This window comes from Populus euphratica, unplaced genomic scaffold, assembly GCF_000495115.2.
Source record: "Populus euphratica unplaced genomic scaffold, PopEup_1.0 scaffold19.1, whole genome shotgun sequence".
NCBI lineage: Eukaryota > Viridiplantae > Streptophyta > Magnoliopsida > Malpighiales > Salicaceae > Populus > Populus euphratica.
In genome coordinates this window covers 1461612-1526410 of record NW_011499853.1, presented here as the reverse complement: position 1 = coordinate 1526410, position 64799 = coordinate 1461612, and the positions used below count along the sequence as shown (strand labels likewise).

General features: G+C 31.8%; 6 protein-coding genes across 15 annotated transcripts; 2 read left to right on the top strand and 4 right to left on the bottom strand.

Annotated features, from left to right (window-relative positions):
• The first annotated feature begins 8675 nt into the window (after nt 1-8675).
• CBL10 (calcineurin B-like protein 10) lies at nt 8676-12509 on the top strand. 3 transcript variants are annotated; one of them, XR_841657.1, is made up of 10 exons: nt 8676-8908; nt 9025-9199; nt 9473-9555; nt 10263-10322; nt 10803-10911; nt 11009-11061; nt 11197-11277; nt 11367-11479; nt 11636-11827; nt 11858-12509. XR_841657.1 is itself a non-coding variant. In XM_011021177.1 (9 exons), exons 1-9 carry the CDS (start codon nt 8858-8860, stop codon nt 11688-11690), a joined length of 780 nt encoding a protein of 259 aa, XP_011019479.1. In that variant the 5' UTR covers nt 8676-8857; the 3' UTR covers nt 11691-12507.
• Nucleotides 12510-18592: 6083 nt separating this feature from the next.
• On the top strand, nt 18593-21345 carry LOC105122201 (rhomboid family protein). Of its 4 annotated transcripts, none has more exons than XM_011021169.1 (6): nt 18593-18852; nt 19431-19501; nt 19608-19636; nt 19758-20267; nt 20350-20440; nt 20936-21345. In XM_011021169.1, the coding sequence occupies exons 1-6, from the start codon at nt 18711-18713 to the stop codon at nt 21020-21022; spliced, it is 930 nt and encodes a 309-aa protein (XP_011019471.1). In that variant the 5' UTR covers nt 18593-18710; the 3' UTR covers nt 21023-21345. The 4 variants fall into 4 exon arrangements, with proteins under 4 accessions (XP_011019471.1, XP_011019470.1, XP_011019472.1 ...); XM_011021168.1 differs by having other exon boundaries at nt 18596-18852; nt 19599-19636; XM_011021170.1 differs by having other exon boundaries at nt 18740-18852; nt 19424-19501; nt 19599-19636.
• A 317-nt stretch (nt 21346-21662) lies between these two features.
• On the bottom strand, nt 21663-26422 carry RTE1 (protein REVERSION-TO-ETHYLENE SENSITIVITY-like protein (DUF778)). Of its 3 annotated transcripts, none has more exons than XM_011021172.1 (3): nt 26060-26422; nt 22859-23184; nt 21663-22464 (listed from the first exon to the last, which is right to left on the bottom strand). In XM_011021172.1, exons 1-3 carry the CDS (start codon nt 26244-26246, stop codon nt 22042-22044), a joined length of 936 nt encoding a protein of 311 aa, XP_011019474.1. In that variant the 5' UTR covers nt 26247-26422; the 3' UTR covers nt 21663-22041. The 3 variants fall into 3 exon arrangements, with proteins under 3 accessions (XP_011019474.1, XP_011019475.1, XP_011019476.1); XM_011021173.1 differs by having other exon boundaries at nt 22859-23233; nt 26060-26212; XM_011021174.1 differs by having other exon boundaries at nt 22859-23210; nt 26060-26142.
• A 7016-nt stretch (nt 26423-33438) lies between these two features.
• LOC105122204 (YCF36, putative (DUF1230)) lies at nt 33439-36652 on the bottom strand. Its single transcript, XM_011021176.1, has 4 exons — nt 36110-36652; nt 35853-35881; nt 34622-34678; nt 33439-33887 (listed from the first exon to the last, which is right to left on the bottom strand). The coding sequence occupies exons 1-4, from the start codon at nt 36576-36578 to the stop codon at nt 33663-33665; spliced, it is 780 nt and encodes a 259-aa protein (XP_011019478.1). The 5' UTR covers nt 36579-36652; the 3' UTR covers nt 33439-33662.
• A 5530-nt stretch (nt 36653-42182) lies between these two features.
• LOC105122200 (Protein kinase superfamily protein) lies at nt 42183-51564 on the bottom strand. Of its 3 annotated transcripts, XM_011021166.1 has the most exons (14): nt 51549-51564; nt 49867-50288; nt 48104-48541; nt 47789-47892; nt 46136-47271; nt 44878-44918; nt 44370-44438; nt 44153-44253; nt 43500-43578; nt 43326-43424; nt 43124-43192; nt 42975-43024; nt 42694-42870; nt 42183-42616 (listed from the first exon to the last, which is right to left on the bottom strand). In XM_011021166.1, the coding sequence occupies exons 2-14, from the start codon at nt 50263-50265 to the stop codon at nt 42508-42510; spliced, it is 2871 nt and encodes a 956-aa protein (XP_011019468.1). In that variant the 5' UTR covers nt 50266-50288; nt 51549-51564; the 3' UTR covers nt 42183-42507. The 3 variants fall into 3 exon arrangements, with proteins under 3 accessions (XP_011019468.1, XP_011019467.1, XP_011019469.1); XM_011021165.1 differs by lacking the exon at nt 51549-51564 and having other exon boundaries at nt 49867-50628; XM_011021167.1 differs by lacking the exons at nt 49867-50288; nt 51549-51564 and adding an exon at nt 49389-49519.
• A 6318-nt stretch (nt 51565-57882) lies between these two features.
• Nucleotides 57883-64531, bottom strand: LOC105122199 (glycine dehydrogenase (decarboxylating), mitochondrial). The gene is made up of 15 exons (XM_011021164.1): nt 62996-64531; nt 62512-62757; nt 62356-62433; nt 62160-62260; nt 61885-62080; nt 61639-61764; nt 60984-61169; nt 60761-60874; nt 60043-60195; nt 59572-59760; nt 59239-59316; nt 59042-59167; nt 58839-58937; nt 58570-58687; nt 57883-58233 (listed from the first exon to the last, which is right to left on the bottom strand). The coding sequence occupies exons 1-15, from the start codon at nt 64271-64273 to the stop codon at nt 58139-58141; spliced, it is 3183 nt and encodes a 1060-aa protein (XP_011019466.1). The 5' UTR covers nt 64274-64531; the 3' UTR covers nt 57883-58138.
• Nucleotides 64532-64799: the final 268 nt, after the last annotated feature.

Genomic DNA, 64799 nt, shown 5'->3' with positions numbered 1-64799 from the left:
ACTTCTCATCCGGTCAAAACTAAACTCATCCATCGCAAAAAAAAAAAAAAAAAAACTAAACTTTGGGTTTGGCCTAGCGGTGGAAAGGGCTTGTCTCCTTCCACTGCACCTGGGTTCGAGCGCTGGTGTGCACGTATGTCACCCCCACGGTGCCTTACTTGTCTGCTGGGTTTGCAGGGTATTCAGTGGGCTATGGGGATTAGTCATGATGCGCGCAAGCTGGCCCGGACACCCCACGTAAATAAAAAAAAATATTAATTTAATTTTTTTAAAAAAAATTGAAGGATGATGTTTTAATTTAATTATCCATGCTTTGAAGTAGATTTGAATGTGATGGAGTTTAAAACATTGAAAAATACTAGTTAAATGTTAATATAAATAAAAACTACTAGAATTTTGAAATTTTTATGTCTTGGAAGATAATTCATAATCTTGGTGATTAAACAAAGAAGCTATAATGTACGCTAAAATGTTTGCATTAAATTTAATGGTTAGAGATAATAGAGTGTTATGGTAAGATAGCATATTAAAAAAATGTAAAGTAATAAATACAAATAAATAATTAGAAATATAGTATAGTTGAGAGAGAGTCGCAGAATGTCATTTGGGATTCTTTCAATAGAGACGTTTAGAGATAATTGATTCTATTATTAATTTTCTACAAAAAAAAATGATTTAGACAATCACAAATAGTCAGTTCTCCACCATTAAAATACAATTTATATAAACAGCACATAATATATTAAATTGCAAATAACAAATGTATACTAGCATTTAAAACAACATAACATTTTATTAAAAATTAAACTAACTATACATTTATCCACAATTATCATATCATATAATAATATATAATTATATCTAATAATCTTCTCTTTTCATCCAACTCGAGGTGGGACCTATAATATCCATGTAGATTTGAGAAGGAACAATATTATCCTAACTCGTGGATGGACTTGGGTCGCTCATAAATGAGTTTCAGATGCTTATGGACGAGCTAGTATCTTCAACACTCCCACGATAAGTAATTTCTTCTTCTGCTAATGTACTTCAAGACACTCAATCTCCCTAGTCTCTTGAAGCATGCCATAATATAAATTAAGCATGGTGTTAGTCAAAATATGTCTCATCTCATTAACACCTTCACAGGGAGCCGTTGTTGTTTTCCAAGCTTCTCGTACCAAATAATTAATCTATATACATATATTAAAAACCAATTAGTAGTCATCATTCACAATAGAAATATTTTGGTATTTAATAAATGTAAAATAATATTGCATACTAATCAATTCTATCCTGGATACTGAGGGGCATGGTGCCTCAAGTTGCGTGAATATCTAGGAAACGCAACTAGATCGATGTAATAAAATGATATGTAATGGATATATTCATGTCATATAGATATTTATATCATTCGTAGGTTGTCGCTCCTCAAAAACACGATCTCTCTTAACATCCTAAAAATCAAAGTAAGATGTATGAATTACTAACCAATTATCATCGCGTTTATTCTAACGACTAACATTGTGTAGCTCCTTTATGGTATTAACATAATCCAGTGTATATTGAGATAGTTTATATTATCACATTACCTGATTTGGACAATGCATTTCAACAATGTCGAAGTAAGGTGAAGGGACTTGTGTTAATCAAATGTCAAATCCCTCGTGACATATAGATGAAGCTAAAAGTATCAAGTACTTTGTATATGACATCCATATAACTTATCAGAACATATAAAACAATTATCTCAAATAATCAATTAAAACTACATAATTAGCTTTAAAATAACAAAAAAATCAAATACATATGTAATATATACATGATGCGATTGTTGTGCATCAAACTCATCTAGATAAAACTCGTGGACATGAATGGTATTTGCTATAAAATATCTAGTTTCATATCATTTGACAAGACAAGCCATAAAGTTAGTAATATATGTATTTACATTCAATTTATATAAATAATATGTTGAATAGAATTAATTATATTTTATTATTACTTGAAACCAATGGAGAGTAATCTTCGAGTGAGAGTATCAATCATGTTTTTACCCAAGCTCTTTAGAAGCCCGATATGAATATATTCTCATAACTAAAGCCATAGTATTACTACCACCTAACCTAAATGGATCATTTGCTCATGATGCCTATATAATTCTCTAAGAGCTACTCGAAAACCAAGCCAACTCCATACTAAAAGAGTTTCCTTGTATAGGCTTACTATTTAACTAGAGCACCAGCATATTAATCCTAACAAATTCAAACATTGAATTCACACTTACGTCACTACAAATTGATATACAAACATAACAAGCTTGACTAATTCTAATTTTCAATATTTTTCAAGCAATTTCAACTTCTATTTCAAACATATTTTAGTCAAACCGACCATATCATATTATCAATAATTTGTTAAAGAACATGTGTGATATAACAATTAGGAATTTATGGTTTTCTCCAATACAAGTGATATCATTGCCAATATTGATAATAATACCACCATGAAAACATAATATTCCTAAATTATCAGACACTATGTCAAACAACACAACCAAACACAACTATATTTTACTATAATCAAAGTATATCAATTATCAACAAAAAGACACAACTATATTTTACTAATATGATAGGGTTAATCAAAGTATATCAATTATCAACAAAACATAAATTAATCGATAAGCACTTGCATTCATCAAATTCTGGCATCACAACAAAATTATCAAATAAATTTATGTATTTTATATCTTTTGTTATTATTTTATACAAAATTCGATATAATTTATAATTTAACCTAAGTAAACACTAATTATCTAATTATATAATATTTTTAATTCATAATGTTTTAACAGGAGAGAAAGGTGAGTGTTTACGGCTGCTAGGAGGTATTTTTTATGACAGAGAGACATTTTGATCGGTAGTGATAAAGGTAAGAGGGGAGGGAGAGAGATGAGGAAAAAAAAAAACAGTGATTTTAAATTTAGGATAAGTCATAAATGATATATGCAATTTGTGTCGCTATACTAATTTTTTAAATATTTTTAAATTATTTTTATCAAAAAAATTTACTATGTTAAAAAACAGAAAAAGAAAAAGAAAAGGAAGATAATATACTAGTCTACTGGCGTTCACCAAACAACAAAGTCAAGCATAAATGCTTCTCTAATTTCTACAACTACTAATTATTTTCATGTCCTTTCCTTAAGATTCCAGCTGTATTAACCTGTGGTGAGTTTGTGGACACGTTCCTCCTCTTCCTCGTTAATTCCTCAAGGCTTTTTTCTAGATATCTGAATCTCTTGGTTTTGATCATCGAAGATGAGATAACGACGGGCTTTCTCCCGTTGTTCCGAGATGGAAACTTGCTCCAGTCACATTAAAACACGTGACAGGCTATAATTTCAATCTCTATTTCCCCACCTTACTCAATTGATTGTCATGCAATCCTTCTAATATCAAAACCAAACGCAGGATTTTCTTTCTTTCTTAAAGAAACGCATTTTCTAGACGCTTGGCGTACGATTCGTAATTCTAATTTCAATGCGAAGACCGTCCATTATATCAGAGAATCATTTGCTCTGAGGACTACGTTACTTAGTATTTCTTTTGTATTTAAAAAAAAATTAAAATATAATATTTTAATACTTTTTCAACCAACAAATACTTACAACCTGACAGATAACCCCTTAATTAATCTGTACAAAATGACATTCACGCGCTATCACATGTTTGTAAAATAAATATATTTAATAGTGTTATAATTATAAATCATCATTAAATAAATAATAAAAATTAAAAATATAATAGAGTAAATATTTTATAATAGAAAAAAAATTTAGTTTTTTTGTTAATAAAAAAAAAATTACAAAGCTAAATTTTCTAGCAACCTAATATTAAAAAAAACTAACAAAGATAATTTTGGAAAAAAAAACCTATGAGAAAAAATATTGTAGCAATTGATCATGTTTTGTAAGGAAAACTGCAATGCTTTCCCTGATAAAATAAAATAGAAAAACTATTTGCCGAAATACTGTAGTAATCCACAAAGTTTTGTGAGAAAAACTATAATACCTTTTCTATATAATTTAACTTTATTATAATTATAATTCTTAATTAATTCAATATAAATAAATTGATAAAGATAATTTTGAAAAAAATCATATGTGAAAATACCGCAAAAATTCACAGTGTTTTAAAAAAAATTATAAAGCTAAATTCTTAATCAGCTCAATATTAAAAAAAATTAGCTCAAACAATTTTAAAAAAATAACAAAAAAACACAAAAAAAATAATGTTGGAAACACTTTAGCAATTCACGGTATTTTGTAATAAATACTACAGTGCCTCCTTACATGATTTAGCCTTATTTATAATGACTTGTAATTGTAATTCAGTATTTAAAATAAAATAAAATTAACAAAGATAATTTTAAAAAAATTATAAAAAAATATATGGAGAGATATTGTAGCAATCCACAATGTTTTGTGAGGAAAGCTACAATGCTTTTCGTGTATAATCAAGTTTTGTTACAAAGTTAAATTCTAACTAACTTAATATTTAAAAAAATAAAATTGACATAGATAATTTTAGAAAGAAAATATTAAAAAAATAAAAACATAAAAGAAATTAAAAAAAACCATCCGAGAAAAGACTGTATCGATCTATAGTGTTTTATGAGAAAAAACTTGTATTTACTTGTAATCGCAATTCTTAATCAGTTTGATATTTAAAAATTAAAATCAAGAAATATAATTTTAATAAAAAAATATAACAAAATAGAAAAAAATCATGTAAAAAAAAACATTGTAGCAACCCACAGTAATTTGCAAAGAAAGTTACGATGATTTCCTCACATATTGTAACTATAATTTTTAACCAGCTTATTATTAAAAACTAAAATAAAAGAATATAATTTCAGAAAAAATTATAAAAAACAAAAAAAACTATATGAAGAAATACTAGCAATCAACAATGTTTTGAAGAAAAAATTACAAAACTAAATTCTCAATCAATTAATATTAAAAAATAAATAAATATAATTTTAAAAAATAAATAGAAAAACTATGTGGGAAAATAACCTAGAAATCCATAGTATTTTAAAAAAAAAGTGAAAAATAAAATTTTTAATCAATTGAATGTTTAAAAAGCAAAATTAATAAAAATAAATTTAAAAAACAGAAGAAAGTCGAAAAAAGAAAAGAAATTAAAAAAAAATAGAGAAATGCTACGTGGATTATTGATAGAGTAATCCACAATATATTTACGTGTTGAAAACAATGATTCGCCGTACTTTTTAATTATATTTGTAATAATAATAATATAATGTATAAATGATCGATTGTCGATCAGCATAAATGATCGGATGACATTCTTTTGAGTACAATGATGGGCTTCTAAGTTCCGTCTAGAATCATGAATCGATACAATCGTAGTCAATTATTCAACGATTTGCAGTTTTGAGTGATTGATGAGAGTCGAATCACACGACAAAAAAAGAGACGGTTTTTTTCCCCTCAAGATGAGACGTGTGGCAAAAAATTTACAAAGTAAAACAACTAGACAAAAAAAAGTCGAGGATATAACACCCTCCTCAGCTACACGTGGCAGAGCTACTCCCAGTAATTCAGCCAAATTAATTATGATATTATACACACACACACACACACACACACATTACATTCACATGAAACAATTCTTTCAGGAACTGGTTTTCGTATTTGAATTCAAAAAAAAAAAAAAAAACATTTGATTATTAAACCAAACTATGTGATTGTAAAATATGGAGCGATACTGTATTATCGGTATGAGATCTCTAAGTAGTTTTTAATTACTGTTTTTTTTTAAATGGAGATATTAAAGTTAAAAATGCTTTTGATTAAAAAGATAAAAATAAAAAATATAAGAATAAATATATTTATAAAACAATTTTTAAGTGAATTTTTACATGTTCAAATATAATAAAGTACATAATAAACATGTTTTAAAATATAATATTTATTTCTAAAATATTCATATAAAAAATTATTGATTCAAAACTTATATTAGCTAAAATATGTAATAATAAAAGTGATTATCATTATTATAGTTATAAAATTTAATCCAAGAATTGATCCAAAACAAGTCTTAGGTTATGAGCTGGAAATATTAACCCGGGTTGAGATATCAGGTTAATTTTTTTTTTTTTAAATAATTTTTAAGTTTTTTATTATGATTTTGAGCAAGTTGTAGGTTGATTCTAATTAGATCAAGTCTAATCAATCTTTTATATTTTCTTAAATATAAACTATTTAAGACCTTAAGTTATTCGTGTTACCGGATAATACATCAAATTAATTTGGGTTATATAACTAAGAGTGTTTTTTTATATTAAAATGTTTTTAATCCAACCCATAGAGTAGCAATAATTAGAAATCTAGTATTAATCAAGTCAATTTGAACTTTTATTTTTAAAAAATTAAAATAATATATTTTTTATAATTTTTTTTCATTGACTTTGCCAAAGTAAATCATGTATCAATGGATCGATGGGTTACCCCCAACAAGTTAAACGAGGTTTTATAAATATAATTTAGGTTGTTAATTCAGAACATCAACCAAAGCAGACATTGTTAATTAATTTACTACCAACGAAAGATTTTGAAATGTGATGAAATTAGATGGGGCTGGATTGTTACTCGTCCTCACACCCAATCCCCCTAAAAATGCCATCAAAATAATGACGGGGTGCGGTAATTGTCTCATCCCAAATAATGGTCTAAGCTGAGCTGTCATAAATCAAACTTTAACACGTATCTGATTTAATAACATTCTCAATCCTTACAAGCAACCATAACGACCATGTCCGCGTTAATTATTGTGGCTCTGATTTAATTAATGAATCCTCAACCACGTGGAGGTCGGCTCAACATCATTATTATATGAATAGTCCAGTGGTGTCCCACGCAAGCGGTCATAATGGACCACCAACAAGCTATAATTGAGTAGGGGCTGTGAGAATCTAATATAATTTTGTTCCACGTATCAAAACTTTTTTTTTATTTTAATTTATTTTAATACTTTTTTATTTCTTTGATATATTTATATAAAAAATAATTTTTTTAAATAAAAAATATATTATTTTAATATATTTCTAGATAAAAAAACTTTAAAAAGATTCACTATTACTCTTTTAAACTCCTGTTTAATATAATAATACCAGGTGTTAAATGCTTACGTGGATTGATATCCTCTCTCTCATTCAATATTTCTTGTATGGTCGGAGGTCCAATCAGCAAAATAATTTTGCTAAAGAATTCATTAAGGTTGTATAGAAAATATTTATTTGACGATATATTGGTTTTAAAGAGATGGTGGCGTCAAATGGCAATTTTCAAGACCCTATTTGGCCTCTGCCGTGCTGGATTTTGCCTTGACTATCGTGCCGTGATGTGTTTCGTCTATTATGCAGTATCTTGATGTGTTATAAAATAAAAATACATTAATTATTTGATAATAAATTATTATGTCATGATGTGAATAAATTTACTGCCATGCGACCATACAGCACATCATGAAATTCTAGTAGCTAAGTTAAAAAAATGGTATGGTATTTCAAATTTGAGATGTCACGTTAATTTAATGTTCTAGTACTTGTATTTGCTTCTGTTTAAAAGTCCTGTCAAACTTGCTCATCTCTGTATTTTATACCATGAATATTTCATAACAGGATAGAATGTTCAATGTTAATATTCATAATTATGTATATGTTTATAATTAAAAAATACAAGTTGGCTCTTAATAGAATTGTAGTGCTTGTATTTATGGATATACGTGGAACAAGGGTAAATATGCACCATTCGCTGTTTTTTAAGTTATAACTTATACAGATTTTAAGGCTTTTGTTTTTTTCTTCAAAATATAAGTAGCAACTCATCTAAAAAACATTTGTCCCTATGTTTTTTAAATATATACATAATTTATCAAATTATAAATATTTTGTAGTTTCATCTTTTATAATTTTTTTATATTTTAAAATGTACTTATATTTATAATTACTATTTAGTTTATTTAAGATCATATTTTTTATAATTACTATTTAGTTTGTTTAAGATCATATTTTTTATAAATTTCATCATTCTTATATGCTTTCCTGTTAAATTTCATACTTATTTTTTTGTTTTTTATTAATATTTTCTTAATAATTTAATTTTTTTTAAATTAAATTGGATGGTATTTAAATTTTTTAATTGAAATCAAATAAAAAATTTAATAAATTATAAATTTTTAAATTAGAATGAATTTAAGAGTTTCATATGAGTCTTTTTAGTTTTTCCTCCCCTTTTTTAAGATGTTTTTTTTTTTTTGAAGTTTTATTTTTTTTGTTTTCCTTTAATTAAGTCAGTATGAGTTATTTGATAATTTAAATAGGTTTGGGTATGGTTTTTTAGTGTTTCTCTTTTTTGTCAATTTATTTATTTTATTATTATTATTTAAATTATAACTTCAATTAATGACTAAAGACGACTTGAGTGTTTTTTAGCTTACATAAAAAAAAAAAAAACCTCGGGCCCCGGCCGAAACGCTAGCAACATATCTAGTTTACTGAGCTATATAAATATATTTTCACCAACGCAGTTAAAATATAAGACACACGTTAGCCCCACCTTAATAACAATCCGCGGTGTCAATTTCTGTTTAAGGATAAACACCGTATAAATTACAGGCCATCGGGTCTGTCTTCCGCAATTAGCAAACATTTCGACATCCTATTCTCTGTGGCTTAAGCAGTTTTATAGGTCAAATCAATCAAATGCAATGCCATCTTCCATATTAGGACTTCCTTCACGTGCTGCTCATAATCTCATGAACTCTCTATGCTTGCTACCTCCATGGATTTCAACAACAACAACATCAGCAGATCACCTGTATTATTATATCACTACATCCTCTTAAACCTTCATTATTATAGCATTTCGTGTTTGTTATATTTTGGCGACAATTCTGGTTGAGTATCATCTTTTTTTTTGTGATATTTTTTTAGCAGAGATTGAGTTCTTTGACGATTGGGGAGCGGATCTGTGCCTCGTGTATACCATTTGCGGCGATCATTGAGATTTTCATTCTGGCTGTTGGTAATTGCTTTGAGTGCCGGCCATGTGTTAAAAGAAATCGATGTGGTTTCCTAGATATAGCTCGCCTTGCCGATGGATCTCGATGTACTGCCCCTCTCTCTCAGTTTTTGTTATGTTTTGTTTCCTGGTGGTCAATGAATAATGATCAAAGGGCTGATTGGTTTCTCAGAAAAGCAAAGAAAATAATTTAATTTTAATTTAGCCTCCTGCATTAGCTTAATTTGAGTGAAGTTTGGGGGGGAAAAACATGGGTTTTGTGTTTGTTTTTGGGTGAACATGCTTGTATTTAGATTTTTATCTGTTTTAATAATCAACAGAGAAAGTGTGGTTGAGTTTTTAATGGAGATGATATTGCAGTTACTGTTAATGAAGTGGAGGCCTTGTACGAGCTGTATAAGAAGTTGAGTAACTCGATAATCAAAGATGGCTTGATTCATAAGGTGATTTTAATGATTTTGACTATTGCTAATTTGTTTTCGTTTTTACGGTGTTTGTCTGGCAAGGCATGGTGCCTGGATGGACTTTGATTATTATTATTATTTTAATTCAAAATAACTTGTAGAGAAGTCTATGGTGGTTGAGGTTGAAATATTCATGGGTAACTTAAACTTTCTATGAAATTGAATGGCCTTTGTGTGACTGTTCATTTGGATTTTAAAGAGTCCAGGTAGTCTGTTATGCCATTATGCATGACATAGCTGAAGTCTCCCTTATGGTTATGGTGTGTACTTCTGTTTTTTTTTCAATAGGATAATCTCACGTATGATCAATTTTATTGATGGATGTTTAAATCAGAATGTGTCCCTACAACTCATGATTTATAATATTAAGCTTTTCTTCACATGCCTGAAAAGCGGTGAAGTGAACAAATGGTTATGTAATTATCAGGTTGACAGTAAGAAATTTGTGTATGGAACTCATAAATGAAAAAAATAGGTATAGCTGATGATCTAAACATTGCAGAATGAAAAAAACAGAATCAATGCACTTGCTCTCTGGTGATGTTAAATTTCATAGCATTTTGGTTCTCAAATGGTGTAACTGATTGATCATGCAGGCAAACATTAATTTTTGTTGCATATTTGACGGTATTCTAGACTTGACCTTTGATTGCATGCTTTAATTGTTTGTGCTTGTTATCTTGCAGGAAGAGCTTCAATTAGCACTATTCCGAGCTCCTCATGGCGAGAATCTTTTTCTAGACAGGGTAATGAACCTTGAACAACTTCAATTACGTCCTCATTTCTACTGCTTCAATTGGTCTAATAAGTGCAAAAAAGATTTTGACACAAGCAATAGAAATATTGAACTGGCATTTGTAGATCTTTCATAATTGACTCGACTCCCACAGTGAAAACAACGCTATTGATCATGGATAATATATACGTGCATAATGTGAAATCATTTTACGTTTGATGTTTTTCTTGGCATAGAAGTCAACAGTTGATATTTGTAGGAGCCAAATAACATATTTACGTTTCCAAAAAGAAAAAAAGAAGTTATGACACAGAATATGAAATATGCATGTGGAGAATGGTTAGTGTGTGCCATTGGCCAAATCTTGTGCTGAAGAAAATATGGATATTAATGAGAGGAATTCCCTTACATTTAATTGCTGTTCTTGCATCCACTTATTTTTGTAACCGACTGTTTTAAAATAGTGTGCTGGTCTTTTTTTCTTCCCTAGCTTTTTGATCTTTTTGATGAAAAGAGAAATGGTGTAATCGAATTTGAGGAATTTGTCCGTGCACTCAATGTGTTCCATCCCTACGCACCCATGGAAGAAAAAATTGATTGTGAGGGCTCAAGGCTCAGTACTTTTCTTTTGATTCACGAAAATAAATTGGAATTGTGGTCATGTTTCATCCCCACCAACTTTCTGTTTTTTGACAGTTGCATTCAGGCTGTACGACCTGAGACAAACTGGGTTCATTGAACGAGAGGAAGTGAGTATCCTGTACTGGCTTTTGTTCTCAAGTGATTGCTGCCATAGTAAACGGGCAAGCTAGTTTAAATACTGAAAAAAATATACTCATAGTATCAACTAAACTTCTATATATTGGGCCTTCTAATGATTTCAGGTTAAGCAAATGGTGATTGCCATTTTATTGGAATCTGATGTGAAATTGCCAGAAGATCTTTTGGAGGCTATCATAGACAAGGCAAGCTGTAGTCTAAATATTTATTTTCTTGTTCCTACTTCCGACAATTACATTTTGATGCTCACATTGTACCTTCAATCTCCCTTCAGACATTTGCTGATGCCGATGCCGACAAGGATGGTAAAATCAACAAAGAAGAATGGAAGGCTTTTGTGGTTCGACATCCAAATCTATTGAACAACATGACTCTTCCTTATCTGAAGTAAGTGGCTTGCCTTGTACCTTGTGCACTTTCCCTGTTTGTAAAATTCGTCCATTTTGCTTTTTTCGTTTTGCCAATTTCTCCTCTGTTTGACCTTGACTGGAAATTCATGAAAACTACTGATTGGACTTTGCTATTATCATCATTATCTTCCAGGGACATAAGCACTGTCTTTCCAAGCTTTATTTTCAACACTGGGGTTGAGGATTGAGCATTCTCTAAGCTAGATGTCTTAAAGGGTTCAGCTTCTCACAGAACCGCTTCACTTGGGCAGTGTTTGGTAATGCATTTACACTGCGTTTGAAAGTTCTTTTCAAAGGGCGTAACATTAATTTGATGCTTTTTAAAGTGCTTCTGGATGATTTTGATGCTTTATAAGTGTCTATGGATGCTTTTGGTGCTAAAAACATAAGGAAGAACCTGACAACGCATCAAGTAATGTTTTGAGTACAAATGCATTTTTGCAAAAGCACTTGCACTGCATTACAAAACACAAATTTTATATTAAAGAGGCTTTCATCTGGATCAGAAAAGTCATATACTGACCCGGGGAAGGAACTGTCTACCTTCATTAAGCAAAGTCAAAACCTAAGTGGTCGCTTCATGGGAGGATCGCATGGTTCATCGTGACTAGCCTACGATCTATTCTAACCACTCTGCTGTACAGTGAGAAGGGAAACTTTTTGTAATGGAAAGTGGTATTATTGCTTTTAAATTTTGCATTTGGTTGTCCTGTGTCCGTTCTTTTGGTAATCAAAGGTTGCTGATTGGTGCGCGCGCGATACTGCGTGTGTGTGAACTAACTCGACAAGGATGGCCAGGTGGCGGGGCACTCGCAATTATTAGAGGCTTATCAGTCATGTAACAGAATTGACCTTTCAAATATTTGATCTTTTTCAGAAGTATTATCTCTTAGCTCTAGGAATTAGTGTTTACCTGTCCTCCATTGTAGGATCTCAATCAATGAGTGCAGACTCATTTTCTGTATTTAAAGATTGAAATGGTTAATAAAGAAATAGCTTTCTCTGCATCTTCTCACATGGTATCAGAGGAGTAAACCGATTATTTTTTTCTCTCATCTTCTCTTCCCTGTTCTCTAACTCATGGCCACCGACGCCACTAAGCCAACCATAATCAATACGAATGAAGCAAACCAAACCCTTGTCAGCATTAATGTTGCTGCACAAACTCTTAAATTAACCTCAACCAATTACCTCTCCTAAAAACTCTAGTTCCAAGCTCTCTCTGTAGGGTATGATCTTCTTGGATATGTTGATGCAACCAACCCATGCCCGTCAGCCACCATAATATAATCAGATACCACCAAATCCAATCCCAGATATGCTTTCTGGACCTGTCAAGATTAGCCGATCCTTAATGCTATCATTGGCTCCATTTCACCCACAATCATTCTATTCATATTCATAGCCTAAGCCAACACATCTAGACAAACTTGGACCATCCTAGCCAACACTTATGCGAAACCATCTCATGGCGGTATCTAATAAATGAAAAATCAACTCAAAAACACAGTCAAAGTTCCTAACCATTACAGAATTTATGCAAATGATTAAAACCAAAGCAGATAATCTTGCTCTTCTTGGTGCTCCAATTGATGAAGAAGAAATCACAGACAAGATTCTTGATGGCCTTAGCAATGACTACAAAAAATTGGTTCGGGCTATCCAAGCACGCGACACCTCCATTACATTTGAAGAACTTCACGAAAAACTTCTAAACTTTAAAGCTTCTCTTCAATCAGTCACATCTGAACCACATATTTTTCCAGCCACTGCCAATCCCACATACAAATCCAACAAACATAGGCGCAGTCCTCCTAAACTAACTACAGCTCCAAATGCAGGTTTTCATAGGCGCAGTCCTCCTAAACTAACTACAGCTCCAAATGCAGGTTTTCCCTTTTTATACGGTCCTCGACATTCTCCAAGGCCATATCTTAGTCATTGTCAGATCTGTAAAATACAAGGCCACATTGCAAAGCGGCGGTCCTTTCGCGTAGTACCCATCCAAAAGTCTGTCTCATCCACCACATCTCCAACCAATCCTCCTTGGCACCTATATGCTCACATAGCCACCAATTCTTTCACTGATCCATCATGGCTTTTGGATAGCGGTTCATCTCACCATGTCACCTCTGATCTTAGTAATCTCTTGCTGCATACACCTTACATGGATAATGATGATATCATGATAGGAAATGGCACAAACCTTCCTCAGAATTGGTGGATATTCGGATAATGCTTTTACTCAGTTATGACATTTACGACCAAGACATATAAGTGAGTGGGGGATAATAAAGTTAAGCAAACGAGATTTACTATATGATCACAAAACATGTAAATTAAATTTATGTGAGTATTGTGTTTATGGTAAACAATGCATGGTGAAATTTGGTACAACTATTCATCTTATCAAAAGTATTATAGTTTATCTTCATTATTTGAGGCTATTTTCATGTTTTATTAAAAGGTAGAGCACAATATCTATTGATATTTATTAATAGCAACTATAAAAAAAATTTAAGTGTATTTTCTAAAAAGAAAAAGTGATGTGTTTATCATTTTCAAGTGGTGAAAAACCTTGATTAAGAAGTAGACTTATAAAAAGATCAAGTGCTTAACATTTTTTAATGGTTTGAATTTTTGCTCAGGTGAGTTTGATGAGTTTTGTAAAAATAAAGGAATTGTTAGACATCACATTGTAAGAAATATTCAACAACAAAATGTGGTTGCAAAATGTATGAATAAGACACTTAAGGCCCTGTTTGTTTTTGTGATTTAAAAATATTTTTGAAAAAAATTGAATTTTTTTATTTTTTTTCTTTACTTCAAATTAATTTTTTTTTTATATTTTCAGATCATTTTGATGCGTTGATGTCAAAAATAATTTTTTTAAAATAAAAAACATTTGTTTTAATGCATTTATGAGTGAAAACATTTTGAAAAACAACCGCAACCATACTCTCAAATACCCTTTTAGAAAAAAAACATATTATATATTTTTTACAAGTTGTATTGTTAAAGGATTTTTAGGCTGAAGTAGTTAACATGACTTCATATTTGGTGAATAGATCTTTATCAATATCTTTAAGGTTAAAGACTTTATAAAAAGTATGGTTTGGTTCTTTTGCTAATTACTCTAAATCATAGTTTTTAAGCCCAGCCCAAAGAGCAATTCACGAGTTTTAATGGGGTCATCAAGTCATCCCGAGTATACCGTAACTTTTTTTATAAAGCAAAATGATATCGTTTTTGTTAAATAAATAGGCAATGAGTTGTAGTTAAGTTTTTGATCGGGTTTTGCCGGGTCAATTAGGTCATCATGTCAACCTTAGTTTTTTTCTTTCCTTATTTTTTCTTAAACATGGGTTGGTTTTGGCCCCAAGTTAAACTTGTCGGGTCGAGTTGAGTTTTAAAACTATACTCTAAATTAAAAGTATTTGGTTATCTTATTTAAGATAGATAAAAGCACCAGTTAAGTATTATTATGTTAATTTAATTAATTTTGCTTTGAATTTTATAGAGAATCTTGATGATCATGAGCTTTATTTTTATTAACCAAAAAATAATTTCTTGCAAAGAATCTTCTTAGTGGATGCTTGTTATGAATGAAAAAAAAAATTAAAGTCTCTTTATAAAAAATAAACATGAGACCTTGTTAAATCACCATAAGACTGAAAAATTGTTAAGTGCAAATGGACTTATAAAAGAAAAGAAGGAATCTCATAGGTCGAGGATACAAGATTTAAAGCACGCAATGTTGCTAAGAGCTTTACACTAAAAAAAAGATACTCACTTCAATAAAGTGTTCTCTCTAGTTATGAAACACAGTTTCATTTAAGTATTACTTATTATGGTTGTTTTATTTGATTTAAAGTTTAAGTAGCTAGATGTTAAAAAAAGTTCTATATGATAAACTGAAGGAGAGGATCTATATGAATTAGCTAGAGTGTTTCATTTCTCAAGGTAAGGAAGACTATGTGTGTTTATTGAAAAAAGATCATTATATAACTTAAAACAATCATTGATACAGTGATATAAAAAGTTTGATACTTTTATACTTTACTTTAAAAATGACTATGATAACTATGTGTATTTTATAAAGCTCTTGAATTATTTATTTATGTACTTGCTATTGTATTTTACTGACATATTGATTGCTTTCAAGAACATATCTAAGATCAATAGTTTGAAAAATTAGTTAAGTGAGGAGTTTGAAATGAAGAATTTTGATTGTAACTAAAAAGATTTTAGGTATAGAGATACATAGGGATTGAGATACTAACAAATTATACTTGTCATAAAAAGATATCTTGATAAGGTACTTAAGTGTTTAGTTATGCAAGATTACAAACTAGCAAGTACTCTACTTATAACCCATTTTAGGTTTATTTTCATCATTGTCATTGAAAAATATGGAGGAGAATAAATATATGTCAAGTGTTTTATATACTAGTACAATTGGGAAGTATTATGTATGTTATGGCTTACACTCGTTTAGACATTTCACATATTGCTAATATGGTTAGTAGGTTTATGAAAAGTCCTGGTAAAACTCATCAAAATGCTACGAAATAGATATAAACAGTCATCTTAGAGGTACTGAATATGTTAGTTTAGTATATGACAAATAGATATAAACAGTTATCTTAGAGGTACTGAATATGTTAGTTTAGTATATGATATAGTAGTATCGCTAAAGGTGGTGTTAAGAATTTTGTATATTCAAATTGTATTGATAATTCAGATATGAGAAAGTCATTGTCAGGTTGTGTTTCACTTTCTCAAGGTGTGCCATTACTTGAAAAGGAATTTTACAATTCATTATTGCATCGTCTATAATAAAAAACAATTTTACAATTCATTATTGCATTGTCTATAATAAAGGTTGAATATATGACATTCATAGAGACAGTGAAATAAGCTTTATAACTAAGAGGTTTGACTAGTAATCTTGATTTATCAAATGAGTTGATTGTTATGCATTATGATAACAATAGTGATATTCATCTAGTCTGGAGCAAAAAAAAAAAAAAAAAGGTTGTTATGCATTATGTCAAGTATCATTTCATTTTAGATATCATGTTATAGGATATTACATTAGCAAAGAAGGTTGTTATGACTAAGAACCTTACAATATATTAATGAAGTTTTATTTCTATAGTCAAGTTCAAGCATTGCTTGGACATGATTGATTTGTGTAGTATTATTTAAGGTGCTTAGTTAAGGTGATCAACACTAATATCTCTAATGGTACAACCCTATCATATACCACACTAATATTTGTAGGACCTTTAAGATAACTAAGTATCTATTTTATGATTTTACCAGGATTTAGATAGGAGAAAGTCGCTACCAAGTTATGTTTTTATTTTATCGAGGTATGTCATTAGTTACAAAGCAATTTTGTAATTCATTTATTATCTTGACTTCAATGGAGGGTGAATATATGACATTGATATAAGAAATGAAAAAAGCTTCATGATTGAAATGTTTGGTTGGTAATCTTGGTTTGTCGTATGTGTTGACTATCATGCATTGTGATTGCTAAAGTGTTATTTATCGAGTTAAGAACTTGATGTATTATAAAAGAACCAAATATATTAATAACATGCATCACTTTATTTTACATATCATATCACGGGGTATTGCCTTAGTGAAGAAGATTGTTATAACTAAGAAACTTGTAGATATGTTAAAGAAACCTATCTTTTACAGTCAAGTTCAAGTATTGCATGTACTTTATTAGTTTGTGTAGCACTTGAGAGGTTAATAGTGGAGACAATCAAAAGAGTTCAAGTTTCATAAGTTGACTAAATTTAAATCAAGATATAAATTTATTGGGTTTATTTTAAATTTTGGGTTCAAGTAAAAAATAAATATCAATGTATTTAGTTCATATAAAAGCCTAAAGTTATTATATTTTAGGGTAAGATTTATTTGTGAATATTTTCGTTCTCTACACTTTTATGGCTAGCAAAAGCAGAAAAAAAGTGACCTTCGAGTTTTTTTTTAAGAATTTTGGATGAAGGAATAATTTTGTGTCACTTTGTATTCTCAAATTTTCTTATACTAGATTTCTCTAATCATCTCATTCATAAAATAGATCTAAGTTGTTGAACCATGTAATTTTCATATATGCTCTTATATGATTGATTATGTATGATTATTATTGCTACAACATGTCATTTATTTTTTATATATAAATCAAGAGACTTATGACAAGTCCTTTATTATTTTTCATGCCATTTATACAAGGTTAAATTTTTTATAAAAAAAATCTTTATTTATCTTGCTATACCAGATTGCATGGATATTTTTGCTGGCAAAACTGTCAATGAAGGGGGCTATAGTGGTATTTAAGAGTATAGTAGCGGTTTTTTTTTTTATAAAATTTATTTTTTAAAAAATTATTTTTATATTTATACATCAAAATAATTTGAAAATACAAAAAAAATAAGTTGAAGCAAATAAAAAAATAAAAATTATTTTTTAAAATTATTTTTAAAACATAAAAATAAAAAAGTGTCCGGGCCGTAAACTCGTAATTTAGCTAATTTTATTATGAGCCGCTTTGGCTTTAACTTGTTCTCAGGAACTTTCTCAAACCATATTCGTATACTACAACTTTTTTTTTTTTTTAGATTAACGTGGGTGTCCGGGCCAGCTTGCGCGCACCACGACTAATCCCACGGGCCCTGAAGTTAACGACCATGTAAGCCTCCAGTGACCATCATATGAGCAACTAAGGACTCGAACCTGAGACCACAGAGGGAGTAAACCCCTTGATCCCAAGTCTTTACCATTTGGCCACCACCTAGATGGTTACTACAACTCTTTTAATATATCAAGTTAGGGTGTCTTTAAAATGAACAAGGAATTTAGTTTTAGTTGATGTTCAAACGGTTTTGAAAGTATCTCTTACGTTTGAATCAAACGACAAAAAGTAAGATCCTGCCCTCTATTGATCATTAGTCATTTTTGAAAGAAAAAAAAATCAAATAATATCTTTAATTTTACATATATATTTAAAAAAACAATGAGCACTATTTCTTTCCCTTGGTTGGGTTGGGTTGGGCCAGGGCCGGTGATAAGACAGCATCTTCTGCTTTAGGAGTTGATCACTTAGATGTGAGATTAGAACACGCAAACAATTACTGTGTACACTCTTCTCTGTTTTGCGTGAAACCCAGTCTGGGATAGGTAGAGCAATGGCAGACAAGGCAAGCAGAGGCTTAGTGATATACGGAGATGGACTGGCTTCTTTCATCAATCCTTCCCATGCTCATCTCCACTCTCTCGCTTCCAAAGCTTTCTGCGGTTTCTTAACCCTTCCCAATGCTCCTCTCTCAGGTTTCACTCACTCTCCTATTTCTCTTACTTTAACGCTCTTTTAATTCATATTGCCTATTTTTTATCACTTAGAATTTCACAATCTTGTTCTGGTTTTGTTATGGAATTAGCTTAGCTGTGGGTATTAGTATAAGGGGTTGCGATTTATGCATGCACAGAACAGTTTAATAGGATTATTGGTGATTTACAGTTTAATTGGAATTCTACTATCATGGCTGTTTTATCCGTGGTTGATTTTTACAATAAGGTTTTTAGGCTGCTATTCATCTTTAAAACATATTTGCTTTTATGGGTTAGAATTTTTTTTTTAATCTTTTCTATGATATGTGCAGTAGAAATGTTTGATCTGCTGCGTTGTGATTTTGATGTAATTTTCATATCCAATATTGTTACCGGATTTGACAACACGCATTAACGAATGTGGATGTGATCAATTTGTTATATTTTGAACTGAAAACTATGTTTCTGGTATTAAATTTTTTAGTCGTATAAGATTATAAAGTCTAGGCGTGCTTAATTTGAGTTTTTGAAGTTGTTGTGTATATGATTACCTGGACTTACTTGGATTTAGATTGCAGAAAGTGAGGATGAGAGGATAGTTAGAGAGTTTGCGTATCTGTTAGATGCATGTGAAGCTTATCAGAATGTGGTAAGATATCTTTAACTATATTTTTGGACATAAAAGAGTGGCTTCATGTTGTAAGCTATTGACAGTTATTGTTCATTTGTTCTTTGATTTTGTTTAGAGTTCTCAGAGTACCTCAATTCAAACCATATCAGAGAGGTATTGGTAGTTTTTTTTTTTTTTTCTCAGTTTATGTTTAGTTTTTTAATATCAGTGGCAGACTAGATGTTGATGTATATTTGCATGAAACCAATCAACATGTTCTATGATCTTACCTCAGGTTCATGGGAATGAAGGCTGCTATAATAACTAACAATCCTGGCTTGAAATCTTTTGGTGGCAAACTCGGTTTGACTGTGTTTCCATTCAATGACTTAAAGGGGAATGAATTTTCCCTTTCTGGATCATCTACTGAGTTTGTGACATTTGAGTTACTCAAGATGCTTGGATTTCAAGAGGGGAAGACACTAGAGACAAGTCAATTTGATTTAGTATTTGTGCATGTTGGAGCTGGTGAAAGAGTGAATGCTGAGGGACAAAAGACTATTGCCAATGATGTGGAATATATTGATGCTTTAGTTGATGGCATCATGCGCATAGCACAACCTGGCTCTGAAATTGGTTCTCGTCTGCACTTGTCCCTTGTAATGAGCTATGGTTATGTTACAGAAGGTGATGGTAGAGATTTATCAATTTTGACTTCTGAAGATGAGATGGATCCTGCACTTTCAAAGCTCTTCCCTCTTCAAAGTTACACTATGAAAGGAGAAAAACCACGAAATGATGTCAGGTAAGGATAAAAAAAAAAAAGGCGGTAAGCTTCTTTTAATAATTTCAAATTCCTTTGGATCCTGCTAACTTGTGATCAACAGGTACCATTGCCCAATGTTAATTTCTCAATGGCAGTATGCTGTAACCCGTGTAGATATGGCAGAAACATTTTCTTTTAAAGATTTTAAAGAGGTAAGTTTTAAGATTGCTGGGTTTTATTTTTGCAGATTCACATCTCATAAATTTATTGGACAGATTTAATTTATGAATATATGACCTTTCATTTTACCATCCATCATCAACCTATTAGTTTTGACTGATATTTTCAGATGATGGAATGGTAGGGGAGTTAGTCTGTCACTAACATCAGACGTGATCCCAAAAGTGGCATTTAACTTAAATTGCAACAATTTCTTGGTAAACTTTGTGTGTTTAGGCTTAAGAATTATCTGTATATAATTGCTTCTTGATTTATTTGCATCAAATATGTTCTATTCTCCCTCTTAATTTCTGGATCCTCCAGGATAGATAGGTCAATTTCTCATATCAGATGTTTGTCAATTTCTCATATCAGATCCTCCAGAATTATCTGTACATCAGATGTTTCTCATATCAGATATTCAAATGTTTCAGAATATCTAAATGCTTTTATGCATTTCCGTTAAGCATTTTTCCTTTTCTTTTCAGCATGGTGGAAATCTTGTAATACCAGCTGATAGATTCCTGCATGAGGTAGCATTTAAGCTTTGGAAGGCCCCCAAGTATGGAGCATAAAATAGGTTTTCTTGAAGTCGGGCTGTATGAGACAATACTCGACCAGTAACTCTTTTGACTTAAGCAGGAAAGTTAACCCGAGTCTTGAATGAATTTTATGTCCCTTGTCAAGCTGCAAACCAATGCCAGTGACCTTGTTGGAATTATTATCTCGATTTTGTCATGTGATGCTCATCTTTATAAATAAAAGGGTTTTCTTTGTTTGAATGTACAATCATTGTTGCCGTGTTTGACCATCTGTGTTTCCTCTCTAGCTGTGGAGATATAAATACTTTGTCTTCGGCGTGCATGTGCAGTAAGATGAAAGTAGATAGGTTTCTTGATATTGATAACACGAGAAAAAGCAAGACAAAGTTGTGCACCATTTGTTTGATACGCAACAAAGAAATTCGGTGATTATTATGATAGAAACCAGCAAAATTTTCTTTTGTAATGAGCAAGGCGTGGAGCAATATAACAAGGAACCTTTCGATTGATGAATGCATTGAACCTTCCGGGAACTAAATTTCTGCGAAAACATGTTCCGTGAAGTAAATGGAGTACATGATTCAGCCCTCGGCTCTAATGTTTTAGCAGTTAAAATCTCCCCGAAAGGAGGCAAATGCTGAAATTATGTTTAAAGAACCAATCAACCGACCCAGGAATGCAAAATCAACATTTCTCTAGCATATTTGCAATGCAACGTTTGGATGAATCTAATCATACAATAAACTTGATCTCTGGCTAAGATGTTTCAGCTTTTCCTCTCATTTCCAAGTCCCCAGGCCGGAGACCAACTATATAAATATGGCCAACGGATCACACACTGAGAAAGTAATGCTCCCATAGGTAAATTTTCAAGTATCAGTAAAGAACAATGAGTTCAATTCATGATGCTGCATAGATAATCTCCTAGCATCAACATGAGTTCCATGGTGTCGCGACTGTATTTCGTATTTTGAACATTTCCAAAACAAAAGGAACTATACCGGTTCAACTCCTTGCTCTAAACATCGCAATCACCATCGACTGCATGAGTTCTAGCATTCTAATAGGCTTTTGAAACAGTAAGTGCCCAACAGAAACCACCCCATTAGGAGGAGAGTGAATGAGAGCAGCCCAACTAAGGCAGGCCAGCCAACCAAAACTATACCCAAGCAAAGCACAACTGTGAAAGGAAGGAACGATTTGACTATTGACTTCCAGTCTATCCAATGCCCCTTGAAGAGTATTAGAACTGCCACATCTATCATGTTCCAATCCATTGATCCACCATAACACAACCGATTCAGACAGTTGGCAACAAATGAATGACAGTTGCATGTGAAAAGATTGTATGTTTTGTGATCAAAGTGACGCATGCTTGACTGTAGAGCATCATCCCACGTGATCGCAGTCCCATACTCTGAGTGCTTGTAGCCATGCTTGCATGTGTGCCCGGCTAGGTTTGGTGGAAAGCAACACTAATTTTACAAAACATATCAAAGAACAAAAGTGTAAGTGGATCGACTTGTAGAATACATTTTATAAAGTAATGAAGGATAGAAAAGAAATACCAATGACAACAGCAAAAATACTTGATAAATTCATTATTGCAACCATTTTGCCATCTTATTTTGGAAAACAAGGCAGATCTCAACATCAAGATGCGGCTAACGAAAGAAATCACTTTATTCAGTCAACCCGCCATCTTTGAGGTCATTATGCAATCTATGAGCACGGATCCTAAATCCTCTGTTGCCATTAATCTACTTTCTCAGCAAGCTATGACAGTAATAACAGCAACTGTGTCTGCGTGCATGCGTATGCATGTTGGAGGAGATGGGAGATAATAGAAGAGGATTCAAGAATTAATACCTGTTGTCTATCAAGTTGAAGATACCTAGCAGCTGAACCAAATGTAAAATCATCAACATTCACAGAATTGGATCCTGAAAAATCTAAAATAGTTCCATCCTCTCTGCAAATGCCAACATGTCCGATAAAAGGTGCCAACCATGAGACAACTGGGAGTGGAGTCCAGATGAGACAACATGGAAACTTAGCTTTCTTTGGATCAATTCCATCAAGAGGCCACAGGTCATGCTGAATTCTTGATGTGGAACTCATATGCTCAACATCAAGAGTTCCTTTTAAATCCAATGGAGAAAATCGTCCACGTGACATATAGCTTTGTGCACTTTCTGTGATGAAACATTGATGTGTCAAACTACACCCTTAGACATATTGAGCCTGTTCCAAAACAGGCAAGCAGATACATTATTGTATGCCACCAAGATGACAATCTCTTTAGAAAAACATGTTATAGCCCTTTCTAGAATTTTACAACAAACACAAAATGAATGCTATTAATGATCTCTCAAAAAAAAAAAAACTGTAAATTCCTAAAAAAAAGAAAGAAAGATAACAAGTAAAAGAGTTTCTAACATAGAAAGTTCAATTGAATCATTTTATAACTTTACGGTAATTCATTCTCTTCTGCTAGGACTGTAGTAAATGCAGTGACTGTTATATAAATTTGAATCTTTGCCACTTATGGCAAAGCTCCTATGTTCCTAGGACTGTACAAACAGAATATCACCCCCCCCCCACCCCCAGTCATAGATTTTGCAGGATTCTAAAGAAGCAGCAGAGTGCAGCATTGTAGTAGCCACTTGATTTATTTAAATTAACAAAAGGCCTTTAGTCATTGGGAAACAGCCCACCTCACTTGGAAGTTTTAAAGTTCCTGGGGAGTCTCGAGTTCAGGCCTCGTCCCCCAAATCATATAAAAAGGGTAACCATTAAGCTCATAAACCTTTAATTAAACATTATTTGCAAGACAATTATTATGAAATCTAAAATTATCTATACACAGCAAGATCTATTACATTAAAAGGGCATGTAATCATATACGCGAAGTCTGATCTATTACAATTATTATGTCTAAGAGTTTACAACTAGGTAACCACCTAATAAATAGTTCTAGCCGAACAGGTTGTGTTCTTATCATATATAGTTGACAATTCCTGGTATCATAAAGTTTGAGGAAGCTAAGTTGGTAACCAGCCAATTCTTTTTCTTCAAAAGTTACAGGGAAATGACCAGTGTCTTGCCACGGATGATATGCAAGTCCAACTCTAAGTAGTAATCATAAAATACACTGTGTATCTACTACCACACCAACCAGCATTTCATATTTGACTGAGTCAACTCCTCCTAGCTCAGCCAATATTCTGTGTCCATCACAATCGGAAAATCTTTTAAAAACTGATATATTATGGAGCCATATGTCTAGTTGTTGACCAAGCAGGACAAATCTATACAATCTTTAGCCAATACCTATTTTTATTTGAAACAGACAAAAAAAATTGTTGCCATAGTTAAAGAGTACAGCTCATCCTAGATACTTGAGCCAGCTACAAGATATCCTAACATCTATTTTCCGCTATATTATTGGTTAGTCATCTTTGTTTGCCTTAAGACCAATAAACATCAATTTTATATGGCCCCTGCCGTAGTATGAACTTGGAATGGACCATTCCCCATGTCATAGACAGCTCACTTATCTTGCTATCATATCATATTTCATTATAACCAAAGCACATTTAGATGCAAGTTCTTATGATCAAGACAAGAACATCAGGAGCAGAGTCAACTGAAAGAGACAAATTGAGTCTAGCAAAGGGAAGAGGGGTGATAAAGATAAGGATTATGTTGATGCAAGTTCCAATGGGTTGAAGTATTCCATGCAAGCTAAAATTCCAGCAATACATGGTGGCATGAAGGAGCAGTTGATTTCCAATAAGCGATGTCAACCTTGTTATCATCCAAGTGACAGCAGGGGTTAATATTAATTGTTGTTTGTCTTTATCATGTTAGTTACAAGCCGTTAGAATTTTCAGTTATCTAGTAACTTAGGGGATGTTGTGATAAAATTAAACCTTTAATTGATGTCATTCCCTAAGTAGTGTGAGGCTACGTGTTATTTATCCATGAAATTCTAAATTTGCAATAAAATTCTGAGATTTCCTTTCTTTCTTGTCTTCTCAATCTTTTTTGTAAAAATTATTGAGATTGCTTTGTTTGCAAGTGATTATCAAAAGTTCACAGTGTTGTTGGCATTACATTTTGATATATATATATATGCAATCCTTTTCGGTTGAAAGAAAAATAAACTGAAAATAGATAGTGCTATTAACAGCAATAATGTGAGGAGAGAACCATTCTTTTCTCATAGTCAGATTCCTTGTTTTTCCATTTGAGAAAGGACACAAAATGAACAAAATCTTCAACAGTCTACACTCTCACATGGCTAAAACCACCTGCATTCATCTCTAACCACATTAATAACAATCTAGACAAAAGTGGAATAAGGCAATGCACATCCTCTCTAAGCTACAAGGACACGTTAATAATCTCTACTCATAGTCCAACAGCCAATTTACCATTCACCAAAATGAACACCAAGCTTCACATTCTATACTAGGCTATCTTCATTTTGATGCAGAATAATTTGCAAAAACAAGTATCATATTTGACTTGATTTGGCTTATTCTATACTAGGCTTATTTGCAAAAAATCAACATGCAAAAATATTTTTCTCCACAAGGGAAATAAATATATAACTTATTCAAACAAAGAACTCTGCTCAACCACAAATTTGTCAAATGCCCCAAAAGAGGACACACTAAATGCAATATTTTATCTGATCATCAAAAGCTCTTAATCATATATGGCTTGGTGCTCAATATTTTCAATCAAACATATACATGAACCTGGCGAACCAGGAAAAACAAAAAAGGCCAAATCAAGTAACAACTGACGGTGCTTTACATAGCTGCTCGAAACCGGAGGCAAAGCAATAAATCAAAGACACGTATTTTTTCAATAAACCCCCAAATAACAAGCCTTCAAATTCACCTTTCCCTGCCTTACTTAATCATTATGTATCAACCCAAAAACAACCCAGAAGAGTTCTTCGATTATATAGTAAGATAAACCCACATTCAATGGAAATAAATAAAAAAAGAAAGAAACAAATGAGAGATTATAGAGTAAATTGGATCAATGACTGACCTGTAAGATTTGTGATGCAAAGACAGGAGAAGGGAGTGTTGATATAAAAAGGAGGTGAAACTGAAGCAAAGATCACAAGGTGGTTGTTGGTGGGGGTGGCGGGTGGCGGTGGCGGCGGTGGAGAAGGAAAGCAAGGAGAGAAAAAGTTGCTTTTGTTTTTCTTCTCGTTGATGATGGCTGTGTTCATTGTGAAGGAGAGGTACAAATATACTAAAGAGGCTGCTTCTTTTTTCTTTCAAAAAAAAAGGTGCCGTAATAAAAAAAAAAATCAAAATAGAGAGATATTTTTAATAAATTAATGTTATAGAGATTTGCTTGTCTTGTGATAGGGAAGAAGACGATGGAGAGAGGGGGAGGAGGACAGAGTTCAAGGTTCATGCACCCTCCCTGATTTCCATTTTCTTTTGTGGGACCCTCCACCCTAATTACTTTTTACTCCATCCTTTTCCTACCTTGGTTCTTCTTCTTCTTCTTCTTACCTTCCATCCATTTAGAAGATTTTCAAAAGTAGCCTGCAGTAAAATAAATCAAGCGAAATTAGATTTTGTTTCTTCCGAGTCACATGATTGTGCTCCTTGAGCATCTATCCAGGGAAAAGAAATGGATGTAAACTCCATTTTTGAGAAGAACATGAAAAATTGAGAAATCATTTTTTTAATTGAATATTATTTAGGATTGAAATCATTTTTTATGAAATTCAATATTATTTAGGATTGAAATCATTTTTTTTTCACGGGTTATCTTTGTTAATTGAATCCAAATCAATAAAATATGATGAGTGGTTATGAATTTAGAATACAATTTTTTTATTAACAACGCATTTGTATTGTTGCTTACAATTTTTTTATGTTTGTCTAGTAGAATAATAAAAAATAAATTGAAAAACAGTTTTTAATATTTAATTATATAATATTTTATTTTTTAAAATTTATTAAAATAATCCTTTCCTAACGACAAACAAATACAAGAAAGTTTGGAAAGTGATTTCACAGAAACCACTTTTCGGAAAACAAATACATCAAAAAAAAAAAACATGTTTTTGAAAACTAAACCAAATTTTTTTAACTGAAACGTGTTTTCTGTTGATCGAAAAATATTTTTCATTGACTAGAAAGTGTTTTTCATTGATCAACTTTTCTAGTAACAAACAAACACATGAAAGTTTGGAAAATGGTTTCTCAAAAACTACTTTCTGAAAAAAAAAACATGGTCTAAATCAGGAAAAAAGAAAAAAAAAATAGGAATAAGGGGAATGAAAGTGACTCGAGATTCATATTACTACTTATTAATATAGTGATTTCGCAGAATTGCATCTAAGCTTATGAAAACCTTCAAACTACCTATTAGAGATAAGTTATTCTTTTAAATATGATATATATGATTGTTTTTTATAAATTATATTGGTTATGTTACAGTAAAATTATATATTTAATCCTAAAAATAAAATAATTTAACATTTAGAATTCGACGATATTTTTATATTTTTAATTTTTAAAATAATGTAATTATTTTTATGCTCATGAAGAAAAAACCAACAAAACTCTCACCGAGTAGTTTTTTGGTTGATTTATATTATTTTTATTGTAAATTCTAATATTATTTGGAGGCATTGTTATAAATTATATTTATTAAATATAATTTAGAAAAAACTTATTGGTGTGTGAATAGCCCCAACGTTTTTCGATCAACGAGTGAAGGGTCGTCCAACCACTAAATACTGTTTTTCAAGACAATGTTTGGAGTTCTTGACACCTTCTATAAGGTGGTGCAAATTTTAATATTCATAGTGGTTTGATATTGTCGGTGATTTTTTTTCTTTTCTTCTTTTTCTTTGCCTAGATTTTTGCACCAGCTCCATAAAAATTAAAGATCAACCCTTTAATTTATTGATTCTTTATATTTGATTTTTTTTATTATATTTTTTATCATGAATAGTTATAAAATTGGTGTGTCTTTTAAATTTCGTTTCCCTTAATTTTTTTTTATCTTTTAAATTTGATACTCATTCTTTTAATTGCTACTTTTTGTTTAAAATCATTTTTTAAATTGATTTTAATTTACAATTTCACCCTTCTTTTTTTTCCTATCAAATTTAACCCTTATTCATTTTATTGCTGGTTTTTTTGCTTCGATGAGTTTTTAAAATTGGTTAATAATAAACTTCCTTATTGGAATTGGATCTATAGTTTTATGGGTTGCGAGTTTTTAAGATTTGACAAAGTTTAGGACATTTTTCTAGGTTTTTTTCTTTTTTTTCTAAGCTAATTTTTTTCTCATTTTATCTTTTAGTATTTATTTAATAGAATTTTTTTCTCATTTTATCCTTTAGTATTTATTCAATTAAAGACTGAATTCTTTTTTTTTTAAGCTTGCTTTACGTGGAATATTTTGTTGGCCTTGAAAATAATATATTTATCTCGAGGCTTGTTGTTTATCATTCTTTGTTGTGTTTTTTAAATAATTCTTTAATATTTTTTTTATGATACTTTCCTTCAATATTTGAAATGATTTTTTTAGTTGTTTATAATATTATATTTCTTTTTTTGTTTCATCCCTCTTTTTTGTTTTTGCAAATTTAATTCTCATTCTCCTAATTACTATTATTTTATTTAAAATAAATTTTTAAAATTATTTTTACTTGTTTGTTTTCTCTAGAATTTTCTATTTATTTTGAAAATGACCCGGGTTTTCTTGGGTTTTTTTTAATTGTTGCTCTTCATTGGGTTACTCTAGCTATTCAATGTTAAATTGATTGCAAGTTGAGCTTCTTAGGTCAACTCAGATCCAGAATTTAATGGGTTGCAAGTTTGAGACTGTTACCTAAGTCTAAAAGACTCGCATCGGTTTTATTGGGTTTTTATCTATTTTTTCATTCTTCAGGCAATGGGTGAAAGGTCGTCCAGCTATCAATCAACGTCTTTCAGAGCAGTATTTGAAAGTTTTTGATGTCTCCGACATGATAAGGAGGTGCATATTTTAATATTTATAACGGTTTGGCGTCGGCGGTGATTTCTTTTTTCTTCTTCTTCTTTCTCTTTACCTAGATTTTTGCACCAACCCCTTAAAAATTAAAGATCAACCCTTTAATTTGTTGATTCTTCAGATTTAATCTCTTTTTTATTATATTTTTTATTTTAAATAGTTTATATAATTGGTGTGTTTTTTCAAGTTTGTTCCTCTTAATTTTTTTTTTCTATCTTTCAAATTTGATACTTGTTTTTTTATTGTTATTTTTTTATTTGAAATTATTTTTTAAATTGATTTTGTTTTATAATTTCACCCTCTCTTTTTTCCTATAAAATTTAACCCTTATTTTTTTTATTGCTAGTTTTTTTTAATAATTTTTTTAAATTGATTAATAATAAACTTTTTGATTGGATCTAGATCTATAGTTTCACAGGTTGTGAATTTTTAAGATTTAACAAAGTTTATGACATTTTTTAAGGTTTTTTCCTCCTTTTTCTAAGCTAATTTTTTTCTCATTTTATTCTTTAATATTTATTCATCTAAAGACTGAATCTTTTTTTTTTTATCTTGTTTTATATGGAATTTTTTGTTGGTCTTGAAAATAATTTATATATCTCGGGGCTTGTTGTTTATCATTCTTTGTTGTGTTTGTTTCTAATAATTTTTTAAACTTTTTTTTTTCTAAAACTTTCCTTCAATATTTGAAATGATTTTTTTAGTTTTTTATAATGTTAGAATTCCTTTTCTATTTCATCCCTCTTTTTTGTTTTATCAAATTTAATTCACATTCTCTTATTTGCTATTTGTTTTGTTTGAGATAAAATTTTAAAATTATTTTTACTTGTTTGTTTTCTAGGATTTTCTACTTATTTTGAAAATGACCCAGGTTTCTTGGGTTTTTTTTAATTGTTGCTATGTGTTGGCTTACTCTGGCTATTCAATGTTAAATTGATTACAAATTAAATATTTTAATTCAACCCAATTCAAGATTTAATGGGTTGCAAGTTTGAAATCATTGCCTAGGTCTAAAAGGTTCGCACGGGTTTTCCTGGGTTCTTAACTATTTTTTCAAAGCTGGTATTTTTTTTCAATTTTATCATTCGATATTTATATTATTAGTGGTTAGACTTTGTTTTTTTCTACATTCTATATGATTTTATTAACCGTGTATTTTTAGTCATTTTCTATATTGTTTTTGCTTTGTCCATATACCAGCCTTTTTTTCTCGGTTATGTCTATGTCCCAAGTCATTTTTTTAAAATAAAATAAAACACACTTGCATTTTAAAATTACAAATTTTTTTCAATTTCATCTTCTTCCATTTTTCTTATCATTCAAATTCACCCCCGTTCATTTAATTTCAATTTGTTTTGCTTAGGATCACTTTTATTTTATTTTTACAATCCCATCCTCCATGGGTTTGTTTCTAGTAAATTTAATCTTTATTATTTTATAACTATCTTTTTTGTTTTTGCAAGTTTTTTAAATTAATATTTTTTCATGATTTTATTATTTAAAATTAAATTAGTTTGAAATTAAGCTTATTTATTCAACTTAGGTTCGAGCGTTTAGAAAGTTTCATCGGGTTTGCTTAGTTTTTTTATTTTTTAAGCTGATTTTCTTTACCTTTTTTCTTAGTGTCTTGCTTTGTTATTTATTTTTTATTTGATTTCTATAGGATTAGTTTTAGTTTTGGATTCATAACTAAAGTCACCTATTCAAAGGTTAACACAAGTTAATTTTAGTTTTTTATTTATTTATTTTATTTTTATTATTCAATATTTAACATATTAAAATTAATCTTCACGTTTTTTTTTTTTATGTGGTTTTTTTCCTACTTTCTTTTTATGGGATCATTTTAATAACATATCCATCCATTGTCATGGAGTTCATAAATTAACCAATATTAACTTGTTTATATATATATTTTGCAGTTTCACCTTGGTTATTGGTTTTCTTACATTTTGGATGGGCTAATGTTGAGTTTTTTTTCCTAATATTTGCATTTTAATAGGATTTGTGTCTTTGGTAATGTGAAAAATTGCACTATTTTGTTCACGTCAAGAATGTTCACACATTATTAAAACAATATGAATAAAAATAATTAAAAAATTAGAAGGATGTTACTCAAATTACCCGCGCTAGTCATATCAAATATTATTTTTCATGCACTGTCAACATTTTTTTTTAGTTTTTTTAAAAAACATTCTTGTAAATCGAAAAGTTTACAAGAGAAGATTTTTACTCCAATAACAGAAAACACTGTACATTGAGAATTTTTTTATAAAAAAATTAATTTTAATGGACCATAAATTTCCTCTTCTATTGGGAGACTCTGTTCATGCATAGATACGAGAAGTTCCAAGAACCTTAGCAGTCTGTTGCATCGCGAAATTCTCATCATCAGTTTAACCAATTCAAAATTAATTTATTGTTGTTATATTTTTTATTAATATTTTTTAAATTATTAATTGGTTTAACGTTTTGGCTCATAAATTATTATTTTTTATATATTTTTTTATATAAAAAACAAAATAAATAATCCACAGCAAAGCAAAGCACAGACATAAATCTACTAAGATCCTAGAACAAGGAAAAGAAAATTATAACAAGAAACAAGATGATGGTGACCTTAAAACACCAAAGCCCATGCGCTGTCCCACAAAAAGAAAGCTTACCAAACTGACCAGACAGAGCAAGAATCAAGATTTAGACACAAGCTAGCTAGGTAGGTAGGTACGTGATGGACTCATATGCGTCCTCCTCCTCCTCCTCCTCCTCGGCTGGCTTCCTCTTCCATCTGGCCCTGTTTGTCACTTCCGCCGTCGAGCTGTGCAGACAATATTCAATGTTTCCCATGACAATCGAGTGAAGAGAAGAGAGCACCATGCATGTTTCCATATTTTGTTACATCCAATGGATTGGCAACTTTGAAGAGTGGCTTAGGCAGTGTCCTGGCTTCCAGCAATCATGATGCTGTCACCGCTGTTGGTCGGGCTGCTACCCACTTTTTCTTTGAAAAAATAATGGAGAGGTCTATGCATGGAGGTTTCTAGAATGGTTTCTCCTAATTATCTTTCCTTTCACCATAACGTGACCATCCCTCTCCTTGTCTCGACTTCAACATTTATTTAAAATATTTTTTAATGATTTTGTGTTTTGTTTTTTAGAGATAGTTTTTTAGATTTTTTTCTTGATAGTTTTAATAATTCTGTTTACTTTTTTAATTCATTGCTTAATGGATTAAAATCAATATCAAATTGATATGATATGGTGAGCATCAGTACCCTGTAATTGGATTGGACTCGGTGGTGGAGGAGAAAATCAATCTAGAGAGCTGTTTTAAAGGGTTTTATGATAATTTAGTATAGAAAGGCAGTAGTTTTGTTTTTTCTCTAATTATATAAAAAATTATTTATTTATCTCTCATTGAATATTGAATTTTATGTATAATTACGTCTTAAATCTTAATTTTATAAAATTTAAAATCATACGTTTTTTACTTTTAAATACCCACTTAAAATTCATTTCATAATAGATTTAACTAAAATTATATTTTTATAAACCTATTCGTAGTTTGCGTCAAAAACATTCATTTAAAATTTTATGAATTGAAGATTTTTCTTTTTATTGATAAATGTGACACGGGGAAGTAATTTGTATACAATGAGTCGATTCATAACTCAAGATTTTAAATTTTTAGATTGAAGATGATGTCTATTAAATCCTAGCGTGTATATATCCACTAAGAAATTCTGAGACTCCTTGGATGTAGATCTTTCTAACAAGTAATAGCAGAGCCAATAATTTGCTATGCACGAGTGGATAGAATGGTGGGAGACAAGAAGAATATCTGGAGATGATACGAGTAATTTATATAAAAAAATAAACTCATGATCCAAACATCTAGAGATGATCGTATCTATACAAGCATATGTAAGCTATCGCCTACAAAGCACACAAAATGACCCACACACTCATCAGAGGTAGATCTCCCCCAAGAACTGAGGATTTATTAAGCTTAAACTGAAGAGCTAAGTGACGGCACCCCAGAGCAGAGATTCTTTTGCTAGCAGCAGCCTTGCACTTACAAGTAAGAGATGTGCCTTTGGAAATGCTAAGCACGACATGACCCCAAGCAATCCATTTCCAGTCTAGAAATTTCCTCAAAAAATTCGACCAACAGTTTGGTACTTGTTTGCTTGCGTAAATGCTTGTTTTCTACGTTTACATCTACGGGAATGGGATTGCTGAGGGTTTGGCACTGTATATATATATATGAATGGCTTTTTTAGGTGGTGCATGTGCGGAAAGAGGAGTGATCTTGTCCAGTACAGGGACTGCTCTGCTCCACTTCAAGACAGCCTGGTTCTCTATATATCCTGATAGCATGCATATTCCAGCTAAGGGGATAATAAAATTTAGTATCACTGCACCTATATAAATTGCTCGTAGTAACATCTGGTTCACTGGGAAAAATATGACCTTTTACTGTGATTATAGCAGACATGGGGAAACATGTAAAAAAACTGTACAAAAGTGGGATGTAGAATATGCTTCTGAATCTATGCAGGACCATGCAAGTGTTGACAGCTGATTTGATGCTTCATAATTCCATTATCAAAAAGAAAATGCCTCAAGATTCAGGAGGAGCAGGTTCACCACAGAATGCATCTGGCTCAAAAGACCTGGCTGAATCATCATTGTAAACTCCAGGAATAGCTCTACCCCCAGCTTCTTCAAATGGTGTGTAAGAACCCTTTTGGCCTCCCTCAATATTGATGAAGAGAACAACGCATACAAATAATGATGCTGCTAGAGTGACCAGAGTGTACTTCAATCTGCTTAGCACAGGCTTGACCTTTCACAGGAAAAGATATAAATAAATTCCGATTAGTCATGCAACAATTCCCTGAGTTTGATAGCAACATGATCCACCATCTATTTCCACATAAATCAAACATTATATCAATGAAGAGAGCTTCAGTGTCACAAAGTTAGCGACTTTTTAATAAAAAATAACAGTCGATCACCAGCATCACAGAGTGGCAGCAGCTCTCCAATATCATGACACTGCCTTGTAGCATTATAGTTATGATAAAAGATACAGCATAGCATAGGTGCTAACCTGCTTACATCATGAATCGACATATTTAATACCAGTTCAACATTTACTCTTAATTGATGGTCTTAAAGATGTTATCCTTGGTTTTAGACATGGCAAATTCATATGCAAAACAGCAATCCTGTTAGATTGAAACAGTTAAAAGATGTCATCCTTGGTTTTAGACATGGCAAATTCATATGCAAAACAGCACATTCTGTTAGATTGAAACAGCCAGAATGCTCCTGCGGTGCAGACAAGCATCAAGTTAAACCTAATAAAGAGTCCTCGCCACATTGTTTTGTGGAGTGACCAAGATGAATAATTCGATAGAAGGCACATAAAACCATTTAAGAGGTGAATAGATTAATAGCAGGCATGGTAAAACCGTTTAAAAACATTATGCTTCTCAATTACATAACAGACATTGGTCCTGCTCTCCACAATCAGGAACCAACAAAAAAATAGTCTCTTTAGAATAATTTACTTACTGAAAATGAACCAAGAAGCCGATCTCGAGCCAAAACTTCAGCTGTCTTCACCCATATCTGTGGAGGAAATTCAAATTAGTTAGGCTTCAAACTTGCATGTTTATCTCTATTAATAATGCTGCAAATGTATATATTGCAACTAAATCACAGAACTTGAAAAAGAGATTTCACCGCATTTAGTTTGCATCTTGTTACAAATGCAACATAACCCCCCCCCCCCCCAAAAAAAAAAAAAAAAATAATAATAATAATAATAATAATAATAGTAAAATCTTACAGTTTACTTTCAGAGATATTCTCTCTCACACATTATGCGCCTGCAAACTCACCATTAGTTAAACATTGAAAAAGGACAGCTCGCTTTTCATTTCTATTTTTTCCAACTCGTTCTCTATTCTTCAAAAAATGCACCCCACCAAAAATACAGGAAATTCAAATTAAAAGCCAACCGAAAGCCTGAGATAGAAGAATTAGGCAAGACCTATCTAGATGAGATCTCATCCAACAAATACAAAACTCATCAAGTGAAAAACTAGAAAAAGAGCAAATGAGATCAATTCAGCACAAAAACCATTACTACAACCCCAAAAGAAAGAATCAATGCGGGGTGTGCCACATTCTCTTTTGCAATCACCAAGTCCTCCGTGCTTTCTCTACATGCATATGCATATTATTTTATTTTTTTCAGTTTCCCTTTTACTTCTTCTCTATACTTTTCTTGTTCGCCTTTCTTAACCCAGTGGTCATCACATGAGACCTTGCGACCGTTGCAGCATAAACACTGCCATGGCCTCAACCCAGCCCTCACACAATTCCACACATAACCACAATCTTCAATCTTCATTGCCCCATCCTTCTACCATAGCATAGACCTCCGCATCACCACGACTTTAAGGTGAGATAACTTTGTGATATTCTGATCTGATGACAAAAGCTCATCTCTCAACAAAGGTTTTGGTAAATAATGGCGATGCCACAGTTGTTTCTCTCCAATGTGAATCTATTCTGACATTTCTTAAGTTGTACAAGATGACTCAAATCCTACATAGCTGTTCTTCCAAGAAAAAAAATTATTGTAGAGTTAATTAGATAACTGTTTCTCCGCTATGAGCTAATTAGTTATTATGTATCCTTTTTCTTTATCTCAATAAATTTCTCAAATTCCCTCCATAATGATACCATGCCATAAAGTCTTTCTGATAATGATTTATAACAAAACACAATCATGTACCTGACCATCATACCACCCTGTCTCTTCATCTGCAAAAAATAGAGATTAAAAACCACCCCATCAATCAAATATACCAAAAACAACAACATGATGTGCCTAAAATAGCAACCTTAACTAACTTGACATCAACCCTTCTCTCTCAAAACAAAAAAAAAATTAACTCAAAATTCAAAATTATGACTATCCCTTGAGTTTTTTTTTAAGGTTTCTAAGCAACCGAATAAAACAAGAGAAGACAGAGGAAAGAGAGAAATTACATTCAACAGTGGCACTGAGCAGTCGATTCCCAACATAAGCCCAACCCAGATACATTCTGACAACAGCAAGACTAACAACAAAAATCCCACTTGATAAAGCTGCAAGAACTGGCTTCAATGGCTCAGTTTTTGGGCCCACGGTGCCAAACCAAGCAACAGGTAGGGCGATCAGGAGAGCAAAAGAAGCACCAGTAACGAACAAACGAGAGCAGTACTCGACAATGTCACCTGAAGCCCAAGAGAAAGGGAAGGAAGTGGAGAGATTTTGGTATTCATTTATGGGTTGTTGATCGAGTGGAACAGGGCACCCTGTTTCTGGAGGAGTGTTGCTGCTTCCATTTCTGAAGGAAGACGAGGGTGTTCTTGGAAGTGTGTTTTTGTAATTGTGGTGGTGATGGTAGATAAATCTTTTCTGTGTTAGAGAGGAGAGGAGGAACGGTGATGATAGGTGGAGGAGTGGAATTGCCATGGAGGATTTCCGTTGTTTTGCTCCCTTGATCCTCCATCCAAAATTAATTGGTGGGAGATTTTCATTTTATTTTATTTTCTTTCGCCTTTTCTTTTAAATAATTGTAATTTTGTTTATTTTTACGTGTTTATCCTTTGCTAGTTGTACTATTTTCCATTGATGGCAACAGTTTCCCCTTTCTTTTTTAGTTTATTTATTATATAAGATATTAATTTCATTTACGATATAAATCATACAAATACATAACTCTGTGTTTATCAAAAACTACATGAATAATAATAATAATAATAATAATTTCATTTACGATATAAATCATACAAATGATAAGAAAATTGCATGAATAATCATATTCCTTGACATTGCAATTAGACTCTTTTTTTAATTTATGGAAAATTCAATGAAATTTCTTTTTACATCAAATACATAATCGAATTTAGTATCATTAATTTTTTTAACGAAGATGTCAACTGCTTGCAACTATAAAAACAATATTGTTTTCTTTTACCACAATGAAGTAAAAGGACATTAAAACCTTATTACAAGAAATAAAAATACTAATAAAATAATAAAAACTTGCGCTTTGAGAAATTACATAAAAATTAAAATCGTGCCTCGTAGTCATTTTCACTATTTACTCTTGGAGAGGTGCTATTTCTTTTTTTTCCAATCCGGTTCTCAAACTATCTTTTTTTTTTAATTTGATCGTTTTCTAGTAAAATTAATGACAAATTTGGTTCTAAATTGTTAAGGAAAAGCAATATTCAAAAAAAAGAATCAAAGTGAAAAACATGGGAAAACAAGTGCCCATTTAGAATTCGACATCAAAAGTTTTCTTTGGTCCACCTATTTTTTTAAGTTTCTTTACCGTCCTTTTAGTATTGATTTTTTTATCCAAAATTTTATTTTTATTTTATTTTTTAGTCCTTGGATTTAAAAAGATAATAAAGAGTAGTCCAGTTATAAAATAATATAAAAAAATCATAAGTTACAATTTTAATATCAATATTCCAGTAAAAAGAGTTCTATTATGATTTTCTTTTTCTTCCCTCAGAAAGTAAACATGAGTTTAGGAATATTTTTAAATTTAAATTGATTTTTTTAAAACTATTTTTTTTTTTACTAAATTGATGTTGTAAATGAGTTTATCTGCTATGTTTGTTTCCTGGAAAACAGTTTCCAGGAAATCACTTTCCAAACTTTCCTGTGTTTGTTTGTCATTAGGAAAGTTGGTCAACGGAAAATATTTTTCGGTCAACAAAAAACATTTTCCGGTCAACGGAAATATTTTTTAGTCAAAAAAAATTTTGCTTAATTTTCAGGAAAGTGTTTTCCTTTTTAGCTGTGTTTGTTTTCTGGAAAGTGGTTTCCGGGAAAACACTTTCCAAACTTTCTTGTGTTTGTTTGCTATTAGGAAAGTTGATGAATGGAAAGCAGTTTCCAGTCTTTTTTTCAATTTCATTATTATTCAACTTTTTAATTTGTAAGATTTATTCCTTATTATTTTAATAAACTTGAGAAAAATAAAATATTAATAAATTATTTTTCAGTTCATTTTCCATGACATAACCAAACACTGGAAAGTGTTTTCCAGTTCATTTTCCATAACACTACCAAATATCGGAAAATACTTTACTTTTCAGGAATTTATTTTCCCTGGAATTCACTTTTCAAAAAAAAATAAAATCAAACGGGGCCTTCTATATGATGTTTTAAGTGTTTATAAATAAATAAATAAATTCACATGAGTGTTTTTATTTAAGAAATTAGAGACCTTACCTTTCAGTCATTTAAGGTGACCGACAGTACAATCAAATACAAAGCATTGTTGGATTATATTTTAAAAAGAAAGTTGGGTGCCTGCCTAAATAAAATAAAAAAAAAATGTGGGCGTGCCCTTCTTGCTAGACAGGAGCAGGTACATCATGTCTAAACTCTTTTTAAAGGTTTTTATTTAAAAAAATATTTAAATTTATTTAAATAAAACAACTAAAATTTTTTTTGAGTTTTATTTCATTGAATAACATTCAGTTTTTCATTTATTTTCAAATAAAATTATGAATTTTTTTAATATTAACAGAGTTTTTTCTGCAACCCTTCATAATTATTTTTTATTTATAAAGTTTAATCAAAGTTAATTATAATTAAATGAATGAAATTATGTTTGAGATATTATTTTATTAGATATTAATATTTTAATATTTTATTTTGGATGAAATACTAGCTTTTTCTATTTAAAAAACAATTATATTATTGTACAATTACATAAAAAAATTATAGAATTCCTTGCATGCCGTGGTTGGATATTTTGTTTAAATTTAATGGCTCAAGCTTTTGTTAGCGTGCATAAAATTTTCAATTTAAATTGTTCTACACAAGTAGCATTTTCTGATTCGCCATTAAAAAAAATCTATGGTATAAATTGACACGTTACCTGTGCTTATATTTGTTTTAGGTTTTTATTAAAAGATTTGAGCCTAGTTTATATTTACTAAATGTTATTATTTATAAGCATGATAACATTTTAGAACAGTAATATGTAGTAAATATTATGTTTTTAAAATACTTTATGGCTAAACTTTAAATTTTTTTTCAATTGATCCCCTAGTTAGATTTACTTATATTATTTGGTCGACCATTTCATATAAAAATAATAATTTTATAAAGTCTTTTTAAAAATATATTTTATAAGTTAAAATATAAATCTTTGTCCATAAATTTTAGTTAAAATCTCTAAAAGTTATTGTCTACAGTAGCAATTAATTATAAAAAATTATGTGTGAATATATCATAATTAAATGAAGATTTGCCCTAAACAGATTACATGAATATTCTAGCAAATGTATTTATAGACTATTGTGATAGATTTAGGTTCAATAGGAGGTCTGGTTGCACCAAACCAAAATAGCTGCTCAAAAAATTAATAACTTTTGATCAAACTATTAAACGGTGCTTCAATTTTTATGGAATTTTTTGTAGACCAGTTTTCCTATAATAGTTATTGTATCGCTACATTGACTATCAGATCTTTAAATATAAAAAATCTTGTTGAGATCTCTTGGTTTTAGTAGTTTTGAGATTTTCCTTATTATTTTTTGAATTGATCAATGAATTAAGCTAAAAACAGCACAATTTGATCATGTTGTTCTTTAAAAGCGCTACTAAAAGTGTGACAATTCAAACTACATTGTTTTATCAATTTTTTTGAACCTATATTAATTTATTATTTTTTTGTTATTATTTTACTATGCTAATTGCTTAACTTATCCAAAATTTTGCTGATTTTTCTCATAAGAAATTACTTCCAAATCATGTAACATAATAATAAAAGAAATGATGTGGCATTAATAATTTGCTACAAAATAACTAAAAGAATAGAGATATTAAAAGAGGATTGGAATGTTATAATCAAGGTTGTTAAAATCATGATTTTACGAGTCAATATACACTTAACGTGCTAAATCATTCTGGACAACAGGTTTTGGCATGATGTCACTATATGTATTAAGGCAGCGTTTCCTCTAATTAAAGTTTTTTTATTAGTTGATTTAGATAAGAAACCAGCTATTGGTTTTATATATAAAGCAATTGATGAAGCAAAAGAGAAGATACAAGATAATTTTGATTCCGTGAAAAAAAGGTATATATCTTGTTAATTTTTATTTTAAATGTTGTCATCTATTAATATGAATGTCTTTAAAGATGCTTCGAATTGAGATATTCTTAAATGGTAATGATATTTTTTTTTTCTATATGAAATATTGTTGATGCAAGATGGACATTTCAACTTCATAGATCCTTACATGCAATAGCTTCTTATTTGAATTCTCCCTATCATTATAATCTTAATTTTAAGGTTAATGCCAATATTAAAAATGAATTATTTCAATGCTTAAAAAGGATGGTGCCTAATACAAGTGAAAGATGCAAAATTGACTTACAATTTGAATCATTCAAGAATGCAAGAGAGTTATTTGGCATTGAGGCTGCTAAAACAGTAAAAAATAAAAAAACTTCAACTCAATGATGGGATTCTTACGAGGATGAATGTCTAGAATTACAAAGATTTGTAATCCAAGTTCTAAGCTTGACTTATACTTCATTTGGATGTGAGCGTAATTGAAGTGCATTTGAAATGGTGAGTTTTTTTATTTTACATATTGAAATATTTGATAAAAATCTTATAAATTTGAATTGTTTATTTAGGTTCATACAAAACGAAGAAATCGTTTGCACCAGAGAAAAATGAAGGATATAGTATTTGTAATGTGCAATTTGAAATTGAATGATAATCAAGTCAAGTTGATGATTTTGGTATAGAAAATGATCTTTTATCTGAAGATGACTGAATAACTGAGGGAGAAATATATTCAAACTTTGATTTACTTGGTGCTATTATCAGTGCAATATGAAGAAAAATAGTAAAGAGGATAAAAGTAATGAAGAAAAAATTATTAATGATGTTGAAATGAAAAGTCATGGTACTAAAAATGATTTGAAGATTCAAATTAACGACAATTTAAAGAATCTAAAGAGTTTTGAGTTAAATAACATTGATAATATTGGTGTTGTTGGTATTAGTAGTAGCACTAATGTTTATAATATTAGTGTTGATGCTAGTAGTGATATTAATAATCCTTTTGATGCTAATAATATTAATAAATGTCAGATAAATAATGAGTAAAATAAAAATAATAAAATTTGTTTTAGTTTACATGACATACCAGCAAATTATTTATTTTAAATTTATTAATTATTAGTTAATAAAAAATTATTTTAATTATATATAAATTTTTATTTGAATCATATATTTTTAAATACTTCAACTATATATAAATTTTTATTAAGCATGTATATTAAAGTTTTTGAACTATATATATATATATTTGAAGCATTAATTTTTTTAATATATTTCAAAATTTCTTATAATTTTATGATTTATATTTACAATCCAAGTTTATTTTGTAATTTCCATGTTAAAATTACAATTATAACAATCTTCTTATATTTACAATCCAAATTTATTTTGTATTTTCTATATCATGTTTAAATTACAATTGTAACAATCTACAATTGTAACAATCTTCCAGCCCGTAACTTTAAAAAATAAATTAAAATAATATTTTTTTATATTTTAAAAATTATCTTCACATCAAAGTAATATAAAAACATTTAAAAAATTAATTTTAAGTAAAAACAAAACATTTAAATTTTGAGAAGCAGTCCCAAACAGCTCTATATTATATTTTATCCAAAAAAAAAGAAAAGGAAAGAGCTTCAATGTTGCAAATGGAACCAGCAAACATGCAGAAGCAATTTCCATCCCAGGCGAAGATTGATCAGCAAGCCATAAATACCTGTTACCGTCTAGAAGGTTATAGCTCCACATTAAAACCTGCAGATGATTACAGCATTATTTGATGAAATATTAGTAACTTAAATCTAAGCAACATGATGCGTCGAGCCCAGAACATAACTTCTGAAAAATATACATGCCCAGAACTACCTTATTCTTTTTTTCTTTTTTTTTCTCTTTTGCTTTACAATTCCGCAGGTCCACAATGATATGTTAGGATCACATGTTTACAATTCCAGAGTTGGGATTGATTACCCAAACAAGACCTCCACGGGACCACAGATTAGTTGAATGGTTAATTTTTTTTTTGTTCTTTTTTTTCATTTGTTACAAGACATTGCCTATTTAAACTTTCCGTGGAATCCTCACTGCACTTATATTGCAGTTTTTTTTTAACCTGGGAGGATCTCCACTGTTTGATCAATGAAAGGGCCTGTGCTGAGTCCCCACTTTGAATGAACCACCACTTCCCAGTCCGGTATTATCTACTTTAAATCAAATAAAAAAACTTGCTGCTGCTCCAGATCTTCGAGCCAGAACACAGCTCAAACTATCACCGAGGAAGCATTGTTCCAGTCAGTCTGCTGTTTGGTTTCTATAATTTGTTGGTTCAACAAGTCGATGTTGAACATGATGAAGAAGACGGGATATAAGCTCTGTGAAAGTGGGTCGTAAATTTGGCTCCCTGCAAAAACAACAGAGAATTCATCATCACAGCACACGTTATTCCAAATGAAAATATTGACCTGGTCTGTAACTCACAATTGCCAACAATCACGAATTATCTGGGCGATGGCTGGATCAATGTCCTCTGGAATTTCAAGATGTCGATTTTGGAATCCAACAGCTCCCACAACCTGCATTGGGTTTAAGCCTTTCCAAGGGATTTGACATGTAGCCAACTCCCATAGTATCACACCAAAGCTGTATATATCACATCTGCAAGCAAGCAAGCCAACAGTTTTAGCGCTAGAGAATTTTCCTGTGATGCAACTTCTGGCAATGGAGCACGCTGGCATGTTTATACAGGTTGGTATCCTTACTTCTCATTTGCTGGCTCATTTCTCAGAACTTCAGGTGCCATCCATTCAGGCTGCATTGAAAAGGAAAACTTGCTTACTATTTGGTTGGAAACAATCAGAAAATGGAATCACAAGAGTTTATCAAGCTATATGTTTCAGAGAAGTCGAACCGTTCCAGCAGTAGACTTCGACGACAGAAAAGTGTGGTGCTTGATGCGAGACAATCCAAAATCACAGACCTGTGGATAGAAATTTAATAAGATGCTGGAAATATATGCACGGTTTCTTTCCAAAAAACTGCAAAAGATAAAGTAGTCCATTGAATTTCCAAATAAACATGTTAATAGCCAAAGAATAAATTGTGAGCCAGACCTTAACATTCCAGTTTTTATCAACGAGGAGATTAGGAGACTTTAAATCTCGATGCACGATGGTAGGATGGCTCGTATGCAAGTAATTCATTCCCTTGGCCTATAAAAAGAAGAAACCAGCTTTACTTTGGAAAATAATCAGACCAACAAGAACAATAGATTATTTGACTCATACCACATCAATAGCCATTCGCATACGCCTCTTTTCATCAACTTGAGAATTGGGACGATGCAGTAACCTATACAAACTCCCCCTGCACACCAGTAAGGAGGAACAAGAGTATGAGAGAAAATAAATTTACAATCGACTCAGTATTAACTAATGTATTTAAAAAGGTTGTTGGCAGTGACTACGATAATAAAGAACTCCAAAAGCTCCCTGACAGAACCCTTTAATATAACATTGCTTTAAAGAAAAGCTGAAAGTATGCTCTATTTTGCATTAACCATAAAGCATGTATGCTTGTGATATGGCTTGCATGGTGGTAAACGCATTACAATGGTTGGGCAAGGCTAGTGATTTGATTGTTATCACAGATTAAATAAAATATCAGTGAGATGCCCAAAGACGCATGCATCCCAAGCAAAACTGAGGTGAAATTCACAATTTCAACAACTGGTCAGGGACCACAAACTTGAGAATCATGCTTCTAAAAAAATTTGAGATATAAAAGTATACAGGTTGAAGTTTTTATCATATAGGTTATTCAGTTCAATATCATACCAGAGTGAAGTACCAAGGCATTCGACATATGGGGTTTAATTTAATAATCTTGGAAACAAGAAAAATTAGCAGGTTTTTTTGGTTCTAGGGGAAGCAATCTTAACCTGGGCAAGAACTCCGTCAGTATTGATAAGTGTGGGGGGCGAGTAACTGCTCCCATGAACAGAACAACGTTAGGATGTCTTAATCTTAGCATGATTTCAGCCTGCATTAAACAGTGAGCAGAACTTATTTGAATGTCATAAAGAAACCAATGTTATTAGAATAGCTGTGAGGCATGAAAGTTAATATATGATGCAGGTAGCTAGAAGCATTGCTTACTTCACATTTGAACTGAACCAATGCATCACCAGATAAATCCTGGTCCAGAAATTTCTTCACAGCAACTTCCTGTAATCAATAAAATGATATCAAGGGGGGTCAATATGAGCAAAGCCTTTAAAAGAAAACAGATGAACGAGCAGGTCACAATACTAAGTTTCTGGAAGTAAGTCCTATGCTGGAGTCAATGAATAGATTGGTGATTCTGTAAGCCATAGATGCAGTTTCAACAAACACAGACCACCATCACGAGAGCGACACAAACTACTGGAGGTGACAATTTTGAAACCAACCAATCTTCCCACATGAATAGTGAAACCATATTTCAACAATTTCCACAGATATCATCATTGTTGTAGCCAATAAGTAGAAGCATGAGTATTGAATTGTAAACTATAACCAAATGTCAGTATTTTGTTGAAAGGATCCAATTCAATGTATCAGACTATGAAGTATCTCATTGCAAGTTAACATCAAAATACCCATATTGTGTCAAAGGTTAACTTACAGTGCCATTCCAATCCCCATGGTAGACCTCGCCATATGAACCTGCACAACAGAGCATCGTGAGATTACTATTAAACAATCATTACTTAAATATATCATACTTCAGAGATGCATCAATTCTACAACTAAGCACATCTATAACTGAGATCACATCCTACTTAATAATATCAATGGATCAAACCCTCAAAAGTATAGCTATGCTGACCAGTAGATTTCAAAGTCTTCTCAACCTGAATTCAAGATAATTCAAAGGCATGGCAAACTACAAAGCTTAATAGGGCAAGGTAGGATGTTCGATAGAAATTTGGTCTCATATTTGAAACCAAGCAGGCTGGCTATCTTTACCAGCGTCACTTGACCTTCTTCCAGGTTTGTTTGGGCTGGTAGCCAGCCTCCTATCATATATAATTGCAATTGCAAAGCCAGCAGTGGCAGCAGCACAATTCCTCCAAAAGGCGAAACTCAAAATTAGATTGATAATTTTAATAAAAGTGAAAGCAGCATCATCGATCAGCTTCCTTATTTTTACAAATACATGGCATTTAGATAATGCTTCCATATGTTCAATGGTAAGAGATTCAACTTTCACTCATAAACTTGAAACTTGAGAGATAACAATAAGTGGAATGAGGTGTCATCCATGCCTACAAGACTAGTTCAATAACCATTTCTAGATCTCATCAATGCCTATTTCTTTTCTTTTATCCATTTATAAGACGTAACCAAATAATGGATGTGCATGATTGAACCTCACAAGTTGTTTATGCAGGAGAGTAATTCTGGATCCAATGATCTTGCAGAATGGTGCAAAAGGATCCTATAGCCAACCCCAACTAATTTGGGAATTGAGGGTTTTTTGTTGGTAAGCAACTGTATGACACTGGATCACAGGGTGTTATGTCTTTGTAATATTTCAATTGATTCCAACTCTTGTATGAATAACTTATCCAAATGATCATTTTTTGATTGTGTGAATACCTTGTCCAAATGATCCTTTTTTAACCATAAATGTTTTACATATTAATAACCAGCCAATTCTAATGCCCGTCATTACTGACCAACTAAGCTATAGGACTACATGTGCAAACACATCCTTTGTGTATATCACAGTAGTATGACTCACATGCATTAATGGGAAATTTTAAATAGAGATATACCAGGGGGGGTGATCCCCTTAATTCAGACATGATTCTGTAGTCTAAAATTGCCAACAGGTTCTTCTTCCTTTCATAAAATCAAATTAAAGAAGGAATTCTTACCGATGCCTATTCGCTCACCAATCTCAAGATCCTCCCATGGAATTTCCCATTCTGCTACCTCCCCCAGCATAGGGTTAATTCTCTCATTGTGACTGCAGCAAGAAATATGCAGACCACTGTTTGCTGTTTCAATCAATTTCAAGGCAGATTCTTTGCCTGCATCCATGCTTAAAATCCTTCCCATGTTCTCCTGAAAGAACTGGTTGTCACTACTGACCAAGGCATGCACAGGTTGTAATTGGCAAGGCTCCAATGCAGAGAGCAAGGAAAATGCATGAAGTGGACTCTCATGCATAGAACTTCCAGCCATTCCAGGTGCATTAATAGACACCATGTCCACAACAGTGGTGTCTATTTGCAATTTTTCATTTGTTCTATTATCAACGATAACAAGTCCTTCACTTGTAACATCAGAAGGCAGAGATGGATCAGAATTAAAGACATTTATCAATCTTCTTAGTTCATCCACTGAGCCCTCAGCAAATTGTTCTTGTTCATGATCACCCCTAACATTTTTTAAAGTATCATCCCTAGTTAAAGATACAAGTGACTGTTCACGCCCTGTCAACATGTCATCTAAACAACAGCAAAGCCGATCGTCAAGACTGACCCCGTTTTCTGGATGAACCTTTTCAAGCAGCTTTGGTTCACCCAGGTTCATGTCTGAAAACAAATTAGGAGGAGGTGATGCCCCACTCTCTAAAAGCACAGCATGTAATTTTTGTGCAAAATCTGGATTCTTTGCTGCACTGATGACATACTTCGAAACATTTTTAACTCTATTTTTTTGTGCAGATGAAGGTTTTTCAGTGACTGATAAGCTAAGCTTCCCAAAATCATGTTCAAATCTTTCAATTTGATTTTTCTGAACCAAGTTCACACCATCCTCATTTGTTTTGATGCTGACAAATAATCCTTGCCCTGACGTTGAGGTGCCAGCTTGGGGAATCACATCCAGATTAGGTGAAAATGCAAGAACCCCATACCCTTGATCCATCAATGAAGTTGAATCTTCAGGGGTTTCTGTAAGACTGGTGAAACCACTTATGTCAAATCCAGCAGTTGGGAGATGGCTGCTGGGCACCTCAGGGGGAATTAGTGTGCCAGGAGCACCCATCAGATCAATAATGTATTCACTGCACCAGTTTATCAAAAACACAATTACAAAAAATTCCCATTTAACATGTAAACCTATAAGTGTTAATCAACAGCTAAAACATATAAAACAGTCAGGAGGAAGGACCGAAACAACAAGCATTGAACCTGTGCCTTTTATAATAAGCATTCTCATGCAAAATAGGTAATAAAAATTTTTATAATTTAAGGAAAGTGGGCTTTTAAAAAGAAAGTATATGCAAGTAATGCATGCAATGTAGAAAATGATATCTGCAACAAGGATGATTATTCATATTCAACATTTCTTGGAAAAGTAATATCCAGCATTTTTTGAGATTTTACTTTATACATGTTTATCTGGCAACACAGAAAACTTGAAGGGTTATTAACCAGAATCCAGATGCTAAATTAAAATATTAACAAGCATCACCAGCACATTTAATGATTACCAATAGAAATCATTTTGCAGCACCACTTGAAAAAGCATGAAACCAAATTAAATGGGCAGAAAAACAAAAGCCAAGAGAAAAAAATAACCTTCCATCATCAATCTTAATCAAATTTACAGCTCCATCGTCAGTGCCAGTATAGTAGCTTCCTTTAACCAGCATACATGGGAGATTGATCGTATCAGCTATGACCTATCACCAGAAATGAAATAGTTAATTTGAGTCCAATTTGTTCTAAAGGACCCAAAACACTATCAACAGATCAAATGATGATGCAGATATTCTCTGAATAGCAAAATCACAAATATTAAAACTTTAAACAGACAGGATGCCCAATGCTAAGTTAAAAAAATTCGTATTTTCATTTATCAACTATTTAGCAGAAGTTAAAACATCTCAAAACCTTAAAGAGCAGGGCCCTGTGGCGAGAAAGTCCAACATCAAGACAACCAAGGGGTAGGATGATAGAGTTCAGAGCATTCTGTAGCTCTTTACTGCGCCTCTTCCACCTGCTTGACATCTCATCAGCATCACTTACAGGACCACCCATTCTATCAACAACAACATCAGCAATTTTCTGGATCAAGCCACTTGAAACCAGGCCATCAGAGAATCTGCTTTCCAGGGACATGATATAAGCTCTTTTCTCAAGCTCTTGCAGTTCAGCATCAACAAAGCGGTTTACCATGATCACTTCATAATTAACATCATCAGAAACTGATATTGCTTGAAGATCCGCTAAAAATGGCATATTCCCTTGAATGACTGAGTTTGAGGTAATGCCGCAAACATCATAAAAGCCATCCATCACTTTCTCATTATAGTTTACAACACTATAGCTCTGCGTGAAAGATACAGGAAAAATCAGTAGATTGTTTAAGACATATAACATCAATGTTGCATGTGACATACATAGGTAAAGAAAAAAAAGAACTTTATGCTTCTTTTTTCCTACTCATGCTAGGAAATGGTAAGCAAGGGATGACAATGAAATTCAAGCACTAGATTATTCAACACCGTAGTTCGTAGGAAATAAAAATCCGATCAACTGGCCTTCACCTTTATTTTTGCCAGGATGGATAATTTTTTTTTTCTATGCTGCATAGAACTTATATGCATGTATGCATAAAGCCAACCTAGAAAAGCTTAGTTGACAAACAACTATAATAAAGTAGTGTAAAAAATCACTAAAAAAGGTACACTAGGACTTGTATTGGAAGATTATCTCACTATGTTTACATTGATTTTAAAAATAAATGAGCCTTTGCTTGGCACTCTTAGCTAGGGGAAAAAATAAAGCAGATAGCTTGCAATTGTTTAGTAGCCATTGCAAGAAAGATCTGAGGAGATTGCATAAACTTGCCTACAGACATCTAACAGGTTCATTTTCCTGCCAAATTATTATCAAGCACTTCCATTCCGTAAAATTCACAATGCAAATCTCAGAGCCCCGAGCAAACCACACAAACATTTGGGAAATTTAGGTTTTATTCACTCTAATGCTTCATTACTATTTTCCTTCCATAAACACCACAAGCCAAAATTATTCTGCTTTGTATAAACAGAGCCCTCAGAGCTAAATAAACAACGAATCAACTAAATCAAGACCAGTCACTTTAATCACAATCCACAAGAACCCAACAACAGGTAGCATGAAACTAGGAATTCAATCAATTTCCATGACTCGCTTGAATTTAATTTCTTTCCATTGCTTGCCCTCTGTAGCAAACACGAAGTTTTTGTTAAACATTTTTCTTTGGAAAATTTTCTTCCTCACCAATGAAGGAAAACAGGCAGCAATTAACAAATCAAACTTGTTATTCAACGCAAGTTATCTGTAGAAATGAGATTAATCATCCACAAAAAAAATATATAATAATAATAAAACAGCTATACATTTAGCACATTAATATCAGTCCATAAAAGAAGTACCTCAAACAAAAAACAAACAACTTCTATAATTACTAAACTGATTCGTGCATGAAAATGCGGAACCCTAAACCAACTATCAAAACCGCAACGCTATGCATCAATCAAAACCCTCAACCAAGAAAATTAAAATCGACAGAACTGATCAAAAACAGGAAATGCAAAGACAAAATCCAGCGAAATAACCAAAAATAAGATCCAGAAGTCAAAAAACTAACCAAATAGCCAACAACGTACCCAATATCTGAGTGAGAGAGACTCGGCAAGGGAATCAGCATCATTAACCGGGACCACGGGACTGCTCCGGAGACTAATCCGCTTAGCAGCATCGATCTGAGCAGATTCCGCGTCCTGAATCGAATCCGGATCCGAAGCACTAATCGCCAAGGCCAATTGCATTTGGAATTCCTCCTCTAGTAAATTAAAATCAATTCCAGGACTATCAGTACCACTAATCGCTTCCACATCCGTCCGATCCACTGCCGCGGACTCAGCGGCCTCGATTCTTCCATCAGACGGACTCAGAGTCGTACTGGCACTGGTACTTGAACTCGAAACGAGTCGGGTCTCACCACCTAATCGGTTGTGATGGTCACCGATGTGGAGCTTTCTTAGTAGATGCTTCATCTTTGACATGGATCATTAACAAAAATAAATAACTATGTCAGTTTTTTTTTTTATTACTGTCTGTATTTTGAGTGGTGGGTTAAGCTACGCACGCAGAGGAGAAAGAGGAAGATTCAATTAACACGCAGAGGAGAAAGAGGAAGACTCAATTAACGAGCGCGCTCCGGTTCTTGAAGCTAAATACGAGCAGGAGCTGGAGCAGGAGCAGGAGCATGTGTTCATACATACATCAACAAATTGTTGAGAAAGAGGGAGAAGGAGAGACTTGACCGCTCAAAATCCATTCCCTCCAATTGTATTCTCTCTGAATCAGCCGACAACTACAGAAGAAGAAAATGTTTTTTTTTTTTTAGACTAAACTCTAGTGGGTGCATACTGAATACTGTCTGTTTTCTATGCTATTTTTTTCCCCTTCCATCCTCTCAAGCCAATGACCCCACAATGTTTCTGGTGTATGTTACTCTATGTGCTGTTGCGGTGCCCTTTGTTTCATCTTGACCGTTCAAATGGTAGATTTTAGGCGGTCGTTGGATTTGTTGGAGTGCAAGGGGTTTTCTTTCTTTCTTTTTTCTTCTTTTTTTAGAGAATGGAAACAAGGTTTTAAGCTCTTATTTAATTATTACAAATTATCTTATTTAATTATATGAATCTAGAAAGAAATTGAAAGCTTCTATATATAGTAAAATAAATATATTTAAAAATGATTTTCATTTCATATTATAAATATATCTTTTAGTATCCTTATAATGTAGTTAACAAAAGATATTGAGATTATAAAAAGTTTTTTTTTGTTAGTTTTATTTAATTAAATATTAATTTATAATTTGGGTGATTCTTATTACTCTAAGATGGTAAAAATTAAATAAACTAGAGTTTAATTGATACTTAAATCTATGTTTTAATTATCTAGCATACATGTTATTAAAAATATAAGAAACTTTTGAAGTCTTTTTTTATGATTGAATAAAATGCATGATAGTTTGAATCTTATATTAATAAACCTATTTGTCATGTGCTCTAGGAACATAAGTATCAAGATCATATAAGATTGAATTTTAGTTTTATTTAATTAGGATCTAATCGAAATTAAAATGGTTATGTATAGATGTTTTGAGATTAATATAATTTATACTATTATATTTTGTTAACACTAATAAGCATTTTTTTTACATGTTTAATAAACATTTCAATATAAATAAAGTGCATGATTAACATTCATTAAAAGGAGAAGATTGATTTTTTATTTTTATTCAACCTAGTCTACGAAAGATGAACAGCTAGTATATATATACATATATATATATATATATAAAACATGTTTCCTGCACTTTGAAGAAGAAGAAAAAAAATAAACTTCGTAAGAGAATGATTAGAAAATCATTTGGTATTATGATAAAAGATTTTTTTTTTAGAAATTTATTGAAATAATATTTTTTTATTTTTTAAAATTTACTTTTTATATCAATATATTAAAATGGTATAAAAATACTAAAAAATTAATTTAAAATAAATAAAAAATAAAAAATATTTTTTTTAAATGTAAAACAATCAGGGTATAGAATATTTGCATCAGGGTGCAATGCTTGTAGATAGACTCTGCATCGCATGGAATCATTTTCTAGTGAACGCAAGAGACTTGCTGTACATACTCTGTAGATACGTATCTAGCTAAGAAGATACATATCTGGCCATACATGGAAACGAGAGGCTTGTGAGTTGTTTTTGAATTGACCTTTCCTTTAGTATTTCTTCTCTCGAAGTTTTCGTATTTGTACATCTGCTAAGTGCTAACCATATCTTAATCTCAATAGTTTTATTTTGAAAAATTAGCTTATTATATTCTTAGGTTTAGTTTTTGTTCTATCCTTGTGATTTTAATTGTTTTTTATTTAATTTTATATTCAACCTATCTTTTTTATAGATATTATTATATAAACAAATGAAAATATTTTCATGTAAAAAATTTAAATTTATCTTTTAGGGGGTATTTTTATATAAATTATTAAAAATACCCTCTAGCAAGTTTTTAAATTTAAAATTCTTTTTTGCCTAATTTTTTTCTTTAGGTCTTTCCTCCAGAAGTGAAATTAGCACACTCTTGTCAGATTTAAATCTAATATAATTCATTAAGAAATTAAAAAAGAAAACAAAGAATTTTAAGATTATATGAATATTTATTTTTTAAATAAATTAGGTTAAATCATTTCTTCAAATTTTTTAACATTATATGAAAAAGAATTTAAAATATTTTTCCAAGCTTTTTTTCATATTGAGCCCTTGAATATAAATAATTTTAAATGCTTTATCCATGTGTATATAATAAAAATATTAATAATTTATTTTTTATTTTTTTCTTATTTAATTAAATATATTAAATCAAAATTAATGATAAAATCTAGAACATTATTGATCTAGGGTATATAACAAAATCAAAATAATTTATCGTATCTATATTTTTCACTTGAAATAGTCGGCAGAATATTTCCCCCCTCACGCGCCTACGTCACACTCCCGTGGAATACAATCCACTTGCAAGGCAGTAGAATTTGCAGGAGGACCACGGGCAGGAAATATTGAATGGCAGTTATCTTTCTTTTTTGGCTACATATGTGCGCACATTAGCAAGACGGAAGCTTAAATTGTAAGGTTATACGAGCGGATAAACTTAGCTGGCAATAAACTAGTCGCGAGATTGACTATGGAATTCATAAAAGGATGCCTTCGAATTAGAATTTGGATCTGGTATTTAGGATGGTGGTAGACTGGTAGTTGTGTTTGTTTTAAATGTGTTAAAATAATATTTTTAGAAATTTTATATTAAAATAATTAAAAATACTAAAAAATAATTAATTAAAAAAAACAAATTTAATTAAAAACAATGTTTGCCGTAAAAATAACTAGGTTTGGTAAAGGTTCGACTAGAATTTAAACTCCTTTATATCAATAATATTTTTAAAAAATAGTTGTGTTTAGATTGTAATATTTTTTAATCTATTTTTATGTTATTAGGATTTTTAACAATTCATGTTATTTTATTTTTTTAAATCCTCAAATCCAAGAAAAAATAAAAGTCCATGAAAGTGAAGGGTCCCTTGGGCTCATGTGCCAGAATGGCATGGCCGACAGTTTGCTCTCTTCGATAAATTCCGTAGTGGATAAGATTTGTGAAAATATACAAACGAGAGTTTTTTTTTCTTTCAACATAGGTACTATTATATTATCAAAATAGGATATTTTTAAAAGTTTTATTTCATAAATCAACGGATGATTATCACGTCTGCTCCACCAAATCAATGCATGTTATCTGTCCTTTCTTTTAAATATTAACCAGCCAATGGCCTGCATTTTGCTATTTTTGGTGTATATATATTTGCTTGAGGATCAAGCAATTAAAAAGAAAATAAAAATTTTATTTTAATGTAACACAAAAAAAAAAGATATTGAAAGCAAAAATTAGCCAAGAAAAAAAACACATCTTGTACACACCAAAACACTATTACAGGGAAAAAAAATCCTAATAACCCTATTTTTTTTCCTCTTATTCTAAATTGATGTTGTCTTATTTTTTATTTTTTATAAAAAATTTGTTTTGTTATTTTTTTCATTTTAATTCTCTCTCTTTTTATTTTTTATTTTTTTTTTCAGTTTGATTCTATTGGTTTAGCTTTCAACAATTATTTTCTATTTCATCCTCATCATTTTTTAATTTATAAATAATCTATCATATTATAAATAATTTTCAATTGCACTCTCTATGATTTTTTAATCTTTTAAGTTTAGTCTTGATTTTTTTAATTATATTTTTTTTGTTTGTGATAATTGTTTTCTTGGATTTCATTCTTATTATGTTTTTTCTTATCAAATTTAACTTTATTTTTTATTTTTTTATATGTTTCTTTTATTAATAGGTTTTTTAACAATTTCATCATTTCAAATTAAATTGAATAACATTTACGTTTCTTGATTGAACTTGGATAACAAGTTGCAATTTTTTAGATTGAATTAGGTTTAAAAGGTTCATCTAGGATTAATTGGCTCTCTTTTTTAAAAAAAAAACTGATGTTTTTTACTTTTTTCCCTTCAGTTAGACTCTTTTTCCCCCAGTTTTTCTTTAGTTATGCTAGCATTAAGTTGTTTAAGAATCTAAATAGGCTCGAGTTTGATTCTTTTTTTTCATTGTTTTTTTCCTATAATTTATTTATTGTTATTGAGTTTTTTCATAAATATTTAAATTATCAATTTAACTAGCAAGTTGAGGTTTAACTTGTTTTTAACCTATCACTTATTTTACATTAAAAAACAAATTTTTAGCCTATGACAACATGCTGCCAACATAGCGAATACCACTTATATTCAATTTAAAAATTTTCATATTTAATAAAAAAAAAGATAAATATCACATCAACAAAGTGTATAAAGAATCAAAAGTTTAACCCAAATAAGTTGATGAATTTCAAATAAGAAAAAAAATTAAAAAATTTTCATAGGCCATTTAGGATCATTTTTATCTTTTGTCTTTTTTTGTTATCAATCTTTAAAAATATTAAAAAATATATATATAATTGGATTTTTTTATGTTTTTTTATATGAATTTGCTTTAGTCTCCATGGATACTCAAGTTATTAGGATTGATGCTCACATTATTTGAAGCTAGGGAATGTATACAGTGTTTGTTTTTTATATGATATTGTGTTTTTAATTTTTAATTTTATTTTTTTACTTTAAATTAATTTTTTTTTGTATTTTTATATTGTTTTAGTATGTTAATATCAAAAATAAATTTTAAGAAATAAAAAATATTATTTTAAAAAAATTTCAAATAAAAATCACTTTAAAAAACAATTGTTATTTCAATAACAAACATCATCATAGTTTTATTTTTTATCTTATCGATCTTAATCTTGGGGTCCTTACTTAACTCCAGACATACTGTATCCAATCTTGAGTGCCCTAGATTAAATTCCATCTTGGCCCAAGCTTCACCTTGCTCACTTTAAGTCCTAGCCCAACATTCAAGTGTTATGAATCTGACCTAAACTTGGGATTTGAATGTCTTAAACTTGATGTCAATTCACAAAGATGTAATTCTAGTTTGATCCTCTAATATCTTAAACTTGACCTCAATTAAAACTACAAGCTTTTAGGACTCAAAACCCCTCTTATTTAGACTTAGTCTGAGTAGATATATAGAAATTCCAAACTTGATTTGGTGTTGTACCCTAAATGTCCTGTACTTGATTCTCAAGCACACCAAACCTAACCTAATTTCCTGGTGTCATAAATTTGATCATAACTTGATCTTTTAATACTATATACTTGACTTAAGCCCAACCTTTAAATGTTTTAGACCTAGAGGTTCGATCCAATCATGATTTGTATCCATTTTATAATATTTTAAACTCAATGTGAGACTCATGAATCACAGGCTCATTGTATAAAACAAACTTGTTTTAAAAACTTTTAAAAATCACTTTTGGTTGTTAACACTGGTTACTAGTTTTTGTTTTATTAAAAACAAACAACTTTTTGTAACATGTTTTCAAAATTTTAAAAACAAAACAAAAAACAATTTACCTCAACTACAATGATTTTATTGATAATTATCCTCAATACAAATCTATCAACCATAAATAAAAGTATAATAATTTGATTATCATTATCATTATTGAAAATATCAATTTAGTTCAAATCTATATATTCATTCTAAATTGAGTCTTAAACTTATAATCTTTATCAATTATATCTCAAACATTTTTTAAAAAATTCTCAATCAAGTATTTTTATGAATTTTCATCTATATTTTTATTAGATTTCATCAAATTGATGCCATTTTAGTGATGAATATCACATTGGATTAAAAAAATGTTAATATTCATCAATTTTCTTCAAATAGGCACCATTTTAGTGTATAAAATAAACAAATTAAACTTAAACTATTAAAAAAATTGACAAAAAAAACATTTAAAAATGCATGAAATGTTAGAGACCTGATTTGTAAATTTATAACTCAATTGATAATAAATATACAAGTTTAGAACTAAATTTTTTTTATTATTATTGTTGTTGCTGCTGCTGTTATTGTTGTGACGACAATGATATAAATAAAAGTTTTAAAATTAAAGTATTATTTTATTTAAAAAAAGGCATGGAGAATAAACTTTGTATTCAAATGAAAGTTTTTTCTTTTCAAAAAGATAAAAATTAAAAAAAAACTTATTTTTCATTTTTCTTATATGAAACACGATGTTGGTTAACTTATCAAGACCTCTCTCCATAGTTTTCTTCCTTTTATATAGACTTGTTAGAAATTTCTCCTATTTTTTTTAATCTAATGATTTTTTTAGAAAAAAAAGTCAATAATGTCATATATCTATATATTAAGAGGAATAAGTTTAAGTTCAAGTCTCCGATTTATCCTCATATTTAAGTTCAAGTCTCCAACCTAGTATATCGCATGATTTGATATTTTTATTTAAAGAGGACTTGATTGAAAACTAATAAATGTATAAATAAAATTTAAAATAATTTAAGAGATCTTAAAATGGATAGGTTGGACATTATAATATTTTCTATTTTATTTTATGTTCAATAAAAAATACAATATAATCTTAAATAAAAACTTCTAATATAATCTATCATTTGTTCAAAATAAAATTAATTAATAATAAACATATTGTAAAAAAATTCATTTAAAGTTTATTTTGTTGAAAACAAACTATTAGTAATTTCTCCATCCTTAATTTACATATAATTGATAGATGGAGAATTTTCATACAAGACAAATGAACTAATCATATTGCTCCACTTGTCGGATAATAAACTCCATGATACGATCCTAGGGGTTCGCATCACCTAATAATCTTGCTATCTTTTTATATATAAAGATAGATAAATAGATATTGATTGATCAGACATCAAACATGGAAAACATTATAGAATCTTTCCAGGAATTTGTTCATGTTTGGCCCTGAGTTTAAGTAATTGAACTGACGTCCTAACTTACATTAATTAATTGACAACCCAACCATGAACAACAGCCACTAAACTTATAACATGTTCTTGAGAAGTGTTAGGCTCAGATCTCTCTACAACAAAGAACAATTAACAACTACTAAGCATAAAAGAGCTCCTTTCAATCATTGTATTGAACAAGAAATCAGTCCAATCTGACCATATGTCCATGTGTATAAAATAACTTACCTTAGCCTTATGGTTTTGACGTCATGATGTAAAACATAATTTTAAAATATATATAAAAAATATTTTCAAACCAAAAATCCTTTGAAAAACTGTTCTTTCTCAATGTCACCTTCATATTTTCCAGACTATGCTTTCAGTTCCGGCATGCTATATGCTATGCTCTTGCATGCTGTGAGGCCAAGCCACAACAGTGAAGACAAATTTGTCTTCTGCAGAGCATGAAACTCCGATTTCGATTCTGTTTCACCTTTCGCATTGCACACACATTCTGGTCTTGGAGCCCCATTTCAATCACATTTCCAGGCTAACACAAGGGGTCCCATGGCGAAATGTTACCAGACTTAGGTGCAGACGAAAGGTAATTTCCTATTGCATGATAAACTCAACCTTCGCATTGGCGAGGCGGTGTCTTTTTTACTAGACAAGTGGGGTAAATGCCTGTTTCTCATTAGACAGACATCAATTAAGACGGTCTCGGCACAGTACGAGAGAGGGAGAGAGCAATGGTAATTACAAAGTTTTAAGAGTTGCAATTAGCAACCGTTGATATTAGAGCAGCTGGTCAACAGTATATCGAGAAACGAATTTCACCAGCTGTAATAATGAGCACGTGAATAACTGATTTACATAGAAAGAGCTGATAGTGTAGACAATCTTGCATCGAGGAACATAGACATGAGGATTAAGCAGTAGCTGCAGCCTGTTCTTCAACAACCTGTGATACTGAGAGAAGGGTGCAGGTGAGGTTGCGGTCACCATAGACATTGTCGACGCGACCTGATAAAAAAGCACCGTAGAAGAGTCAATCAATTAACTGGACAGGTATCAAGGAAGATGGACTTGAATATATCAACTCTGGAATGCATGCTGGATTCAGATTATTATATTCTTGAATTTAATTGACAAAAGACAACTATAAAACAAAGAACTTCTAAGAGAGATTAGTAACAATTATGAAATCAGATTTAGCTTTATGCATAGCTCGTGTGACAATTTATCTCCATGCAAAAGAAAGCGAAGGCAATTGAGGATAAGATTAAACAAGGCAACTGAAAGTCAAGATGATGAAATGGGAAGTATGAAGCAAGTAAACAATAAGGTGGGAATGCATACCTGTACTAGGCCAGAACTTGGCAACACGAAGCCAAGAAGCAGGGAAGGCTGCATATTCCCTAGAATATGGTTTTGTCCATGCATCTCCCATAAGCAAAGATGGTGGATGAGGAGCTCCCTGCATTTAGAATTTCCATAACCACTCCAAAGCTCATGAATAAGAACAGATTCCAAAATGAATCAAAAGAATGCAGGTAGAAAAAATCAAACTAAAATTGCCTCTAGTGTTTTCTAGGTAAAGAATTAAAAAATATAAAAAGCAATTTCACCTTGAGGACATTGTTGTGGATATCAGCTTTGCCTTTCTCAATCTCTGCAATTTCTTCCCTAATGGAGATAAGCGCATCACAGAACCTGTCTAACTCTGCCTGCAAAGTATGTCAAATGCAACTGAAACTCAGTATGTGAGAAAGGGAGAGGAGGAACAGCTTGGGAAAATGAAAAAAGGAGAGGAATCTACTACAAATCTTACCTTGCTTTCACTCTCAGTGGGTTCAATCATAAGTGTTCCAGGAACTGGCCATGACATTGTAGGTGCATGAAATCCATAGTCCATAAGACGCTTGGCAACATCTTCAGGCTCAATTCCAGCGGTGTTCTGCAATAAGAGTGTTTTAGATTACTCGCTTCTGATTAATAACTATGAAACAGACATGTAATAGGAACTACCTTAACGCCTCTCAAGTCCACAATGAATTCATGGGCAACTGTTCCGTTGACACCACGGAAAAGAATGGGATAGTAATTCTGAGAAACAAACCAATAACAAAGACAAATCAGAGAACATACAAGATATTCACAAATTGATTTCAAGAGTAAGTTCATAACCCTAAAGTCTTATTGCATAGAATAAAGCTACCATGCATGGTAAACACATCATAAAGTAGTAGTAGAAATGAAAAGCAAGCGTATAAACTGATTTATAAATGAAGCTTTACCAGTTTACAGAACTTATTGATTATTGATTACAGATTGAAAGCAAGTCAAGGAAAAATTAAGAACCTCCAATCGCTTTGCCATGTAGTTTGCATTCAGTATAGCTATCTTGGAAGCATCAGTTAACCCCTTTGAACCCATCATCGCTACGTATGTGTATGATATTGGCAAGATAAGTGCAGAGCCCCAAGGCGCAGCTGAAATGGTGCCAAGAGGTTGAGACTGGTCAGGGGCTGGAATACCACCTGTAGGCACCTTCAGTACAATAACAAAGAAATTAAAAAAACTGAATGATCAAGACATGAAGACGATAGCATTTAGTAGTGGTAATTGCTGTAATTCCATTAGTACGTATTCCTATTACCAACAGGATGATGTCGAATACAATAAAGAATGAAAATGTTTTTTCATGCATATCTTAAGTCCAACAGAAATTAAGGAAGCATTTCTCCCATCAGGGTCACATCATCCTTAAATAGAAGCTAAACTAGTCTCTGTAGATATGGATGAAGTTGTTCATGGTAAAAAAGTAGATACCACAGGATGTGAAGGAAGATATGGTGCCAAGTGCTTCTTCACACCAATAGGACCCATGCCAGGACCACCACCTCCATGCGGAATGCAAAATGTTTTGTGGAGATTGAGATGGCAAACATCAGCTCCAATAAAACCTGGGCTTGTGAGACCAACCTGTAGGGACAAAAAACATAAAATCAATATGATAATATTTTCAATAACAAATCTCTCATTTACAAAGTTTTAATGCAGAGATGTCCATAAAATGTCATTCAGATGACATGAGCTATCCAGTTTAAACCCCACAGACTCTGTATGAAAGACCATGAATCTCTAGGGATCAGCTCCACATTTTTGGCTTACTATTTGCTCATAAAGTTTAAATGCAGTCTATAAAGCAAAACGATGCAAAGCAGTTCCTAATTTGAATTAATAAAAAGACATCATGGTCTGGCTTGCATTCTGACTCATAAACCCCCCAAGTGCACCTCTTCCCAGATTACTAGATTGCATAGCAACATTAGGATGGTGGATACCTTCTCTACTCAGAGACCCACCAGCCATCGTGGCAAAAAAAGTTGAATTTATGAATTAAAGGATGTTGAAGCTGTCTATGTATTTTGCAGAAAATATTCTATGAACATCACCATATCACACAGGAAAGCTTATGGTAAGAAAAGTGGAAAGGACCAACATATCCAACACTAAAACCAAATGGAGATAGCTTGAGAACACAGACCTGAGCATTCATGTTAGCCCCATCCATGTATACTTGACCACCATTGTCATGAATTATCTTACATATCTCATCAATTCCTTCTTCATAGACCCCGTGAGTTGAGGGATATGTAACCTGAAATTTAATACAAAAAAAGGGCCACATGAGAGGTTTCCAACGTCTCTTCCACTGAATTTTTGTCCAATACAAACTTCAATCCATCAAGGAAACAAAATAGTCTCACCATAAGTGCTGATAGTTTGTCCCTATTGTCTTCAGCAGCCTTCCTTAGCTCTTCAACATTGATGTTTCCCTTGGCATCAGTTCCAACAGCAACAATCTTCATTCCACACATGGCAGCACTCGCAGGATTTGTCCCATGTGCTGAAACAGGTATGATGCACACATTTCGTTGATGATCTCCTCTTGCCTATTGTATTCATTCAAATGAGAGACAGGCATAAGAAACAGCCATATGCAAAACAAAGAATCCATATGAGATTTGATGATATACAGCAAGGTTTGAGACCTGGGCACATGAGTAAAGTAAAGTAAAGATATCAATATCTTTAATGTAAAGAAGCTACAGCCAAGCTATCCCTTTGTCAGTTACAATTCGAGCCTAGATATTTTCGAGATTCTAATGACAATAGCAACAACACGCTATAGCACCTATGCTCTCTGATGTGGGAATTCTTTTAATGGAGAGTCAAAGCAAATCAACATGGTTTTACTTTGAGGCATGCTTTTAGTCTCGATGATTATAACTCAATGCAATTGACTTTGCTCCTCGCAAGAAAAGAATGTTTCTTCATAAAGGCATCAAGCATTTCTTGCTCTTAAAAGCAACAAATGCAGGAATAAGCAATCTTTTCATTGAATAGTTGACGTCGCCCTACCTTATGATATGCACGAATAACCATGAGCCCAGCATACTCTCCAGCAGCACCAGCATTTGGTTGGAATGAGAAAGAGTCAAACCCGGTAATTGTACACAATAGATTACCCAAATCATCGAACATTTCCTATGACAGTACCAGAATTGAGCAAAGGTCAATTTGCTTCATACACAATATCTGTTCTCACACAACAAAAAACATAGCACATGTCAAGTTTCTGTTTAAGAAACACGTGCAACCATCTACCTGGTAACCTTGAGACTGTTCAGTAGGAGCAAAAGGGTGGATATCGGTGAAATTAGGTAATGTCACTGGCATCATTTCACTTGTAGCATTCAATTTCATTGTACAAGACCCCAGTGGAATCATACTGTGACACAAAGAAAGATCTTTTGATTGCAGCCTATGCATGTATCTGAGCAGCTCATGCTCGGTATGGTACCTGATAAAGTCAAACAGAAGTCAGAGTGGCTTCCAAATAACATCCCCAAGTAGTTCAGATTTTGAGAACTAGTCTATACGTGTTAAAGATTGGATGCGTCAGATATGGGCTCTCCCTTGTTAGACCAGGTGGGATCACATTCTGAACCTCTGGTGCCAGAGATGCAGCTGTGAAAGGGACCTGACATTTGAAAGAATGTAATTCTTAGTTATTGTCAAAATTATGATTCACGGTAACAATCTTATTAGCAATTGCAGTAGTAGAATGGTACTTACAGGCTTTCCACCAGAAAAAACTTTGAAAAGTTTATCGACATCCTCTAAGGTGGTTGTTTCATCAAAAGAAACAGTAATCTGGAAAACAAAGCATATTCTGAGAATCTCATGACATATAGTTTAGTCAAATTACAAAACAGATGGGATTACACTTACGGTTTTTGCATCTACAACTCTCAAATTTATCTCGCTTTTGTAAGCAGCATCAGCAATTGCATGTGCATCAGCACACTTAACCTTGACAGTGTCAAAGAAGGGAAGGCCCTGGACTTCAACTGTCCCAAGTTTCTTCAGTCCAACTGTGAATGCTCCAGCAAGACCATGGACCCTTTGGGCGATGGTTTTAAGGCCTTCAGGTCCATGATAGACAGCATACATAGCAGCCATGTTTGCAAGCAATGCCTAAATAGAACAAGAGAATCCATTCAATTGAAGCACAACCAACACATGTGCACTATGCTCGCTTTGGTGGTTTAGTAGAAATACTAGTAATCATGTTCCTGCCAATAATTTTGAGCTAGGCATGCTGTGTATCGTAACTTTGTCAGAACACAGGGCAACTTAATGAGTTTCATTACTCTATACAAGCAGTTCTCATAATATAAATAAGAAAAGAACAATATAAACAGTAATCTCTTACTTGAGCAGTACAGATGTTGCTGGTAGCCTTGTCCCTGCGAATATGCTGCTCCCTAGTTTGCATAGCCATGCGAAGAGCAGGCTTTCCTGAAGAATCAACACTAACACCAATAATTCTACCAGGCATCATCCTCTTGTACTCCTGTGAGGTTGCCAAAAACGCAGCATGAGGACCGCCATACCCCATTGGAACACCAAACCTCTGAGCTGAACCAACAACAATATCCGCACCCAGCTCACCAGGAGGCTTCAACATCGTTAATGCCAACAAATCCGATGCCATAACAACCTTAACTCCATGAGCATGAGCATTCTTTACAAACTCTCCATAATCCAAAACTTCACCTTCAGTCCCGGGATACTGAACTAAGACCCCACAAACATCCCCAGATTTATAATCAATGTCCTTAAGATCTGCGGTAACTACCTTAAGATCAAAACCTCCGGCTCTAGTATCACAAATATCAATAGTTTGAGGGTGACAATTACTAGCAATAATAAAAGTCTTTTTCTTTCCCTTTTGAATGTTATTACACATGGCCATTGCCTCTGCAGCAGCAGTCCCTTCATCAAGCAATGAAGCATTTGACATAGGCAATCCAGTAAGATCCGTGATCATGGTTTGGTAATTGAGCAAAGACTCCAATCTACCCTGAGATATCTCAGCTTGGTATGGTGTGTACTGGGTATACCAAGCCGGATTCTCCATTATATTCCTCAAAATCACAGGTGGAACATGAGTGTTATAATATCCCATCCCAATATAGGACTTAAAAACCTTATTCTTTGATGCCAGATATTTCATATGTTCAATCATTTGGCTCTCGGTTAACCCTCCATCAAACTTTGAGAACTTCATAGAATCAAGTCTGATAGATTTAGGCACAGTTGCATCTATCAATGAATCAAGAGTATCAAAGCCACATAACTCAGCCATTTTGGTCTGTTCTTCTGGGGTGGCTGAGTTATGGCGGCGAGGGAAAGTGTCACTTGGTTTCAAAGATTCGACAGAAATGGATCTTATCTGTGACCCAATGCCATAAGAACCAGCAGGAACATTATGGGATGCAATATTTTTGGTTCCTGGCAATATACCTGATCTAGGACTCCTGGAACCAAATGATGACAATGAGGAAACATACCTTGAAGGTGTGTATGATACAGGAGATGAAGAGTTTAACAAAGATGAATCATTTCTCGCCTGCTTGTGACTTTGCTTTGATTCATTAACCAGCCTTTTCAAGATTGCACGGTTAGCTAGCCTCCTTGCACGTTCCATGAGTGCAGCACACAAACAGAGGGAGAGGGGCAGAAAGTTCGAGTCTTTTATGTATTTTTGGTAATAAACTGAGTCTTTTTTTGTTAAAAACTGTGAATGGAACTGAGAGGGAGGCGCAAAAGGAAATGGGGTTGTTGAGAGAGAAGGGAAATAAAGTTTCAAGGGAAGTGATGATTATTTTTGCTCCATGGAACATGTATGGCAAAGGGGGGTTGGTGATAATATAGTGAATTTTGTCTCCATATAAAATTTAATACGAATATTTTTCAGTGAAAGTTGTGTCTGTTTAATATTTAAGAAATTTAAGTCTCAAAAAAGAAAAAAGAAAATAAAAAACTCATAAGCTTCAAGATCTGGTGGTGGTGGTTGGTGAGTGACCAGGCAACTAGAGGAAAAGGACGGTTTTGTGGATATCGCCAATCTGCAGAAAATTTACCGATCTCTAAAAAATGAATGGAAGTTATTGAACCAAAGGGGATTGAGTATCATTGGATCAAAATGCATTCCAATTTCATTCAGACAAAAA

Bases quoted from the DNA above. Each gene is read 5' to 3' on its own strand.
- CBL10 (XM_011021177.1), top strand. From the start codon at position 8,858: ATGCTTGCTACCTCCATGGATTTCAACAACAACAACATCAGCAGATCA. The intron at 9,556-10,262 runs GTGATTTTAATG...GTTATCTTGCAG, and splicing joins AAGATGGCTTGATTCATAAG to GAAGAGCTTCAATTAGCACT. The intron at 10,912-11,008 runs GTGAGGGCTCAA...GTTTTTTGACAG, and splicing joins CATGGAAGAAAAAATTGATT to TTGCATTCAGGCTGTACGAC.
- LOC105122201 (XM_011021168.1), top strand. From the start codon at position 18,711: ATGGCAGACAAGGCAAGCAGAGGCTTAGTGATATACGGAGATGGACTG. The intron at 19,502-19,598 runs GTAAGATATCTT...GATTTTGTTTAG, and splicing joins GTGAAGCTTATCAGAATGTG to AGTTCTCAGAGTACCTCAAT. The intron at 19,637-19,757 runs GTATTGGTAGTT...ATCTTACCTCAG, and splicing joins ATTCAAACCATATCAGAGAG to GTTCATGGGAATGAAGGCTG.
- RTE1 (XM_011021172.1), bottom strand. From the start codon at position 26,246: ATGAACACAGCCATCATCAACGAGAAGAAAAACAAAAGCAACTTTTTC. The intron at 23,185-26,059 runs GTCAGTCATTGA...GTTTCATCACAG, and splicing joins TTGCATCACAAATCTTACAG to AAAGTGCACAAAGCTATATG. The intron at 22,465-22,858 runs GTATTAATTCTT...TTGTAAAATTAG, and splicing joins TTCAACTTGATAGACAACAG to TGTTGCTTTCCACCAAACCT.
- LOC105122204 (XM_011021176.1), bottom strand. From the start codon at position 36,578: ATGGCAATTCCACTCCTCCACCTATCATCACCGTTCCTCCTCTCCTCT. The intron at 35,882-36,109 runs GTAATTTCTCTC...TATTTTTTGCAG, and splicing joins GCTCAGTGCCACTGTTGAAT to ATGAAGAGACAGGGTGGTAT. The intron at 33,888-34,621 runs GTAAGTAAATTA...TTCCTGTGAAAG, and splicing joins GGCTTCTTGGTTCATTTTCA to GTCAAGCCTGTGCTAAGCAG.
- LOC105122200 (XM_011021166.1), bottom strand. From the start codon at position 50,265: ATGTCAAAGATGAAGCATCTACTAAGAAAGCTCCACATCGGTGACCAT. The intron at 43,425-43,499 runs GTATGAGTCAAA...TTCTTTTTATAG, and splicing joins TGCGAATGGCTATTGATGTG to GCCAAGGGAATGAATTACTT. The intron at 42,871-42,974 runs GTAAGGATACCA...GCTTGCTTGCAG, and splicing joins AATGAGCCAGCAAATGAGAA to ATGTGATATATACAGCTTTG.
- LOC105122199 (XM_011021164.1), bottom strand. From the start codon at position 64,273: ATGGAACGTGCAAGGAGGCTAGCTAACCGTGCAATCTTGAAAAGGCTG. The intron at 61,765-61,884 runs GTAGATGGTTGC...GTACTGTCATAG, and splicing joins AACAGTCTCAAGGTTACCAG to GAAATGTTCGATGATTTGGG. The intron at 58,688-58,838 runs GTGAAATTGCTT...TTCTAAATGCAG, and splicing joins TCCACAACAATGTCCTCAAG to GGAGCTCCTCATCCACCATC.